A 72,089-nucleotide genomic window follows, 5' to 3' on the forward strand; every position below is an offset into this window, starting at 1 on the left:
AATAAAAGTTAAACTCTAACGTCTTATGGTGACAAGAGTCACCTGAATAGCAGTCTGAGGTGGAGACAGGACCCATGCATTAACACCTTGGTTACACAGCTAATCACCACAGATTATTATTAAGTCCTCCAACAGGTCGGAGGCTTAATCATCACCACCGTGATCACTCATTGATATGAGTCTCTCTAAAAGTCTCTGGATAATAATCACTAGCTACACATGCCCAGGTATCGTCACCAGTGATCAAGAGTTCTTTCTCCTTATACTTTTAGGACATTGTTTCTTTTGCAGGCTAAAGGCAAGGGGCCCTGAAGGCCGAGCTTTTAAGTGGACTTAGAGCCAGTTTAACAGAAGCATGTACAAAAGCTATGAGCCACCACTTATACGTAAGATTATGAAGCCAGTGTCCCAAAAAACAGCAACAAAACTGAGATGGATCTTACCTTCTTCAAGCTACACATCAATTTGTAGACAGGGCAACATGAACAAAGGGAAAAGCTTCCTGTTCAGGGCCATGACAAACTCTTTTGTTGTTTAAAAGGATCAACAAAAGGTCACGTTAAATGTGATCCACAGAGGGAGGGAAGCACCAAAATTTGGCACAGGGAAAGCTCAAAATTCACACCTCAGTCTACTGTCAGTCCACTCTGTGGCTATTAGAGTAAGCACAGGGTTGTCACGATCCCTCTGCGTTTGCTGATCTCACATCAGTTTGGTGAAGTGGAATTGCTGCTGATTAACTTCCATTTCCAACAGTGAAAACAGAACACAGAAGTAGCCTTCCTAATTACCTGCAGGTTATCTATTTTGGCAGACTCCTAGCAGCAGACTATGGGCCAAAGAAGGAGGAAAGGATAAAATACACTTGGATGCTACTCTGTGTATGCATGTGGGTGTGAGTTTGTCTAAAGTGTGTAATATAATTTGACTAAATGTGCATTTATCCAAGTGTGTAAGCACATTTGTTACTACCCTGCAGTCCAATGATGGATGACACTGTTTAGAAGAGAAAATGTTTATTTTTCCATTTCTCTAAATGTAAGCACATACATGCTGCATGAAAGTCAGGGGTGTACTGGTTGGTGCAAAACCTAAAGGTCCATCCAGCAGGCTATGTACAAGTTACCAACACAGAAATATACGAGTTTTCAGCGCAGCTTGGCTTTGCTGTCCTTCCATACAGAAGTGTCGGCCTCCCTGCAGCGATCTTAGGTGTCATAGTACATGGCAACATAAAAGAAAAATGTCTACCGTGACATAAGCTTCGGGTCTTTAGTTTCACTAGCTGTCTGAACCAAGCCTCATTGCCGTCCTGTAATGATGTGTGGATGGTGACGCCTAATGTAAGCAGCCTCCTCCACCTGTAGAGAGGATGGGCTCACCTGGATGTACGTACCGCGCGCGACCCAGTGTTTCAAGGCTCACGTGATAAATGCCACACCGCTTTATGTTTAAAATACACCCACATTTAAATACATTATATAAAGAGCCACAATAATAACTAAAGCACCGACGCTCAAGAACTGATATCAAACGTTAGCTCCAATCGCGTCTTGATACAAGTTATCGCGCTGACAGCCTTCAAACTTCTTAAACTCCACTTATTCTGCAGCTCTGAGAAAAAACGGCCAAGTTCAAACGATGTTTTAAGTTCTTTGTCGAGCTAGAAAGCCGCACGAGCTCAGTTTACACGCACAAACACTCAGTCGCATTCACTTACCGACGCTGTCCCGGGTGAAAGAGCTTGTTTCTAAAGGGCTGTGAGAGCACCACCAAACGCAAACTCTGTTAATATCCCGGAGACACGCACGCGCACAGACTGTCACTCACACGCATAAATCCGCCGCCCTCTGTAAACGCCTTCACTTCAAGCCCACTGCATCTACAAGGAGAGCTGCCGGCAGGAGATTTTCAAAATAAAAGCTTAATTGAAATAGTTGGAACTAGGAAAAGCCAACACTGGCCAACCAAACATACACTTATAACAAAGCGTCTGTTTGCTTTCATATTTCAGTTCTTCTAAAACAGTTCTTCTTCTGAACATTATCGCGATTTGATGAGCGTTTGGGTATTGTACTCAAATATTTTGTTGATAGGAACCATAAAAGGCAGACTGTAGCACCGCTTTTACGCAGCAATTAAAGCAATTATTGCCTGAAATATGTTTTCAAGTAATTTGAAAACGCCTCGGAATGTGAAAAAAAAAGGGGTTTTAGTGGTTTAGTAGTTTTGTTGGCATTCATTTAATTCTGATAAGTGCTTTCTGCTATGCAATAAGCTGAATTTGAATATAATTTTCTATATATAAGATACAAATTTTCATATTTGTATTTTTTCAATTAGTTGTGTCTGTGTACTTGTGTGCACGTGTGTCTCTGTTAATAGATTTAAACCGTATCTCACAGGGGGGTCATATCCAGAGACTACAGGTGGAATTTAGCTTCTAGCTAAATCTGGTACAAAGCATATTTTCCCTTGTGTAGTAAATGTATTTTGTACATGAAATAAATAAGCAACAAACAAAATATATTTATTTCTTGACTTCTATTTTCTTTTGTTATTTGTTTTCACTGTTATACTGTCCCTTATTGTCACTCTTAGCACAACAGTATAAACAATGCATTTTGGACTTTATTCTGAAGGCAACATCCCATTAGCGCTGAACTCAGTATCTTGGTTAAGCTCTACAGTATGACTTGACTCTGAATGTTCTTTTTCAAACAGCACATTTACTTTTCTCTTCAGAATCAATGTGAAAGTGCATGCCATCTGTCGCTGGTGCGCCTGTGTTTAAAAGTGAAGCCGCTACTTCCTCCTCATTCTCCATGAAGCATTGCTTGGCCTGTATGCCAGCAATCTCTCTAATACACACACATGCACGAAACACAAAGCAAAGCACTTAAGAGATCAAAGGACAATCAATTACCATTCTGCTCTAATGGCAGAGTTAACTGTCCACATGTCCCCTCCATTAAAAACAAGGCCAGATCAACATTCAGCGTGACCACAGTTTGAGCCGCTGCTATCTCTGTGACTCCATCCTTTAACAGCCTTGTAAAATGCAAAGTGCTGAAGGTGAATAGGTCTGTGTGGTTTTTTTTTACTTGCTGTCACTGAAAGAGAGGATACATTATTTGGAGGTTTAAAGTGTTCCATCAGATGTGAGTTGCTGAGGTGGAAAGATAACCATGTGACTTTGTTTGACTGACTTGTCACCTCTGCTCTTTGTTCGTGTTGCCTCCTTTGAATGGTCTGCGCAGCAGCAGGTTTTGAGGCACGTTGCTACGGGAAACAGGCCAATGGCAAACAAATGATCCCCAACCGCAGTCAGAATTGCTGATGAGCCTGTAGTAAACATGAAACTCTCCAGCAGCCATATGGAAAACACTGAGCTGCTGGTTGCAGTGTAGGATAATATTCCCAGTTATGCAGAATTGTGGTTGCAGTTCTCTGTCTTATTGTTGCAGTTATGTGCTAACCATGAAAGAGAAAAGATTCTTTGTTTACAAAGGAGGACTCATACATAAAGCTTCTGTTGATGCTGAAACGCTACCAAAGATGTTTCACGCTGCTGAAAAGGACTACAGTTATGATGTTCAATGGAGCATTCCATAAATGCCACCAGCTATATAAAAGCTGTAAATCAGACACACAGAAGACAGACAGAGCAAAGGCTGCCAAGTGACCTTCTGCTGTCACTGCTGATATCAGATGATTTCTTAGTTCTCTCTGATTAGAAACAGGTTGCTTTCAGTAAACACTGGATGGATCTGAACGCAAGGCATCTGATATAGCCTTTTTGTGTTTTGGTTTTTTCAAAAGGCTTCTTATGTTGAAATCTGTTCCAGTGGGTCCCAGCAGGTGGTGAATCAAGATGAATGCCATGATGTGCTCCCATGGCACGTTGCTCAAAGTGCCAGGACCTGCAGCTCTTAAAGCATCCAGTGTGAGGGCAAACGTGGACATTTTTAAAACCGTTTTGGTCTCTGGCTCATTCTTCAGTTCACGAAAGACATCAGCTTGTGTGAATTTTTACATTAACGGCTTTCATGTATGAGGAGAAATGTCATTCTTAGTGAGAGTCCAAGTGGATCCAGTTTTGTCTTCCCTGGAGTTCAGTTGTACTAAAAGACAGTTAAAGAGTTTACTGTTCAGTTTGAAGGGTGACTTTCTGCATTGGCCAGATTATGTAATGGACATTCAAGAAACATGCTCAGGGGCTCACGCATAGTCTGGGACTCATCCAAGAGGCAAAAGGGGAAAAGAAGCAAAGAAAATCTTGGGTATGTTTGTTATTTCACATATTTCACCTGCCCCTTCCTGCCCTGCAATGCTGAGGTTAGTAGTTTTTCCCAATCTCATCTAGCTATCGCTGATTGACTACTTCCAAAAAGAATGAACCAGGTAGAAATGAGGTTAGCCAAGGACGAATGCGAAACCTTTTTGAAAATTGACTTTTTAAAATCCATTCAATTCAGATAGACATGAAGCAGTTAACGTTAAACTTGCTGAGACAAGACAACATGTGAGCTAATCCAGAGGTCAGCTGTAACAACAGCTCACAATCAGCCCAAACTCTGGCCGGACCGAAATGAAGACAGTCATCAGTGCTGCCCCTCGCAAAAAAAAAAGAAAAACAAGTGTAGAGGAAGTTTATTTGCCTTTATTATTATTATTATTATTAATTTTTTCATTTTCCTGACAAAAATACAAACATAAAAGTGTTCATTCCTTTTTGAAGTGGAAAGATAACAAAAGAGTCATTTTTATCATGAGCGTGAGTTACATATGAGTAACAGACAGCGAGAGAGAAACGGTACAAGAGGTGCTTAAAAAAGGAAAAAAGGAAAGGAGGACAACAACAACTGTGTGTGTGTGTGAGAGAGAAAGAAAGAGCGAAAGGACACATTAAACATATTAATATTACAGTATCATCCATATAAAAACTATTAGGAAACAGTTTATTAATATTATATAATTTTAAGCTTTTAGTGAAGCTGTGATATTTATTTATTCAGTAAGGCAAGTCTGTGTACATGCACCTGTTCCAATATGATTTCTCTAATTATTGATGAAAGAATGAGTGGCTCAAGAGTTGGGAATTCGCCTTGTAATCGGAAGGTTGCCGGTTCGAGCCCCGGCTTGGTCTGTCTCGGTCGCTGTGTCCTTGGGCAAGACACTTCACCTACCGCTTACTGGTGTTGGCCAGAAGGGCCGATGGTGCGATATGGCAGCCTCGCTTCTGTCAGTCTGCCCCAGGGCAGCTGTGGCTACAACTGTAGCTGCCTCCACCAGTGTGTGAATGGGTGGATGACTGGGTGTGTAAAGCGCTTTGGGGTCCCTAGGGGGGGACTAGTAAAAGCGCTATACAAATACAGGCCATTTACCATTTACCTGATAATCAAAACAGGTTGACTAGGGTCCATCAAGCAGTTGTGCAAATGGTTACTTAATAAGCTGGACATGCTTCATGCTGACTATGCCTTATTTCTAATATCTTGTTCAGAAGATATAATATATTTTGTCTGGTTAGATGGCTCCTGTGTCAGATTAGGTTAGTAATAAATTTAAATTCTTTGCAAGACTCGGCAAAGACCGAGTATTTATACCCAGTACCTTACCATCTTTCATAAACAGTGTGATATTATCCTGAAGGGGGTGCCAGGGACCCAACACTGTAGAAGAACTACTGTCTTGTATTCAAAATGGCCTAAAAAGGTACAGAAGACACAAGACTTTAGACCAGCAAACAGCTTTCACTCGTACGCACAGCTATTAGCTAAATGCTAACAAGCTTAGAACAATGATAACATGTAAATATCATGTTATGTGCGCTATACTAACATGCTAATTAGCAATAACTTAATGGAAAACAGGTATTTGGATGGCAAAAGGGTTAAAATTTAGACCAAACAATGCTGCTAAATGAAGGGCCTGGGATTTTATTCTCTGAGGTCTCTAAAAAAACATTAGTTCAAACATTTTAAAAGCAGCAAAGCATTTATTGGTGGATATTTTATGTCAGTCCAGCTGGTAGTTATAGCAATACTTAAGCCTGATCTTAGACTAGATGGGACTTTAGAAACATACCAAATTGGTATAAATGGTGCAGCAATCAAAATTCTAAACTAACATTAATTATAAACTTGGATTAAAATCAAATCAAACAATCTGAAGATGATTTATGTACTTTATCGGTTCCACTTGTTGAAAAAATCCTTAAAAAATGTAAGAAAGTAAGAAAGTTTAAGTTAGAAGCTTGTGTTACTACTTCTGAGGGTGGGGAAATAATTAGCCACAGCAAATTAAGTGAAATATTCTCAGTGAAATATTCAGTGTAAACTTCTGCTTTTTAAAATAATGTATTTACTTTTAATTTTAACAAACCAAAGTCGTTCAAATATGAGAATCCTACCTTCTGTCAGTAGAGCTTCAGGGGAAAAACAACCCACCGGGTCCATTTTTGTCTGTAAGAGGACCACCAACCATCACGGGAATTCTTTCTCCCCCTTCCCCAGCTCCCCAGGTTTACACCAGGGTTGAAGCTGTTTTCACAAAACATTATCACAGTACATCTAGGTTACAGTAATGCTTCCCCCCTTTTTCCCTTTTGCCATATTGCATTTCAAGCGAGCACCTTTGTGTGCATGTGTGTGCACTCTACCAGCACTGTTTCTTGGAAAAAGATGAAGGCCAGTAATACTAATTTTACCTTTTTTTAATGGTGGGAAAGCATATCACGAGATCCATATTGTTGTTCTAACTGTAACCCTTTAGTCTGACAGAAATACAGAGTGTTATGGTCTATAAGCAAAACCAGGTTCTCCAGCACTTCAGGACTGGTTTGATGGCAATTCCATTTGGCACTCACTCCACAAGATCCACATGTGGCTCCAGCTGACCTTTGAGGCTGTCATGTTGCACACATGATTCTGACATCTGTTGAACAGCCTGAGTAACCTCGATGTTCTCAGCCTTTACATAAAACAGAGACATGCTGAGTAGAAGCCATCTGAAAAACATCATCATCTTGTACATCTTGTCAAAATCTTGTCAAAGCAAAAGAATTAAGAAACAATTTATGATTTAAAAAAAATTACCTCCAAAGAAGTTTTCTATGATTTTATAAAGATCAGACAAACCAAACGGACATGATGTTAGTTAAGTAAACTTAAGTAAAATTAAAAGTCAAAAGCACCTCTAGTGGTCCCTGCAGGCTGTCATTTCTTTACATCCTGAAATTTGTCATGCGTTGGATGAACGGATGCAGAGAACAATGATCTTTTTCTGTCCATTCTTAGAGTGTTACAAGCAACGGAGTTAAAAATACGTCTTTCCTGAGAGTGTCACTGAAGGAAATACCTTCAGTCGAAAAGATTGATATGCTTAAGAAGTTCACAAATTCACAGGAAACTTTCAGAGCTTTTCAAGTTGGACACAATATGGATTAATCCTGGAAAATGTAATCCTCTGAAAATACAACTGTGACCATTTCCCGGGAAATGCAATGTCAGGAAATGGTACAAAAATTTGCTTAGATGCAATATCTTAAAAAAACGCTGTATAACTGCACTTGTACAGAAACATCTGATCTGTTGCAGGTGGCTTACACTGTCTCAGATGCTGCAGGTACCTCAAGGCTATTCTCGCTAACTCCAAGTTGCTAATGGAGGCTATAACCTATTTCTGTGTTATTACAGTAGGCAAGGCAGGGCCATAATGCTTTTATGGCATATACACTTTGTGCAAAATTATTAAGTGAGTATTTTGACCTCGTCTTTATTTCTATGCATATTTTTTCACTCCAAGCTACATAAACCGCAATACTTGTTGGATTTAAACATTCTCCGGTGATATTTATTTGTGTAATGTGGCCCAGAATGCTGAACATCTTATATCAAAGTGTGCACTGTTATTAGGCAGCTTCTTTACTTCAGGCAAAATGGGTCAAAAAGGGGACATAATGGACACAGATAGCTCAAAAATTGTAACAGTCTTTTGAAGTAGCTAATAGCTTCCAGAAGCAAAGATGCTCAGTACCCAGGGACATGGCCGAAGTAAGGAAGGCTGAAACACAAGCACCACTGAACAAGATGCAACACTTTTATTTTTGGATTTAAGGAAAAAATAGATTTTTTTGAACAACAGGGTATTTTCTTGCTTTTTGGGCAGAGGCAGGGTTCCACTAGCAGGCTTCTGCATCTTCATGGTTCAAAGCAGGCTTGGGTGCATGGTTGAAGCCCTCCAGACCATTGGTTCAAAGAAGTGAAAAAAGCAAAAACACAAAAACAGTTTTGCACCTAATGTAATACCAGAAAGGATATGTCCAATTCAAAAAGGCCCACCATGGGCTACGATGGAAAAAATGATAAGACTGGGCTCTTGGAATGTATGTCAGGACATCCAACCAAACTGGGAAGGCTTCAAAGAGTAGAGTAATGCGAGGTTTTCAAATGTGACTCCAGAGACACAGTTAGGAGATCTCTTTCCCATCATGTTGATGATAACATGTGGTTACAGACTTAATGCACCAACACTGTGCATTTTTCCACCAGTAAAAACTCTGTGATGAGTTAAACAGCCACTTTATAGTTTGAAAGTTTATCTGAACAAGTCACCTGAAATACAAAGACTGTATTTGCTCTTATGTTCATAGCCTTGCATGTTATTCAGTAATGTTTCAGGCCCTTGCTGTATATAGTCATGTTTGGGAGGTTTCAGAGCAATGGTCGAGCTGGGTTTGCGTGGGTCTGTCTCATTGCTGCATTGTAAATGAGTATGCATTCTTGGGCATTTAACTGTGCCGCTTTGCCCCTCATCAACCCCGTGACTAGTAAGCCCCCAGTAATGAGGTCAAAGTAGCAATGTACTCTGGCAGCTTCAGAAACACTAACAAGACCTCTTTTATTCCCTTTTGTTGTATCTTTGGATGGACTAGACTCAGTGTTGTTTACCTTATAGCCATGTTTTTTCAAAGGCCTTTACCCTTTATTGCTTTTAATTTCCACCGAAAATATCGATTGAGAGCAGAAGCTTTTGTGCCTATTGTGGAGAAAAATGCAGCATTTAGGACTCATAATGGTTATCACAGAGAAATTATATAAGGAATAGATTTCAAGAAAACTTTCTTCATCATCAGTATGCCTGATGATGGACCTCCATCGGCATGAGAGCAGGCAATGGCCTAACGAGAGAAAAAACCCCACCATTAGGTACAACATTTTGCCTTTTTCAAGCTAAACAAATTCACCCAGTGCAATCTATATTCTGCATTTAAATTATAGTGGATGCCTAAGTTGGCCTGAATGAGATGTTATTCAAGGCCGATGATGTACTCTAATGAGTGTCATCTTGGACTTTAGTGGAGCTTTGTTTGCACACCACATTGTGTAGCTCAGAACTTTGTCTTCCAGTTGACCTTCTTTATGTTTTAGAAGAAGAACAACACATTTTCACAGTTTAGTTTTGCGCAGCAATAATATATCAAGCTCTCAGCCACAGCCTGTATGCAGTATAGTGTAACTCTGAACAAACACACTGAGCAAGCTGAACTTAGCCTAACTTTGATATGTGCCTAAAAAATCATCAAAAGGTTTGAATCTGCCACAGTTAAGATGTTTATTGTGTTTTAAAACATAAAAATAAGCAAAAGGTTTTGTATGTAACTTGTTTGCCCTGAGCTTGCAAAAGGCACCACATTGCTTTGGAAGCTCTGCAAGTCACAAAATCAGTGGCAAAAGTTCTTATTGAGCTTATTTGGTTCATATACCAAAAAATCATTACATCTATGTGCCTTAAGACTTTAGCAGTACTATAAATCTTCCTATATATGAAATTCCTATGGTGAAAATGGAAGTCTTTTTTTTAATGGATGGACTTTTAGCTCCCAATGGCTAACCCACTAGCAAGTAACCTGGCTCTAACATTATAGCAAGTTTACATTCTAACTGGTTCACACAATTTATTCAAGTGATGTACTTATTTATATATTTATAACATACAGATAAGCTAACACACGGCCATCTAGGTTGCAGCTAGCTTGATAGCTTGGTTGCTAATATGACGATAAGTTCTCACATAAATGATGCGCTTGTTAAATGGACTCCAGCCAAAATGCTGTCAGCAAACCATTTCCATTTTTGGAGTTTAGACCTTCAAATGTACAACAGCAACAAAACTAACAATCTCTGGCCCTGTGATGAAGAGAGATTATTATTATTACTATTATTATTATTATTATTATTATTATTATTATTATTATTATTAATATTAATATTTTGGTCAGCAGTGTAAAGTTGTGTATGGCATAATGTTTAAATTTGTGTGAATTTATAATTTATTCATAAAGATACTTTATATGTTTAGCAATTCCATGAGAACTTGCTTTAAAACTATGACCTTACAATGTCATGACCCTATCATGATGTTGACCCAGATCTTGTAAACAGTGATTATAGTGATTAGAGAACTCACTATGTTCTCTGAACTATGCAGAATAATTGGGACAGAAAGAGAGTTTAACATAAAGCTCTAATCTAATCTCATTAATCAAATCAAAGCCAATAACCTGCATAGCTGACATTATTTAAGCCTGAAAATACTTACAGTTTTGGAATACATGCGGATGTTGTTAGATTCCTTAACTGTTTCCATGAAGGTTCTGAATGTACCCACTTTATATCACTGACTGGAGGATAAAGGCAGGGGGTGGAAGTGACCTATTGTAAGTCACTGGCTGTTAGGATTTAATTCCAGACTGACCCCATAAATTTGTTCCACTTATTAAGCCCTACAAATTACATCTGCATGCTTTCAATGGCCTTTGGTAACAGTACTGGTTCGAGGTGATGGTGCAGGAAAAAAAAATCCAATTCAACTTGTCACTTTCAGAATTGTTTTAATGGAAAATTAGGTAAATAATGTGGTACTGAAACATAAAAGTGCATCAAACTGACCCAATACTATAACATAAATGCTTTATTTCCCAACATGTTTTCATAACTGTTTAACATATATATTGAAAGAGATGGTTCAGTTGATCGGGTATTAATCTGACTGAGAGAGCATTCGTTACTTTGGTGTAAGCAGGAGGCCCTTACACCAAAGTAACTTTTACTAAATATTTTTAACATCTATCATTTTGATTTTCTGGGCCTTTAACTTTTAGTCTTTAAATGACTTTCCTGTAGAGAATTTTAATAGGAGCTCACAAACTTTCTTATATAGTATCTGTGCTTTTAATGTGAAGCTGGAGATATCACAGGGCTATATTAGCATAGCCTTGGGGAAAAAGGAGATAGCAACCAGCCGGCTGAAGAAAGAGTCATGCGTCTTTGACAGATTAAGGCAAAGTGTTTAACTTTGGGCAGCATGGTAGAGTGGTGGTTAGCACTAATGCCTCATATCAAGGTCTTGGGTTTGAATCCAGGTGGCTGTGGTGTTTCTGTGTGATGTTCTTCTTCCTGTGCCTGTGAAGGCTCTCTCAAGGCCTAAATCTGTCTAACTCTAAATCTATGCATGAAAACTTTTCTTTTTCTCAATTAGTCCTGTGATTGACTGGTAAAGATGCAGTGTCCAGGCTGTGCCCTTCATCTCAGCCTATGATATACTGGGTAGGCTCCAGACCATACATGACTCTGACTCGATATGCAGAAAAAGTTGTTGGATAGCTAAACCTGCTTGAGCTTTAGGCTAGGTAGCCTAGTCTTTAATCAATCAGTTTGTCACTGTTACAGGCTGATGGTGAAAAAATAATGTATCAATCCTTGTTAGCTATTCCTGTAGCACATTTCTCCTTATTAAATTAGGCTCAGAAATTATGAAAGCATGTGACGCAATCAAGAGGCCAGTCAGCCAAGAGGATAAAGTACTATAGGCTAACTAGCTGCTAGCTGCATAAGTATGTGCAGTATCTGCTAAAAATGTTTTGTTTTCTCAGAAATACATGAAAAGACCACACTTCCATGCCTGCGCTGTGGAAATCAGTTCACTCACATGACCACACTTTAATGGTTCTGTTTCCCAAACCTCTACAAACCCAACAGTAAAAACTGCTTCCACCTAATTATTACGTCCCCAGAAGGGATTTTGACCCAGTTCTCCAAGGTGTGAGTCGTGCATTTGCATGCTGCACCTCTTACTGACAACTGTTTTTTATTATGTTGCATCACCACCAGGGAATTCATGCATCCACCACAACAATGCTGTGAACTGACTGCCTTTTATTCTGTGGTGTACCAACATAATTATAAAACAATACATGCCACCAGCACATAACGCGTTTGAAAGAGGTTGCGGTCATTTCACGTTAATCTGTGAGATCAAAAGTTTGAGTGGCATTAAAATAGTCCTATTTGAACTAATTGTGTGTGGAATATTTGACTCAAACAGGAAAGAATTTGATACGATAGCATTTGTTGGATTACATTTTGTACGCATTACGTGAAGACCAAGACTTAAACAGAACGGATACATAACTGTGTTTTTTCATGTGTGCATTAATAATAAACTGATTCAGCTTTGAATGCTGCTCTAGTACTGTGATTTTCACAATTATTTAGTTGGCTAATAACAGACCCTGTACTATGTTAAACATGATTGTTAGCCCTTTGATGTATTGCGTCAGAGTTAGCATGACGAATCATAGTGCATATGTCATCCTTTAGTGTGGGTAGAAATGAAAAACAGGTGTAAAAACTGTGAGTCCTACGTGCTAGCGAATTAAGGAAACTGTATGTCATAGGGCTTTTCTTAAGGTTGTGTTTTTCTAAGATTACAACCCTGCGATGAGGCCAGGCCATGAGAATTTCACATCTGCAGCTGATTATTGTGAAGTAACAACAAACTATGTGAGATGGCTGGGATGTGGGCTGGAAGGAGCGGATGATATAATGTGCAGTCACTTTAAGTAAGGTCGTGGTTCACGGATAATCACAGACTTTTGAGAGGTGATTGCGGCAGAAGACCTTGTTTAACCAATACACGGTTAAAACTACTATATTAGGCCTATTCTCAAATAGAGCACAATCGATTTCATAAGCACAGAAGTTATGAGAAAGTGTGTTTGTTTTTACCTTTAAAGTAAATTTTTGGAGACTAACGAGTAGCAGCTGGATACACTCTCAGCCTGATCTATGCAAATGGGTGAATGGCATTAATTAGCTGTCCCGTTGCTACATTGTACACAACCTTTTCAGCCTTTGTAACTCTCCATGACACAGTCAATCAGTATCTGTGTAACCACGCCTGGTATTCTTCTCTTGCCAGAGTCACATGGAAAAATGAACAATATTTGAGAAAAGCGTGTGCCTCTGGGGCTCAAAGGGAGAATAATGACAAACATATAAATAATGCAACAGCTCAGCGGGCTGTGCAGATTAAAGAGGGAACAGAAAACAATTTTCCTGTTGCTTACAAGTGAGACTTGTGTTGATGCAAATCTTTGCACGCAAGAGACAGAGGACAACAGAAAACATGACGGAATGGAGAGGATAACAAGATGAGAACAGGAAAACGGGGAGGAAACACAAGTGATAGACAGCTGCATGAGCTGATTATCAAAACAACGTGTTTGCATGTGTGTAATCCAGTATTTCTATGGTTGTGAAGACCAAGCCTGTGAAATGAGAGGCTTTGTTTTCTCTTTTGCGGGCCTAAAGGTAAGGCAGGTATTAAGTCAGAAAATGACCAGAAATTAAGAAGAAACATCAAATGTTCCTAGTAAATAAACTGTAACATCAGTCTTGCAGAATTCGCAGCAAACTCCAAGACAAGATAACATACAGTATCGCAACATGGAGCTAATAACATGAGTGCAGTTCCTCAAATGACCACTTGAGGCAGGCTTTTTTGTTTGCTTTGTTGAAACCCATTTTATTATACTTCATTTTTTCATTCATGTGGATACTGTACATGTTTAGCATTCATTTCATTGTTTAGCATAATTCATTTAAATGTTTAGTAATAAATAATAAATGAAAAAGGTTTTTGATCACAAGTTTGTTTTTTTTCATAAATAAATATTCAGAAACACATTTTACTGTATGGTTTTGAAGTATCACTGTAACGCACATAAACTCATACAAATGAGAAAAGTATCCAAGGCCAGCATGTTCTTGTCAGTGTGAAAACTTATTGTCATTTTATTATTGTCATAAAGCGCTTTGAGGCGACTGTTGTTGTGATTTGGCGCTATATAAATAAAATTGAATTGAAATAGATTTTTAAATAGCTCTTTCTAGCATTATTAGTACTTTGACCTCCAATCTAGACCCTGAAGGAAAGGTCAGAGGTCAAGTGTGACATGATATTTAAATACTTATAGTATTTTAAATATGTTGACAATACACACCAACACTTTTAGAGTTTCAGAGTTCCCAAGTTATCACGCTTTTCTTTTCAGTTTTTGAGGACCTTGGTGTATATAAGGCAAAATTGTTAATGTGACCCCGACTCTACACCCCCACAAAATTTTATCAGAATTTATTCATAACTTTATTGTGTTTACAGACAGAAAGAATAACACGCCTGCACACAAATGCTAGCAAAAACACAACCTCCTTGGCGGAGGTAATAGACATGTCAGCAGCCTGGCACAAAAATGCTTTTGGTTTCATGACTGATTTCCTTCTTCATGATTACTTCACTGAAAATTCCAAAATGCTTTAAATGTTTCTGTGTAATTTTAAACCCCAGGCAACATATCATCACTTCAATCTACACCTCTCCTCAAGTTAAAATAATTATGAAAAATCCTGAGTTCGTAATGTGTTTATAAAATACTTTTTAGAGCTTGTGATGTCTGAAATAGTCAAATATGGCACAAGTGTAAAGGATTGTACCCAAAATAAACAGTTACAAATCTGGCATAACTGATTAAACTGTACAAGTGCTGCATTATTCCTGAATGAGACAAACTAACAGACCAAATGTTTGGGAACATGCTACTAAAGGTGGAAGGTATGTAGACTGTTTAGCCTGTATCTAACTGAGAATTAAGAAGTACCATGTCTGTACTTGTGACACCTTGTGGAGAAACATAAATCTCAGTTACCTCCTTACAGTGAAATATCATCTGCTGCTTCCCAAGCCCCGATTGGCTCTTGTGTTTTTTCGTATAAATGAAAGAGTCATAGACATAGTGTATAGTTGCACTAATCTATTTGCCTGGAGCTATTTTGTGCCTTTGTTTGTGTCTTATTTTGCCTGTTTGTGTGACCTAGTTTATGTCTCCCCGGCTTCTATGCGCGTGAGTGTTTGTCTCAACAGAAACCCAACCTCTGTGGCACCACAGCTGCTCGGTCACTGTCAGATTCTGTCAGCGACACAGCAGTAGCCCGGCCTCTCGGTCACTGACTCTGTCTGTTGGGTTGCCAGATCCAGGGTGGTCTCTACAACCGCAGTCATCCAACTCATCCGCCCCTGTTGTCAGCGTGATTATGTTGATTTACTAGTACTACCTCACTCCTTCCCACCTCTCAGTACATCCATCCTCTCCTCTTCTCAACCCCACTGCTGCCATACATTTATAACAAAGCTTCTCTGGTCATGACACACAGCAGTGTCCACACTGTAAGAATAATAAGTCTTTAGAAACATTTTCATAGACTTGTAGTAGACTTTGAGTGGTGCAACTGATCACAACCTATTTATAGTCAATGTAAATATACCAGAGTACTTATTTTGCATGTGTATCAAAGCTAACAGACAGCCAAGTGTTCTTTGGAAGTGTTTTTTTTTTCAAACCAAATGTGAATCATGAATTGATGCACACTGGGACATGTAAAAAGAGGCAAATAAACGTCTGCACAAGTGGAAAGGTTTTTAACTTAAGTGTAAAATCTGCCTGATGCTGGAAGCTGCTGAAGCCATAATTCATAGAGTTATTGTCTCCAATTTTTTTTGAAAGGAGACCAGATTGTTGAGTTGTTGGTAGCTTTATGTGTTCTTTTATAGTGCTTTTCTACTCTGAGTAGAAAAGCACTTTACTTAGCTTACCTCATTTTGCAATGCCTTAGTGGTTTCTATCTAACATTTACACACAGGTGGATGCATGCTTCTGATTAGCAGACAACATGCTCTACCCTCTGAGCTACAGCCACTCCCGAACTCTGAAAATCTTATTGTAACTTGATTCCAGGTATTGCTTTTACGCATTGTCCTAGTTCAGTGGTCAGCAACCTGCCATGGGTTAGAACTAGGGTAATACATACTATATGTCCCCTGTCACCTGCGTGTGCTGCTCTTTTTCTCCCGTTGTTTGGTAGGAGGAACTAAAGTGGCTCTTTTGATGTTGAAGGATGCAGACGCCTGTTGTTGCTGGACTGAATATTTATCTCCATCAACTGTAACACAAGGCAGGCTTTGCTTGGCATTTGGTTTTCAAGAAGTTTATCGTTTATCTTCTGTACAATTGGAATTTCTAATGCCGACGTGCTGTCGTGTGTCACAGTTGTCCTTGTTCAACAAATGGAAAATTTTTCCCTGATGTGAAAAAATGATGCGTAAAGCTACCCAGCGCGTTTACACGAGAAGCCAAGTCATTAGATTGGAGTGCGATAATCTGGTGAGTTATGGCACAGATGTCAAAACAGATACATGTAGATACAAATACATGCCTCAGAAACAGCAGAGATACAGCCAGAACAGCAGTATTTGACACCCTGGGAATGTGAGCTGGCTGGAATGGGAACACAAATTATTTTAAGTAAATGAAAGGTTTGGCTTTGGGGGAAAGATTACAAACTTGTGGTTTCTCTGTTCCCTGGGCAAAGAGGATACTGGGGGAGGTCGCAGTTGTCATGGCAACTTAATTAAACTAACTTTGTGGTCAGCACAGACAACATTTCAGTCCTCTGCAGGCCGGCTAGAAAGCTTTCAGATAAATTCTTTGCCTGCTCTGATCTTCATGTCCCCATAAAAGTTCTTTTCTAAAGTCAGCATTTTCAGTTTCATACGCACGACCCTCGTAGATTCAGAGGAACAGGACTTCTGGAGTGCAGCAGGCAGACTCAGGACATGCGATGAACCTGCTGATGACTGTAATCGGCCAGTTATGTGGAAAAGAAGACCAGGTTTAATCACCACATGGCAACAACTTGAAGGATTTGCTTGTGGTCAGTCGAGCTCAGTTTCCAGTGCGTTCAGCCCACACGAACACATGATACACATCAACAGTAGCTTACTGTGCACACTGGACATACTGTACGTGCAAAAATGTGGACACTGTCAAGATGAATTCATTTGAATGAATTCAGTAGCCGCGCAGCAGGCCTGGATGAATTCTTTAACCTTTTACCTCAAAGCTTATTCATTAACAATAACTGAGGAATTGTCATGGTCCTGTGTCTTGGACTCAGGGTTTTGAGTTTTGTATTCTCAGTTTAGTTGTTTGGATTTTTAGCCTTTAGCTTTGGATCCTTTTCTTCTCTTGGTTCTGTTCACATTTGGAGTACTGGTTTGTATTTATTTCTCTTCCCCAGTGGTCTCTAGTATTTGCATCCTGTTTGTTGCTTCCTATTTATTTTTATATTCTGGTAGCAACAAAAGGCCTGGAGCCATAATCAGCCCTGCAAAGACTCCAGTCCAGCCCACTGGATGGCTTTGGAAAATGTAAGGGAGACATAAATTGTGGACTTTTAGCTGTATTTTCACGTTTTCCAGCTTTTCCTATAGATACAGCGCTCCCCTGTGGTCATCCACAACAATCAAAAAGTAATCTAATGATAGATTTCTGTCATTTTGCACATTTACATACAAGTTAAGCCCAGTCAGCTGTGCTGACAGCTTTCTTTCATTTACTACACTACCATTTCTTTATCATGCAGAAAAACTGAGACATACTATTGATGTTGCAATTCTTTGTCTTATATTAAAATTTTGCAGAGATTAAATGTGTATTTAAACTTTACCCTGACAGAAATTGGAGTCTGCCCCACATGTGGCCCACGATGTAAAATTAGTTTTACATCCCTTCTCTATTATTTTTTGTGCAAATTCCACTTTCCTCTTTGTCGCTGTGGCAGTCCAGCACCGAAGCCTCGTCTGAGCAGCAGTAACTCAGTACCAAACCTTGCAGCTGCCTGGCCTGACAGAAATGATGCTGCCTGGAAACAGGGCCAGCCCCAGAGGTCTTTGCCCTCCAGAGAGGTCTGTTTGCTATGCTCAGCCTGTGGGTTGCTGCCTGAAGGGTTTTTCAACCTAGCTCATCCTCTGGGTCAAACTTCTGAACTGGTCTTCAGTGCTCCCTGGCTCAGGCTGACCCACAGAAATGCTCCTGTGCATTGCCCCATGACCAGATCGACTCACTGAACACTCATCAGCTTTGTCTGGACTTGTTTGCTTTATACACCTGTGGCCACAGAAGTGACTGGAACACCTGAATTCAAAGATTCGGATGGATGAGTCAATACTTTTGGCAATATATTGTATGTGCCACTGTGGATTTTGCAACTTTTATTCATTCATTTTCAACCCTAATTACATGTTAGTTTTCATTTACTTTGTTTTTGTCTGTGAGTCCTGTGTTTGGGTCCTTTTTGCCACCTCTGTCACAGGAATAGACAAATCTTCCTCACTTCAAAGGTTACACTGAGTCGCTGCACCATCATGGTATATATCTGTATAACGACAAAAGTAAAACTCAGCCCAGTTAAACTTAGGCTGATATCTTTTCAACATAATACATGGGCCTTTACATGTATATATATATAACAGGTTTATCTGTTGTTTTGACAGGATAAACCTTCAGCACTCCGTCTCCTCAAAGCAGCTCTGGTGCCACTCAGGTCTCTAACCTTCATCCATAATTGATGGTTAGGCCTTGTAATGTTTATGGCCAACTGTTATCCAGGCTGAATAATTAAAAGCAGTTTTCCTTTCCACTGCCATACAGTATATACTTTGGTAATTTACATAATTGGTCAGATGCAAAAGGAGGCTTCCTACTAAATAATGGCCTGTTATGCAGGACTTATGAATGCAGCAGCTGGTGATGGTACAAAGCACAAAGTCTCTCAGCTGGCCAAGCATTCATGATGCTCATCTGGGCGTACCTTCCCCAAAGTGAAGTCATGTTTTTCACTGTGTGCTCCCAAAACTCTCAAATAATTTTGCAATGTCATTTCAAGTGAGGCTGTTCTGGAAATTTTCATTCCAGAAAATCCACACAGAGCCTTTCTTCAGTTTCTTCGCTTGATCTGTGCCAGATGTTCCTCTCACTCTTGATTTTCTACTCTTTCAGTCCGGCAAATAAAAAAATACTGCTTGCCACAGCGACAGTCTTAGCGTTGCAATGCTTACTTTTTTTCTCTGATTTTTGGTCACAATGGAGAGACAGAGGGTGTAGAGGAGGAGGAGGATGTTAGTTAGAGCAGTGGATCTTTGAGCTTTCTTACTGAGACGCTGGAAACATTCAGTAAAATTCCTCTGTGGATAGACCGCAGCGGTTTAACAACAGCTGGATCTTTTTGGTCAAGTGACGCACACTGGAGCTGAAACGCTGTGCAGACAGACACATATTGTGTAAAAACCAAAGAGACACTTAGCTCATTAAAGCTGGATAAAAACTATCATCCTTTTGTCAACAGGAATACAGATTTCCTGTGGTAGCCTCCACATCACCGCTCCCCCCGGTAAAAACAGAGCTTGCAGCCAGCTGTTTGCTGTCCACGTGGTTTGGAGGAAAATGGTGTATCCTCACATCTCGCCATGGCTAATTTTCACAACCCTCCCAGGCGCTGTATTTACATCTGGAATAACATCCCCACAAATGTCAGTGTAGTTAGAAGGGTGGAGGCTATCATTCTACACCTATTGGAGACTGAATGAAGCTTGATTGCACTATTAGAGGGTAAGATCATTTCCACCTCAGTGTTTCGAGTTCTTAAAAGTGGATCATAAATTAAAATTATTGGGAAGAATTCTTGCTAAATTGTGGTAATTACTGAACCATGTGAAACAGCAATCCGAGCTCAGCTTTACCTGCAGGCTCACACATCTCTGTTCTGAAACCTTTTACTGAGGTTTAAGTTGGGGATACATTTTTGCAATCTATCCCCAACTGAAACAGCCCACATATGCCCTCTCATCTCGTAATCCTATGACATTTACTCAACACCGATATCCAGGACTAGGACTCAAATCTGACACTGCCAATCTCAGCTCTGAGCAGCCAGCCAGCATTATTATTAATCACTTTACCATCTACTCTACATATCTCAAGGTCTTACTCTTATCTAATGTGGAATTCAGTTGCGAGTGAGGGCACGAGGACAGAACAAACGACACCCTGTGGAAGACAGCCAGAAATGAATAAAAAGTAATGATTAAATGCAGAGTGTTGTATAAACACATAAGAACCGAATGAAAACCAGAATCCTGTCTGTGTACACATGCAAGGAACTGGGATTGTTCTCAGTGTACTTATTAAAACAGGCAACATAGACAAAAGCAACACGTAAGAAGAAGCGCAACTTGTGTAAAATAATCAGCATTATATAATGACGGTTTAGATACCAAAATCAAGGTTGTGAAGCCTTTGAACTTCTATATGTGACACTGGACTATACAAATTCTGCAAGTTCTTCCTGGAGAACTTGAAACATCCGTTTAAAGAACTAACAGGTAAGTGATCTCAGAGTTAACTGACACACTTTTGGACAGTGACTGTAGACTTGATGTGTAGTATTTATGAGAGAGATGTTCACACTGTAAAGCTCTCCGGTTTACATTTCTGGAAGACTTGTAAATACTTGATCTGACGTTCTGTGTGTACTTCAAAGGAACCTTTTAAGAAATGTGAATTACTGCCATCTTGTGGTATTGGAAGTCAAAGGAATCTGCGCTTTCTTTATTTCGTATTTATCTACATACATAGTCGACAATGTTGTCAAATAAATCGAAATATCGGCATTAAAAATACTTTTAACAAAATGTTAAAACCCCGCATCCATCAGGTTTTACCTTTGGAGCAAAAAGAAAACAAATATAGACTTTTGTTAGTAACTCTGGAGTTAATCTTCCATTATCATTTCATTATATGTTTGTTTATGATGTTCATCTAAAAAAGTATTAGACGTTCAATAAATATACAGAGGATATACGGATGCTTAGCCACTAATACTCGGCTGAGCGAAGAAGCGATGCACGACGGTGACGTAGTATAAGTTGTCGTGGCCGAGTGGTTAAGGCGATGGACTAGAAATCCATTGGGGTCTCCCCGCGCAGGTTCGAATCCTGCCGACAACGTGACTCTGTTTTTGTCCGATCTTTATCGAGACTGAATCTACATAAACTACGTTATGGTGGCGGCCATGTCTGTTGCAAAAAGCTACATTCAGAACTTTCCCTGTGCTACTGTGCTAAATATCTTGAATGTTGCTGCACAGTATTATGCTTACATCAGGTATGTTCCTGAATGGCAGCCACAAGATTAGGTAGAGCTGCAAATCATTCCAGCTGGATTCATTTAGTGTAGATTCCCACATATCTAAAAACATTTATTGTCCACAGCCCTGAGGAGAAGGAGTCTTTTAGTGAAATTATTTTTCTTTGAAGGAGAACATTAGAAAACAGCAAGGGCATTAGGGCAGCACTGCTGAAACATTAAATGAACACTCATTCGTAAATTTGGGCTACATGGTGGCATGTGTCATCTGTTTAGAAGGTCTAGGCTAGCTTTCTTCTTAATGGCACACCCTGTTCTTTAAATCATATTTCAGGTTGTTGTGTCAGTACATAGTAGGTGTAAAGTATTTATTTACTATTTGAAATCATGACACTAAAATTCCTATTTACAAAGGAGCAGAATTCTGAAATGTTAAATTATTTAGCAGATCTCAGGGACACATGGGTCATCCATGTGTCCCTGAGATCTGCTGAATACAGTCGAGGCTATCCTTTCTCAGAGGGATCTGCTGATAAAGTGCTCAAGTTTTCTCATGACAGCAGTGTGCTGGATTCAGAGTTTCTTCCTGTTATGAGAGCTAACACAATGCATTTCTTATGCCTCAAATGAGAAATGTAATCATGTCACTTGCTGTTTTCCTCTCATCTTTTATTGTATTGCACTAGATACTCTCCTTATGTTCATGGGTCAAAGGAACCCAACATATAAGCTGCCACATCATTTCTGCAGTTTAAGATGCACAACAAATAAGAGAGATGGGATCACTGACCTATGTGGATCCGACTTGTTTGTCCAGCACATCCCACAGATGCTCAATTGGATTTCAACTGTGGAGAATTTGGAGGCTAAGTCAACACCTCAAACTCATTGTGGTGCTCCTCAAACCACAGCCATCAGGGAATACTGTGTCCATGGCAAGGTGCTCTGCAACAATGGTTTGGTAGGTGTCAAAGTAAAATCCATATGGTTGACAGGACCCAAGGCTGGCCTCCTGATGGCTGGCCTCCTTTAGTGCATCTTGGTGCCAGGGGTTCCCCAGGTAAGCAATGCAACCATCCAGGTTGATGTAAAAAAGAAAGTGATTCTTTAGACCAGGCCACCTGGTCCATCATTTCTCTGTGGTCCAGTTCTCATATTCACGTGCCCATTTTTGGCGCTACTGTTGGTGGACATGAGTCACCATGGGAACCCTGACTGCTGTGCAGCTATGCAGCCCCATACTAACAAACTGTGATGCACTGTGTATTCTGACTCTTTTCTATCAGAATTACCATGACACTTTTCTGCAATTTGACCTTTAGCAGCTTGTTTGTTGGATCACAGCACAGAGGCCAGCCTTGGGTCCCCATGAGCATCAGTAAGCTTTGTCCACCCATGACCCTGTTGCTGGTTCACCACTGTTTCTTCCTTGGACCACTTTTCGTAGATTGTGACCACTGCAGACTGACATGTGACTTAATGTTTTGCATAAGAGTAACTGTTCTGCTCTCTCTGGCATTATATATATGCAGCTCTAAAGCTTCATACAGGTGAGTTACATTCAGACTGCCATAGCTTTAACTTGTTTGAGGGGCTGGGACATATAAGCATGCTTGAGTGATCAGAATAAAAGCATTTCTGAAGTAATAAAGGTCTGTAATGACGCACTGTAGTAATGATGGGAGAAGATTATGAAATTAGATCTAAGGAATATCCCCTTATTACACATATTGTCTTATCTTTGATATAAAATGACTTTCTTCCATTATTGTTCTGTGACAAAAAGAGAGCTGCGATGGCCGGGAATCGAACCCGGGTCAACTGCTTGGAAGGCAGCTATGCTTACCACTATACCACCATCGCCTGATACACATCTGGAATCAGGCTTCTGTTCAGGCAGCATTTCAGCTGGAGGAACAAAGCAAGAGAAGAGAAGTGAAGTGTTGAGTGATGCTTGCTTCAGTTAGAAACCAAAATCTTCTCTCACATCCTACTAATCCTGAAGTGCTCACTCACCAAAGTAGCTGCCTAGGTGGAAAAAGTAGTCTTTCTTTACTTAGGAGAAGTAAAGTAACCTGTATTAAAACACTCTGCTAAAAGTTGAAGTATCTATTGAACTTCTTTACTCAAGTAAAAGTGAAAATGTACCACCTCTGAAATGTACTCAAAGTAAAAAGTAAAAATATGTCTTGAGTTGTTACATGAGCCAAGGTGTGAAAAAGATAGCTGCGATGGCCGGGAATCGAACCCCGGTCAACTGCTTGGAAGGAAGCTATGCTTACCACTATACCACCATCGCCTGATGCGCATCTGGAATCAGGCTTCTCTTCAGCCAGCGTTTCAGCCAGGTCTTTAGACAGCTGAGACAGGAGGAGACTGGAAAATAGGAGGAGCAAAGTAGCCAACGAGGCAAGAGAAGAGAAGTGTTGAGTGATGTTTACATCATGGAAAAGAAAAGATGAAAACTAGTTGTATTAAAATCCACTAGATTGTGCATCTTACCACACACCCCCTTAATGATTTTGGTGTGCTCTCTCCAAAGCTCTCTCCTTGGCTGGGAAACAAACCCACATCACACACTGGGAAGGCAGCTATGCTCGCCACTATACAGGCACCGCTTTGAATACATCTAAAACTTGCCTGCTGACTCAGCAGTGTGGCCTCCATGTGTGACTACATCTGGGCAGAGAGGAGAGTTTAAAAGAAGGTAGGAGAAGGAGAAGAGTGCATCAGTTAATACGTGTTTCTTTCTCTCCGTTGTGATGACAACTGAGCCCCCTTTTCCAAACATTTAATCCACTATTAATATTATTATAATCTGAAAATACCTGCTTCCAAAGCTGTAGTCCACTCTTTCAACAGTCAATTTGCAGCGTGTTTAGTTTTGCCTACAGAAAGGGAGTTGTTTGTAAAGGGTAACTTTGAGTGCACATGTAAGCAAAAGAAACATAACATGAGAACTTTAGTAAGAGATCTAAGTAACAGCCACTTACTCCACACTATATATTGTCTTATCTCTGATATAAATTGCTTTCCTCCATTATTGTTCTTTGGAAAAAGGAAACTGCGATGGCCGGGAATCGAACCCGGGTCAACTGCTTGGAAGGCAGCTATGCTTACCACTATACCACCATCGCTTGATGCACATCTGGAATCACATGATCCATGACCATGAACACCACAGCTGCTGTGCACCAGTTCAACACAGTGCTTTACTTTAAATCCATCACAGTACAGTAAGCTAACCTGTTTATCCTGCACTAACCCTCAGAGGATCTTCAGGCAACATTTCAACAACAAAGCATACCCCACTTTCCTTTGATCAAATCCCACTGAACATCCTTACCTTAAATCTAACCTCTCTTCTTCCTCTCCTGTCTTTCTTATCTTTCTCCATGCAGCACATTCATGGACAGAGCCTGGTCAGTCCTCTGTGTACGGCTTGTTTAGTGACTCCCAAATACACAACAGTGGCAGTATAGGTTAAAATTTTACAGTTTTATTGTTGTTTACTATTGCTGGGGGTTGCTGACAGCTTTCTGAGTGGGAAATCTGAGTTGAAGGGACATTCCAGAATCAAATTCTGACTGGGAACTCCTGACTTATTCAGGAACGCATCATAAAAGCCATTTAGAGCCACTAGAGGCTAAATGTTGTCAGCATTAACTGAAACAAGTAACATTACTGCTTAAGTTAAAAACAAAACAAACAAAACATGGACATGTTATCAAAAATATATGTGGACACTTTTGACAAATACAAAAAAATGAAATGTCATTTTAAATGATATATATACTTTGATTGGGAATGGAGGCCGTACTGCTTTTTAAATCGTTTAAATGTCTTAGCCAATTACGGTAGAGCATGACAAACCTAAAGTGTTCTGACTGCCGTGGAGCCCCGTAACACTCACACTCGTTGCACTGCCTCATCTTACTAACAGATGTCACCGTCGAGTCATTTCAAGCAGTTATTCGATAATTTATTCTTAAAACTATTTTTTCTTTATAAATATATTTTCATATTTAAGTGCCCGTTACTGTGCTTATATTATTACGACCCCTCGTTGTCACTGGTAAAACTGACAAGGCAGCAGCCACTGATTGAGAGTGATTCACGTTCTGTGACTAAAATATGTAAAATATGTTTATGTTACTATTCAAAAGAGCAAGGCACAAAACAGGACGTTGAAAAGAAGAGCGCTGTGGCAGATTACAGTCGGTTACAGCATATTACATGAAGTTAAATATCTGCTGGTGTAAAACACACTTTAAGTATACTTTAATGATTATTTCTTTAATACACAGGATGCGTTCAACAGCTGGCCTCACGGTCATTTTGCAATAAGGGGATGTAGCTCAGTGGTAGAGCGCATGCTTTGCATGTATGAGGCCCCGGGTTCAATCCCCGGCATCTCCAGGCTTTTGAAGTGCTGAATCAGCCTGGTGCCGCTTTGCAGCATGTCGGATTCTCAGTAAGGTAGTACACGTAGACGTGAAACGTGTGGTGTGTGGAGGTAAAAACAACGTATCCACAGTCAGTCGTGCTGCCGTCTTTGTACGCTGGTAGGTAAAATATTTGAAGACAAACATTAGATCTAATCACAGTCTTAACTACTTTTTAAAGTATTTTTGTTTTCATTTTCTCTAAAAACTTTGAAGAAGCCATAAAAGCTTCCATGCTTATGTGCAGATCAATAATATTTTTTGCCACTTCATGTCCTGACTAGTTTTCCTCCCTCGCTGAACTCTAATAAGTCTGCAAGCTTTGCAGTGTATATGAGGAACAGACGTGGAGAGGGCAGCAAATCAAGTCTATTCTTCTTTCTTGCAGCATTACACGTTCTCGAGACCAGGAGGCACACGAGGGCACCAGAGAGAAAGAAATCCTCAGTTTTTTAAGTGTTCAGTGAGCCTACAGCAGCACATGTCGAGATCTCGTTCTAGTACTTATGAAGGCTGCCGGCAGGTGGCAGTATCTGTCTGCAACGCTCAGTGGAAACCGTGACCGTGACAGTAAATACTGCAACTTTCATTTCGGCTTGACAGGCACGTCTCTGGGCTGAGTTCACCGCCCACTCACATGTGACGCTTATAGAAAGAGGAAGAGTGGGCCCGGGCTGCAGATAGGACACAACACTTCACACCACACGGGTTTCCCTGATGCAAATTCAGTAGCAGATACTGCCCATGACTAAATATGAACAAATAAAAGTTGTCTAGTGGCGAACTTTGCTACAGCTTGATTCACGTTTGATCTCTGTGATCTAGCTGCTAGATTGGGGAATTCAGGAAAACCCACATGAAGAGGCTTCCAATGAAAAAGCTAGTTTGGGTTTTTTTAAACTTTTTTTTTTATCGCTGTTTACTGCTGAAATATTGTAGAAAATGCGGCATGAGCATTTCTAGTCATGCAGTTGTGATTCATGTAGAGTGATTAGTGCTGGGTAAATCTGATCAGATTTGCTGAAATGTGGGAAAACTGAGAGTTAGAAAGTCAACTGGGAATTCAAAAGAGTTGTTTCAGTGAGAGAAAGCTGATGTTTCATACTCTGTAATCACCTTTTAATTTTGGTCCAGACTGAAAGGTTTCGACAAGTTTTGCATGTTAGTGCTGTGGGATAGTGCAAATGTTGGTATCAAGCCGATAACCAGTAAATACTAGGTCAGTATTGCTGATACCAACACTGATACCCATACTGATGATCTACAGAGGTAGTGTTTATAAGGGAGAGCGTTGTGTCATGATTTATGGGATCACCAATTTGCTAATTCTGAACACATTTTAAAGAGCACTAAATCACTTTGGTTTTTATTTTCCACAATAATAAGGTAATAGAACAAAACACACCTTCCAGCTGAGTTTTGTTGTTCATGTATTTCAAACATGGGACTTCATAAAGACCTTCGGCTTCACTTCTGTTGTTTAAATGAGTCATGAGGGATAAATAAAATAGATATGACAGTCAACCAAAAAAGGTTCAGACATTTTTCATATTGCGTATTACATATTTCGTTTTTTCTTTTTATAAAAGGATAATTTAGTGAACACACTTCAGAGGGCTACATACTGAACTTAGAGTACAGAAACGTTAGAAGTGTTGATATTTGGATTGATCCAGCCACCTCTATTGCATGGATTGTTGTGCATTTGGACATTCATAAAGTCCAGCAAGTTCATATTTGCACTCATGTCTGTAATTGCAGGTGGATTTTCTCTCTCCTCCTGGTTTGCAGTCCCCATCAATCACTACCCTTCTAATGTGTAAAAGCCATAATAATGATAATGATAGTGCAGAGTTGTAGTTAGAAACAAGGTGATTAAGGACCATCAAAGTAATTTTAAAAGATCTTAAAATCTGGTCTAAAACTTGCTGGAAGTTGGTACAAAATGCTGAAACAGGAATTGTTCTAGTTAAAGGCCTGGTCAGCCCAGCACCAGGAGCTCCTGCAGACGTGGGAGTGGTGACGGTTAACGGTTGTAAGAAAAAGAAAGTAGAGGCAGTCAGCTGACTGAATGTGAAACATACTGACATACTCAAGTTTTGAATTTCATTCACCTTTCCAGGAATCTCCCTTAGTGAGTTCAAAAATGAATAGCAGCTAACGAGTTATGGCTGCAGTGACATATACACAGACAATTTGGGATTTTTGAGTTCATTGCATTTATTGCAGAATGACATTTTGAAAACTCTTGGTAATTTCTACACTTAATACTAAAGAAAACAGAAGTAAATTATTGTTGCTTTCAGCAGAAACACACACTCGCAAAGTGCCCAAAATGCTGAGTTTATCTTATTTAATTACATGTAAATTTTGTTTCATAATTACAATGTAAAATATTAAATTCAGTGGAATCTGGTCTGGTTTACTTGATATAAATTTGATTTGTACTGATCACATTTTCCTTTATGATGAATTATTAAATTAAATAAATCTTTGATTTGACAAATTTCAGTTGCTGCTTCATGTTCATTGAGGGTGCATAATGTTTTTGTTTTAGCGAGGCATGAAATATGGGCTTTCTCTGAGAGTTGGGAACTCAAAAGAGAAGTGAAGCTGCATCCAAGCCTTATATCACCAAGCAATGCAAAGCAATACATTGGTGTAAAGCACGCTGCCACTCGAACAGCGGAGATGTGTTCTCTGGAGTGATGAATCGTACTTCTTCATACTTCATCGTACTTCTTCATCTGGCAATCCAACCTGGGTTTGGCCTGGATTTGGCAATTGCCAGGAGAACACCAAGTGTAGAGTTTGGTGGAGGGGAATAATGGTGTTGGGTTGTTTTTAAGGAGTTGGGCTCAGTCCCTTCAGCATACTGAGACATTTTGGAGAATTTCCCAACTTTGTGGGAACAGTTTGGGGATGGCTGCTTCCTGTTCCAACATGCTCCATAAAGACATGTATGAGAAGGGTTGGTGTGGAAGAACTTGGCTGGCCTGCACAGAGTCCTGACCTCAATTTTGGTCCAGACTGAAAAGGCTGGACTAGTATTGCACATATTGTTGAATGTTTAACTGTATAATTTATTGCATGTTTTTGAAACATAGTGATATACTCAAGTTTTCAGTTTCCTTTCCAGGAATCTCCCCAAGCAATTTCAAAAACGAATAGCTGCTAAAGCTAAGGCTGCAGTGACATACACACAGACCATAGGATTTTTGAGTTTATTGCATTTATTGCAGAATGACACTTTAAAAACTCTGGGTAACTTTTACACTTATTACAAAAGAAAACAGAAATAAATCACTTGCTTTTTTTCCCTTTCAGTATAAAGCAGCGCATGCTTCATCTCAGTGGATGTACAGAACATAAAACAAAATCACTCATCGCATTCATTCCACAGAAGCTTCATTTTGCAAAGCACAGTGTTGCCAAGAATATTCCACGGGAATTAACAGGAGGACGTTCGAAAAGAACTACACATCATACATGTTTACACACATACTTTAAGACACAGCTTACACTTTAAGTAACTCAAATGATACAATAACTTTTTTCAGAAGGTTTTAGGAGAAAAGAAAACAGCGTGCATTTATCACCATGAACCCAAACTGAAATAAAGTACAAACATCCCACAAAAGAAGTGTGGGAAATTATATGTAGAGTATAATGCTTATTTATTCACAATGCATCCAAACACTGTCCTGCAGCGTTTTCTATTTCAGGCCGAACTGGACCCATTCATTCCAAGTCACACTTGCTGTTTTACATCATTACGAGTCATGTTGGCTATAGCTGTCCACGAGTCTCAGCCATTTATGTGGCTTTAAGAACAGTTCAGTCTTATAAATGGTGTTGTCTGGTCATTTGTTAGCCATACTCTGAGGAAGGCGGTCCCGTCACCAGTTTAGAGTAACCCGACAAGGCCCCTAGGTCAATGTACAGCGAGCCCTTCCTCCTGATGTGTCCAGAACCTTCAGAGTACAGAGAGGATTCTGCAGAGAAGACGAGGTAAATGTTAACGTTAAGTAGCCAGCTTATTATTAATAACAGAGAACAAACTGAGCTCGGCACTAAAGGCTTTACCCTGCGTGGTGTCGTGGTGCTGACTCTGCTGCCGTAGCAAGGTGTGGGTGGCCTCTTCCAGGGCCGAGTCAAGACTCCAGCAACGCGGCTGATCCTCTCTAGGAGGGTTGATGGCGTCATCCTTTAGTAGCTCAGATGCCGAGCTCCGCAGCGCAGGGTTCCTCTCTAGGGCTCGCTCCAGGAAGGACCGCATAACTGGGCTGCAGTCCTCCGCAATGTCCTCCAAAGGAGGGGCCTGCTTGTGGATCTGTTTGGAGACAGATAGACTGTCATTAAAGAAGAGAAAAACAAAGCTAGCACTTCCAAATAACTCAAGAAAAAAACAGCTATGCAGAACCGAAGCTGCCCTTTTTTTTCAGTGGCCATGTGAGCAGTGGTTTGTAAAAGCAGTATGGTTACAATAAACAGGAACAAGGAGCAGCTGCAAAGCTCAGCCCGTACAAGTGACTTGGCCCTGTAATGCCACTTCTCCATGACGGCAGTTTCAAGTGGAAGTGAGTAAACGGCCAGAGCAAAGAAGCTGATAATCATTTTAAAAACAGAAATGGGACTAGCTAAAATGGAAAGAGCCCATGTAATGGAACGCTTTTAGAGTGGTGAATGACTAAATAAGCCACAGGTCACCCACTGCAAACATCCTCTTTATCGCCTGGCAATCTTGACTGCGAAGGGCGTGAGCATGTTGTGTGCGGTAAGTGTGTCACTATTTGACTCGCAGGATACTAACAACACAGGACTGTCTCTGCTGAGGCATGTAACAGAGGCATATGTCTCCAATGGTAATTGGTAACCAAGGAGGATTTATACCTGCAGCTAGGAAAGAGCAACATTAACACTAAAGGACTTGTTTTTCCTAATTGTCTCTTTCCTTTTAGGTCTGTGTTGGCCCAACATACTCAGTGCTATTCAGTGTGCACCAGCCACTGAGGTGCAGGTAGCATACAGTGGGGTTGTTGTTGTTTTTTTAAGAGCAATTTTAGGAAAAAAGAAAAATCAAGAAATGAAAACAAACAAAAACAAAATTAAGTGATGTACTAATTTGCTGTGTAATAACTATTTCATGGGAAACCTTTCACAGTTTATCTACAAACTGATTTACTATCATGCAATCTAGCATTAAGCATAAAGGTCAGCTCATGCTGATGGGAAAGTACTTGGTCATAAATCAGAGCACTGAAACTTAAGAGATACCGACGTTTCCAAATAAGGCAAACATCAGCATCCAACTTTAGGGTCATCAGACGTCTCTGGTGCGCAAATTCAAACATGCCCTTTTCCTCCCAATATCACAAATTCATCCTGTGAGGACCACAAATATCTGCACCAACCATTCTGGTTGCGTTCATTTCCCTATGATGTGATTTTCATGTGCAGTACTTACAATGTACAGGTAGGATGGATATGCAGTGCGTGGGTATCTCCTGACCCAGGGAGGACTACCGGTCTGCATGTGAATGATGGTGGTGCCCAGGCTGTAGATGTCTGTCTTGGTGCTGTGTCCTCGACACAGAACCAACTCTGGACTCATATACATCTGAAAGAAAGACAGGGGATGTTTAGTGGGTGACTTTTAACATGGCTGCAGATCAGAATGGCAGAGAGAGAGCGAGAGAAACAAGTTCCCTTTTTATTCAGTGCGACAGTCAAATTCTCCGTGTCAGCGAGACACAACAAACAGGAAGTGACCTGTTGTTAGTGTAAAAGGGGTTTTCTGCCTGCAACCAAACAAGCAACCTGCAGACCCACGCTGCGCATGAAAAAAGGTAAGGGAAGTGCAGAAGTGTGTTGGCCTTTGGAGGGTGAAAGGTAAACACACCAGAGTTCATCTCTTTGTGTCTTTCTGCTGGAAATTCCAGCTTGCACTCCCATGTTCATGTAACCCTGAGCAGCCCAGCATATTTACAGGCTGTGCCTGTAAATACGCACAGGCTGTGCCTCTCTTATTATTACTCCTGGGTGTCTGCCCTGGGACTTTCCACAAGCACTTGAGAGGCCCGGGGGTGCATGTACACAGAACTATATAGACTGTCACACAAGCATGGGAAAGCAAGGACCAGTGGGTGAGAAGGTGTGTGCAAAATCTTCATCCTAAAAAAAAAAACAACTTAAAGAGCTGAAAGCCCTGAGCATCAGCAAGCTATTAATAGTGGCTGTGAGGCCAATGAGTGCACTGACTGCTCTAAATTAATGCTTGCCAGTCATTGACTCTGTAATCATTTTGGAAAAGCACACAAGTGCTGACAAGTCGTGGGACTAATTTGCTAAAATCCCTAGGGAAGTCTAGTGTGAGTCACGTGTCAACACACGCTCCAGATCAGCAAAAGAAAAGCAAGCATTGATCGGAGAGCAATTACTCAAAACAGAAGGCCCGCATTCATTACAGGGCTACACTTACATCTTTTAAGGAGGAGCGGCTTATTTCCTTACCTCTGTTCCTCTCAGATCTCTGGGAATGTATACATCATCTGTCATCTGCACTGTCAGCCCAAAGTCCACTAGGACTGCTTTGTCTGACATCAGGACAATGTTGCTGGCTGTGGAGAGATGAAAAGGAAGGAGGTGTGATTCAAGTTGGTGCTTGAACTGATAAGATTTCAGTTTCAGGTCCACTGAGTCTGTATTGATCTTAAGCATGAAAACGATAAGTAGGTCACAGGCTTTGACGAAGGAAATTGCCACGAAGAGACTCATCCTTGTCCCTAAAATGTCACCAAGGTTTAATTACATATTTTGACTGCAGGCAGGAAATGCTAAGAACCGCAGCTTGTCAGAGGGCCAGAATGGTCATTTTAATAAGTCACTTGCCTCTCTGGACCATAATTGTAACCCTGACTGAGCATGAGAAGCAGGCTGGAATTTCCAGACAGCCAGCGAGCCTTTAAGCAGTGAGGCTGACAGACAGCTCTGCAGAATGCTTTGATCCCAGCAGCACTGCTGTGGTTCCTCAGCTGAGCTCCACCTGCAGTAACTAGGGTGTATTTGTGTGATCTGTCATGATAGCTACCAGTCACTGTGACCAGGCTACCTTTGAAGAATTACTGAAAAAGCATTAGTCAATCTATCAGATTCCTATGATCTGCTTGGTTTGTGGCTGTTCACTGATTCATTCTTTTCAGCGAATTGAGTTATTTACAAGAGCAATATCCGTCTGTGGCTTGAATTTGACGCATAGAAGATACAAACTGTAATTGCATAATTTCCTGTAACCTATGTACTTGTTCAATACCATGGAGCACATCCATCAAGAGTAAGTGACACACATCTTTTATGCTTACGTTTGATGTCATGGTGAATGACGTTGTGTGAGTGCAGGTACTCCAAGCCCCGCAGGACTTGCTTGGTCACCCAGATGATTTCGAACTCTCTCATCGGTCCGCAGCTGTCCAGTTTCTCCAGCACAGAGCCGCCTTCGCCGGCCTCCATGAACAGGTGGATGCTCTGGTTCCAGAGCAGAACGCCGTACAGCTCGGCGATGTTCTCATGGTGAAAGCGGGCCTGAAACTCTACATCAGCGGCTTTGAAGTTCTCCATGGGGATCTAGCGAGGGAGATAAGACACATGATCACAAATAGCCCACCGTTTTGGGAAACATGTTCATCTTATTTCTTGGAGTGAGTTAAAAGGCTTGGTGACACCATTGCATTTGACTGTTAAATATGAAGCCAATGAGCTAAATGAGACATCCTGGGGACTGCTGGCCAAATGGATCCGTGTTTGCTTACAGTGACAACAAACTGACTTTTCACATTTTGCATTTTTATTGGCAAGGGTGGCTTTATTTGACAGTGCACAGAGGATTTATCAGTTATTGGTAGAGCTAGCTAGCTCGGTAAAATGCATACTTAGATCTGTCCATATATTTTCTTCCACTTCTGTATTGTGGTTTATCTGGAGCCCATCCCAACTCCACACAGAAAGGCCCCAGCCGGCCGGTGGATTTGAACCCAGGAATCCACAGTGCTAACCACCACACAGTGTGAGAGCAAAATGTGCTACTTACATATAAAATGCTGAAGTTTTGGACCCTGCCTCAAGTGGCGATTTAAGGAACTACAATTAATGGTTCATTTTTATTATAATTATTGTTTTTTTACCCTGACAGCCTAATCGGGTAGTTCAGCTCAGTTAGTTCTGCAAATAAAATATACATTTAATACATACTTCACAAGGACACTGACTCTTTCCGTATTTAACAGATTAGCTGACATAGTAACATACTGTTATCCTGTTTTTTGTGCTTTAAGAAATCTATTGTTATTAGTTTGTCAGTGATAATTTTAAAGTTGTTTCTTTAAAGGAATAATTTCTCAGTAATTATTATCTGATTATGGCATTGTTTTAAGCAGATAAGGACATCCTAACTCCAAGCCCTTATTGCAAACTATTTCCAGTAAATCCTTCACAGCAGCGTGAAAAAAACAACACTGTGTCAACATAGTATTCTGACGATAACACCTGACTAGAGAGGAAAGTACTCCTTCCTCATTTGTCAATATTTTCCATACAACAGCGTAAGCACGCTGCCTCCCTCCCTCCTCTTTCTCAAGCATAGGTCTGCCCAGATAGAAGCAGCATGTGTGGTTTTTACATGTGTCTTTAATGAATCTGACCCTGTCACAAACATCCAGAGGAGCTGTGGGAAGTTATTGTTGAAATTCCAGTCTTACATTAATCCCAGCCCATGTTGTAAGTTTGTTACAAGAACAAATAGTTCTTCATTCAGCAACCCTGTTCCTCTTTCACCCAGTAAACATAGCAAATGTCACGCTGGCACCAACAATCTTTGTACAAACAGAGGAGTAATTGGACTGTGAACAAGCAGTATTTGGCAGGTTAAATATTTGGCACGCAGGTCAAGAGCTGTCGAGAAGTCAAGCACAGGCGGGATTTCTAGTCACCGATCAGGAAGACTCACCAGTTTGCAGGCCATTCTCTTCCTGGTGGTGGTGTCCTGAGCCAAGTGGACTTTCCCAAATGAGCCCTTAGGCACGAGGCCAGACCCATGATTCTTGTAGGTCAATTTCCATGGAAACAGGAGAACGTCCATGTTAATCTGGTAGCGGCCTTTTTTCACAGCCATGTCCTTCTATTTGTTTTTAGGAAGGAAAAAAAAAGAAAATTATGCAAGTTTTTCTAGGCTGACCACATCAACTAAACATTCAGGTTATGTTGAAGATTAAAAAAAGAAAAAACAACAAGATTCTCACCTTATTTAGGAGGACTCCCATTTCCTCTGGCAGGTTTGGCAAGGCTGCCGTCTGCATGCTGGACAGGAGGTTGACAAAGGACAGGACCTCTGTCACAGTCCCATATCGAACTCCATTAGCGTAGTCCTTCTGCTCACTCCCCAAAACCACCACCTCCCCTGCCTCCTCATTCTCATCCATCTCCTCCTGGGAAAGTCCTTCTTCGTCTTCTAACGACAAGATTTCGTCTTCCTCCTCTTCCTCGAGCCGATATAGAGTCTCTGCAGCGTTAATAATGTCCTCTAAATTCATGTGAGTCAAGAGCAGTTCTATTCCCGAATCATATTTGTAATCCATGTTAATGCTCCGTTTGTCCAGCTCCATCTAAAATCAAACATCAGGAGGTCAGTGTGGGGACTGTTTCCGTGCTGACTTGAATTGTATAAGCAAGCGGATCGTTCATGACAGGGAAGGTTCACGTGGGGAGCAGGACGTGCAGTGAAACTACACTTAAGAAGTGAAGCTTTGATACAGCTGGCTGAACACACAACTGGGAGGGGCTTCACAGGGCTGTTTTCCAAGCAAAAGAAGGGAGTTTCGCAGTAAAGCTGGGAAGCCCCCCCAGGAAAGCTTGAACCTTATTATACATTTATAAAACAACAACTGCCCATTATTATAACTATTATTAGCATTATGATGCTGCGATAAAGAGTTCAGCTCACATTATTCGATGAAAATCATACACATGTGCATTAATGCAAACCCCATGCAACATTTGAAATAAATACATAAAAAATAAACCGTATTACGATCCAAACATGCAAATTTAGAATAGGTGCCTAGAAAAATAAAACAAACAAACAAACAAACAAAAAACAGTAGCTGTAGAGCTATAACTAGCTATCTGCCAAATATTCAGCTGCTAAAGAAAAGAAAAATAGAGTTTCGCTGAATAACAGGAGTTACTTCTTTGAGTGACAGAAACCACGCGTTACCTGCCTTATGAAATTGAGTCGGAAGCTTAAGCGCACCGTCGTGTCTTCATTGTGGCGCCCCGCAGACTGTCTGATGTATGAAGCTTCGTGGATTGTGTTTAGAACGAAGTAAACACAGGAAGTGTGGCGTGTCTGTGGAGGTGGAGTACCTCTTTAGTGTCAGCTGCCAGCAGCTCTCTCTCGCTGTCTTTGTAGGTTTCGTTTTCCCTTTTCTTGTTTCCTCAAATGAAAAAACACAACAAAAAAATAAAAAATAAAAAAAAACGAAAAGCTTTCAGGACTGTTGGGTGCTTTCCTATCGGGAGACGTGTCTCGTTTAATGTAGGATGCATAATATATCACCAACACTGAAGCTCATTCGTAGTAAATAAAATAAAAACAAATTTCAATTCAATTTCAAATTTGATACCTTTAAAAGACGTTACAGAGTCAGCCCAAAGAAATCGGATGATAGTTTTTTAAACACTAGAAAGTGTCTTTTCTGGTATCTCTAGGTTGCCGTAGACAGGACCAGCCGCATGCGCATTTACGCTTCATTCCGAAAAACAATGGCGTCCTCCTTTGCTGTGTGCAGGTTACATATGAGAGGAAGGGCCAGCCTCGCGAAGTGCCTACAGAAAACCGACGCGTTTCTTCACAGAAGTATAGGAACAGACGTCGTTATTGCCCGAGCTGAGGCCACTCGAAGTGACGAAAGTGGTTAGTAATTAAGCCTAGAAGAGAAGCTGGCCTTTAGGCTAGCCCCAATACACCGCCGTGTGATGTCGAGTGAGCACCATTCCAAACTCCCCTGAGAAACGTTATATTTTTGTTGGTGAAGGCCGTAACTCTGAGTGCGTTGTGCGTTTTACACAATGTGTGACCTGTAAGAAATCACTGGGTCATACGTAAAATTCGGCAGTGTGACTGTTAACGATAACAACGCGATAACTCTTTTTGGGCTAAAATGTTATTATATAGAACGTTTTGAGCTTGTACCTGTCATTTGCGGGACGTGTATATTTACATAGAAAGCCCCACTGTAAAACTGACAGTTTTTTAAATGAGGTTTGTTGACATGTTCTGGGACAATTGAACAATGAAAACTAGAACTTAACCGACGATACATCACACTTTTTGCATTTTATTATCAATTTGGTGCATCCCAGTCTTTGAACGTTTATCAGTGCAAAACTGACGTGACACACCACAGAATTATTGCCTGCTGTCACCGGTAAATGTCATATTATTTCCCAGTAAGCTGATATCAGTCACCCAAGTTGAAACTAATGTTAGGCCTGTCTGTCTGTTAACAACGGTGTGCTTATTACACAGTTTTAAATGTCTTACTCTCAGAGAAAAAAACTTGACTTGTTGGATGGCTTCTTCTCTGTTGTCAGATGAAAAGAATGGAAGGAAGTCTCTGCACACTCTCCACATGGAGAGACAAGAACAAGCAGAGAGGTCCGTTCTCATCAGCTGTCAGTCCAGTACCAATGAGAAAAAGTTCCTCAAGTATTTATCAAAACATGGAGAAATCAATAAATACTTCTTTTATGAAAGCTATGTGAGTAAAAGACCAACCTCTTCTGATAAGCAAGTACTGCTACCTCACCACCCTGTTGGAATTATGTTACAATTATGATATTGTGTAATTCTCCAGGGAGTGTATGCTGTAGTGGAGTTTGCCAACCAGGAAAGTGTTACGTCTTTACTTGAAGGGGTGGCAATTCCTGGTGGCAGCCACGAATCCGCAGTGCCTTTCAAATCCAGACTGTTGTCACTCAGAAACCTCGGCTCAGTGGACTCATCAAACCAACTGTCAGGCCGGCAGTGCCAACCTCAGACCACTATTCCCATCAATGAGCTAATAAAGAGACTTTCCAGAGAAGAGAGTGTATGTTGACTTATCACATCAAAAGTTATACTTACATTTTAAGTCTTGTTTGAAGTTGATTGATTTGGATGTTTCCCATTTCCTGGTTTCCCTCAGATAGACAAGCAGATAAGCTCCTTGACTGAAGCCTATCAACTCACAGAGGAGAACAGCAGGCTGCGTTTCCTCGTCTGTTCCCTGCTCAAGGATATTGCTACCGCTTATTTTCCAGAATGCACCATCAAACCCTTTGGCTCATCAGTGAATGGCTTTGGAAAGCTTGGCTGTGACCTGGATATGTTGCTGGATCTGGACAGCATCACTGGAGGCAATGTGAAACTGGTAATGAGGCTTTCTAGGTTTCTTTAGAAAATATTAGATTTATTGGCAAACAGTTTGCAGTGATTTCCTTGTGAGTTGTGAGGTAGCTTTCCTTTTAAGCATTTTATCTGCATCTAAACTAACTACTCCTTTGGTTTGTTTTGTTGTCTCTGACACCAAAAAAAGGCATATGAAAGAACCACGTTCTTCTTTTGCTTCTTTCGGCTCCCTTTGGGGGTCGACACAGCAGATCATCCGCTTCTATGTGACCTTAACGTCCTCCTCTGTCATCCATGAATCCTGTCTGTGGTCTTTCTCTTTTTCTGTTGACTTTGTCTCTAAAATGCTTAATCATAGCTGTCTCTCTGATGTACTCATTTCTAATATATTGAAAATCTTAGCATCACCATCTCCACCACCTGTAAGCTCTGCCTTCTGTGTTTATTGTCAGTGCTACTGTCTTCAAGCCACACATCATAGATGGTTTCACGACCCGCTCATAAACCTTCCCTTTCAGTCTTGCTTTCTTACTGTCATAAGTCGCCCCTGACACTCATTTCCACCCACTCACCCTGCCTGTACTCTGCTCTTCACCTCTCTTGTTCACTTTCCATTGCTTTGAATGCTTGGCTGCAGGCATTTGCACTTGTCTACCTTCACCGTTATAGGAAATTAGGTTAGTATTTTTAGACTTTTTTTAAGTACCTCTGCCAGCAATTGCGGATTTGCCACCACAATCACACATGAACCAATTTCATTTTATTATCCAGTGGCACTGAGGGAGCAATAAAACATGTGACAGAGTTATCAAACTTATTTAAGTTAATGGGCAACATGCTGTCCAAGTTGATCTCAAATGAGCTAGACCAGTAAACCCATTAAATAGCGGCATATAAAAAAATTCCCATGAAGCACTTTTTGAAGTATATTCATATAATGAAACATCACAGATGGCTCATAAAAAGTAGGAGGAATTTGAAAAATATGCCGCAGGTTGTTTCTGGTTGTTTTTATTCCAAAAGAATGCTTCTGTGCAGCAGGGGTTCTTGTTGTGTAGGTCTTACTTAAAAATGCATCCAGTGGCCTGCATTGAACCCTTTTGCAGGGTATGTTTGGCTCATGGCACATATGTTTGAAACCACCTATACATGTATATAAAAATTGCCCTCACATATTGATTTATCTCCTGATATCACCCCACAGCGACGCACTACCCAGAAATCCTTTGCATAAAACCAAACAAAGTGGTGCAAAAGTGGTTGCTTCTTTCTTTTTGCCATCTGCTAGATCCCCACTATCGCCAAACTAAAAATGCTGATGTGTTGGTCTGACTTTCAGACAGCTGATGTGCATGTGTCTGTCTTTAGTTTGTTTGAAAGCTATGAATGCACTTGCAGTAATGTAACGGTTAACTGGCAGCTCAACTAGAATGACCACAGACATCAACTTGACATAGAAGAGAGTCACCCTGAAACATGTATTAGGTGAATACTTTATTTACATGTCATAAGACAGAAAGGTGTGGAGATACTATAGGATCAAATGAAAATAACCACTGTATGCCTCATGGTTTCTTAGGACAAAACAATTGAAAAATTAAAGTGTAAACATATCTGTTATTCTGTATATTCCTCCCTGTGTGTGCAGCCTAAGTCAGGCCTCTCCCTGGAGTACCAGATGAAGCGGGCCAATTCAGAGCGAGCCGTTACTCAGAGCATCCTGTCTGTGATCGGGGAGTGCGTCGACCAGTTTGGGCCCGGCTGCGTGGGGGTACAGAAAATTCTCAACGCACGGTGCCCTCTGGTCCGTTTCGCCCACCAGCCGTCTGGCTTTCAGTGTGACCTCACAGCCAACAACAGGTACTCAGTCAGCGCAGATGTTATGACGTCAGTGGAATGAGTAAAATGTCAGATTTGACTTGGTCACAGTTCTCTTGCTTCACAGTAAATGCTCTTTTTACGTTACCCATAATACCATTTTTGACCACGCTTGCGTTATAAAAGCTCCCAGACAGAAACCAGACTCTGGCAGGAAGTGCTACGATGGGTCAGTCTTGCATTTTTCCGCTGTGAAACTGAACACGAAGTGTGGGCTTGTTTGTGTTTCACTTCTTTTCCTGCCAACGTTATTGACTTGTGGTCTCTGCTGGTGTGTGACACAAGTACGCGCGCGCGCACACACACACACACACACACACACACACACACACACACACACACACACACACACACACACACACACACACACACCTGCTAACGTACAGAAAACCACTCTGCAGTTTCTAAGGAAATGGAGTTGAACCAGCATCTGTGGGTGGCTGTGAGAGGGGGGACTTTTCTTAAATCGTGCTCACACATCATTGAAGCATAGCACCTTCCTGCCTGAGGTGTGAATGCGTGCATTCAAGAAAAACAGACGAACAGCAGCCGAGTCAGCTGAATGCTGCTCTCCAGCGGTACATTTAGTTTCTCTGACCTGTAATGGTCGGCCCTTGCACCATTTCTCTGAACTGTTAATGCTGTTAACACATCTCCAAGTTCTATATTTAAGGCAAAATGCAGGCATTTTATAATTGAACATAGTGTCATTTATTTTCAAAAGCCATTCCATATTACTAAATTTCCATTTGAAATCTCTAAAATCAGACAGTGAGAAGTACATAACAGCCCGCCTGGAGTTTGCCAGAAATCAGCTAAAGGACTCTCAGATCTCTGACTCTCTGGCCTGAATACCGAGCGTCATGTCTGGAGTAAACAAAAGTAGTCAAAATCACCCCTACAGTGAAGCACGATGGTGGCTGCATCATTGTGGGGATGTTTCCCAGCATCAGGAACTGGGATACTCATCTGGGTCAAAGGAGGGATGAATGCAGAAATACACAGACACATCCTTGATGATAACCTACTCTAGCGCTCCGAACCTCAGATTGTGAAAACTGCATCTATCTGGATGCACCGTATGCTCAGATGTCACTCTTTGTGTTCTCCACAGGGTGGCGATGAAGAGCACAGAGTTGCTCTACCTGTATGGAGAGCTGGACCCTCGGGTGCGCAGCCTGGTGTTCACTGTACGCTGCTGGGCCCGAGCTCACGGAGTCACCAGTAGCATCCCCGGGGCCTGGATCACCAACTTCTCCCTCACTGTCATGGTGCTGTTCTTCCTGCAGAAGAGGACTCCTCCCATCATCCCCACACTGGACCACCTGCGGGACCTCGCAGGTACCATCCAGCACTCACACAGCGGACCTCTGAGAATTTGTTAATAAGGTTCAAAGTTTCAGTAGTGTTTTAGTTAATAACATTAAGAGTTTTGCTTTTTTCTATTCTTAACAATCACTCTAAGCGTAGCATTTCACAGCCCAACACAACAGTCTCGTTCTTCATGCTTCAAAAACAGTGTACTTTCCAATCTTAAGCAAACACGCGTTCACTAGAAAACATCTTTCTTATTTAAGTGTCAGGCAAAAAACAAGAAGTTCATAAATTAATAATGCCTTTTTTTTTCTTCACACGTTGCTTACTAACTGTTCCCCAAAATATAAATGCAACCACCGAGTACACTAGCGGCAGTGTGGGGTGGGGGTTTTCTCTGTACAGCTGTAGTCACACTCACAAATATACCTTGGTCAATTAGTTACTTAGAAATGAAAAATGTCATAAATGATTCAACAAAAACTTTTGGTGTTAAGGAAGTTAGATTTTCAGTGTAAGATACCTGCTTTGAGGACAGTCCCAGTGCACGTGTGAAAAGGTTCCAATTAACTGAGTCAGAGTAAAATTCACGCAGCAGGGAGGAGGTGAACAAAGTAAGAGCAGCAGTCCCCACTCCATGAATATTGTGTTTCCTGGCAAATAAAGGCAAGAAAAGCACCAAATTGTAAAATTTTGCTGAATTCAGGAAGAAAATAACACATTTTGGAAGTAACAAGAATTCTCATTTACAGCTGGTTGGGGTGATTTTCTCTGGGAAAGCAAGGGGAAAGTCTTTTCTGTCTGTAACCATGTTTAAGCACCTCTGGACACTTTGAGCTTTATTTGTTTATAGAAATACATACATGGAATCTCCAGTTAAATTGGATTAAAACAGCTTGAAAAATTCACTGACTTCATTCACGGACGTTGCACTTCTAGCACCATTTTTGCTGTCATGGAATTCCGGATCCTTCTCTCATAACATCTCCAGTGACTATTTGTTCACCTCTAATGAACCATCTATTTACAAAAGAAGTGATGAACAACACGAGATGTTGTTGAAACAACTGCAGTTTAAACAGTGTCTTTTAAATGACATCAAACAATTCAAACGATTTTTTCTTTCCACACGTTTTTATGCCTTTGTAGTAATCCGGGCATCCACTCACCACTGAGGGTCCTAATATCTTTATTGCAGCTTTCACACTCGTGAAGCCACCCGGTGGTCTAGATTGGACCTTTTGAACTTGTGGAGGGATAATTAATGGTGTCCTGTTACTGCTGCTTTCAGTGACTGAGGTGTGTGTTGGATTCTGCAGCATGCAGACCCATTGCTTTCCGGGCCTCTTCTCCCATGGCAGAGGCCCCCTCGGCCTGGCAGGGACCAGCAGCTGCCTTTGCAAGACGTGCTAAAACACTTGCGTTTTCCAGGTCATAGACAAAGCCCAGTTATCTGCTAATGTATGTATTCTTTAGCAGACAGGGCACAACCATATCACAATCAAGTTGATCTGGTAAACCAAACTTGATGACTTGTTAAGTGTTGGTCCACCTGCTGTGCCCACTTCAGATAAAGAGAGGCGTTGTCCTTGTGGGGTCCTCAGCCTGAGCATAGGTGCCATTGCCATGCAGCATAATTGTGTTCAATGCACCTTTGCTGTGTCCATGACTTTCAAATTTAACTGTAGCCAAGAGCAGCATTTCAATGTCAGGTGTGACCCTGCAACACTGAGTACAACACACATCCTTCATCTACAGCCCTGGAGACTGTTCACTTGTTTTATTTAATACTCAGCATCCTGGGAAAGCCTTCCAGCCATCCATCTTATTACCATGTATATATGTGTTAGGAATGTTTAACCCAGTGTCCTTTTCTAATAGAACTGCCGTCACACCAATCTGCCCGCAAGTCCACTCGCCTCCCTCTGCCCCTCTTTCTGTCACCTTGGCTGCCTGATAATTGCCTTCCAAAAGCAATCTAACCTCACCTCCTCCCCTCCTCTCCTTCCTCTTCCTCCTCGGCACACCATTTAGCGCAGACTCTATCACACAGAGTGCTTACAGGACAATAAAAGGCCCATCACTCTGGGAAGGTCAATGACCCACCTCCTCTAGACACACACACACATGTGCGCTTCCAGGCAGTTATTTAAACAGCAGTATAACACACACACACACACACACACACACACACACACACACACACACACACACACACACACACACACACACACACCAGCCTCATGGTGGTGAAGGAGACTCGACAAGGGCACGGTTAAAGATGTAAACCAGCCAAGGAAGGACATGATACATGCTGTCTTTGTTCTTTTTTTGTTTATCACGTGTGCCTGCTCTCCCCTTGCTTTCTTGTTTTCTGGCCACGAGCGCGTGACTCCATCCATCTGTGTGTTGTTTATGGCCGTCGCAGGCGTGTAAAGGCAGACGTTTTACCTTGTATCCCTGCTCTCGTCTCCACAAGGCCCCGGGGACAAGACCGTGATCGAGGGGAACGACTGCACATTTGTCAGCGACTTCAACAAGATCCAGCTTCAGAGCAACACAGAGACGCTAGGTGAGCACAAGAGACCGCCCCCCCACAGTTTGATATGTCGGTGACATTTGTGTTAGCGGGCTTTTATGCTAATTCCAGTTTTCTATCTTTGGTTTAGAGCAACTGCTGGGTGAGTTCTTCGAGTTCTACGCCACCTTCCCATTCAGCCGGATGTCCATAAATATCAGAAAGGTGAGCATGATTATCCAGAACTGCCTCAGGTCATAGTTTGGTGCCAGTTGAAGGGAGATTCAACTGGCACCACAGATTTTCTGCTGTGTGATCTGTGTGGTCTTATAGAGAGTGGATATGACATGGTCATCTGGGAGAACAAGCCCCGCCTCCTGATGTTTAAACCTCTTGTCTGGGAGGGGCAGACAAAGATCCATCTTTGTCTGCCCCAATGGCCAGTGATTAGCAGGCATAACAGATCCATGTATATGTCCACTTCTGAGAGCTGGAAAAAAAACCCCCCCATATTCTACAAAGAGAAAAGTATCATAAGCATCATTTTGGAAATGCTGCAAACAAGCTGATTTTTGAGTTGCTTAGGAAGTTCTACTCATGTTGTATCAGTCAGTACAAAGGATTTCTCCCTCTGCTAATGAAATAATAATGAGACCAACAATCGCTTCCTGTGCTTTTTTTTCTCTCCATGCCAACTGCATGCATAAATAAATAGATATCCCAAAAATTCCTCACATTCAAAAGGGAGCAAATGTGAATTAAGTGGGAGCTCCAGTTTAAAATCTAAAATCGGCAAAGAGCGGTCAAAGCTACAGCAAAACTTTTAGACTGACAAATGCTTGTAAAACATTTCGGACAAGGCAAATAGCCCTCTACTTCAAAGCTGCCATTTAGACTTCAAATCAAGTTTTCTAAACACACTGAGGCTCCTGTCTAAAGGAACGTTTGAACGGAGCTGGACTGTTAAGCTGAAAAACAGCCGCGATGGCTCCGAGTGTTCTGATATACTGTCAGCATTGCTGCATATGTCGTAAAAAGGCTCAACTGGGGTCCTTCAGTGTGGGCTTGGATTTATTAGTGGATCTGACCTCTGCAGTACTGCACAGTCGTTGCAGAGTTATGGTGGGGCACACACATACATACACATTTGGCATAACTGTATGCAGGTAGTTTTAACATCGTTTAATTGAGCTGTGCATCCTCGCAGTCATTTATTCCAGTGTTACAGTTTCCGTGATTATCTCAGTTTCTGATTGTGATGTAAATTCTGTAGCATCTGCCGTTTTTTGTTTTTTTTGTTTTGTTTTAGCAACTGATGCACTACGCATGCATCCATCAGACAGACGGCTATGCTTCTTCAGCAGTCCTCATCTCTACTACTATGCTACAGAGTCCTTCTTTATCTTCTTTCTCAACACAAAAGCATAAAAACCATGTCAGTAGGTAGTTATTACCACAGTAGGAGTGCATTCTCCAAGCAGAGTATCTTAGTGGATAAAATAGATAGTGACAAAGTTTAGCTTTAAGGGCATTGCACAATCTGATATCGTCTTGTTGGTGTTGTTCCCAGATCATCATACTAAATGTTGTTCCAGGATCAACATTGCAAGTGACCAATCAGAATGTTGTGACGTCATACTTTTGCGACTTCGGGAGAAACCGCCGTAAAACAAAAAACTGTACTTAAGCTGCGAGAAACCGACTCTGTCCGCCGATCAGCGGACCCTGACCCTAACCCTTTGATAAACGGTAAGCAGAATTGATATTGTCCTTGCAATATTGGAATTTCATAAATGGACGAATGGCTTGGCGCGCAAAAGACTGACGTCAGAACAATGTGATTGGTCACTTGCAATGTTGAACCTGGAACAACATTTTCATGATATCTGGGAACAACACCAACACGAGGATATCAGAACACCCTAAGGGCATCATTTGTAGTTATTGCAATACAATAATATTGTATTGTGTGTGAAGTATTTTGACAATATCATATCATATGATGTCGGGGGATTCCCACATCTACATGCTAATGTGACAAAAAATTAATATGGTTTTAAAGTCAGTCCAGTGTCTGTGTTAGTCCAAATCCTCACACCTAAGGAACTGGAATAAAACTTAAAACGCACACAGAGAGAAGTTCAGTCTTCTTTCAACTCTTGCACCCAGCTGAGCTCCGGCAGGGAAATCTGTTGGTAATAAAGACCGTGTTTGCTGGATGGCGTCTTCCCACACACACAGATGACAGCTGTCCTCGTCTCATGTGATTGATGCCGGCCCCACAGGAGCCTGGCGCCCTTGAGCTTTAGATCCCAATTAGGAGGTCTGTCACATTAACTGCAAACAAATGCATATTTGTTCTTTTTATACCCACATTTATCCTGATGTGGCTGTTTATGCCTGCGTAATACTTTCTACTGGCAACCAGGGAACATCCTCGATGGAAGTCACAGTGTTTCATCGTTGGGAGTTTTTGGGGCTAATTTTTCCTCTCTGTCTATACGCGATAGTTAATTAACCTACTGCTTAAAATGTTCAGTGCTGAATAATATGCCTCTTACTCCCTATTACTCTTCCCAGTAGAAATTTTGTTGATAAAGTAGCTCTTCATGCTTTGATGGCACAGTATATGAGATGCAGGGATTTTGCTAGAGCTTAGAGTTTAATGAATCGATACCCGTGGGAAAGAGAGACCCCAGCTTAATAAATGAGACTAATGTGAAGTTTGACATAGCCTCCCTACAGCACAGGAAGCTTTCAGGTAGACTGTGGTTGTGACCCTTGCCTATCGGCTTTCAACAGTGGAGCAACCACCATAAATCTGCTTTACTGTGCTACAATTCACCGCTTCACTCCCCTTTTCTGACTGATGGCTTTATGTTGCCATCTTTAATCCTTCCTGCCCGTCCTTTATCCCCCTGTGCCTTTACTGTCAGGCATTATGCAGGATACAGCATGCAAAGTACCACGGAAGCTTCTTGACTTCCCTCTGACCCACATTTTGATACTTTATTTGATGGCCACGGCATTTGGACAGATACAGACCATGTATGTTTTTTTTTTATTTCAGGCTAAGCTAATTTTTTTCCTTCTTTTTTTGGGTAAATTCAAAAAACTCTGCTCATTTCCCCAAGTCAAAAAAGACATGTCCATTTCCCTTCTTCATCTGCTACCCTGCAGAGAGGTGTTCTACTCAGCTATGTGTGCCCCAGATAAAGCAGCAAAAGGCTGAGTCCATGACCAACGAAATTGATGGACCATGACGCACAGGACACGAAGGTCTACACTTACAGCTGCTGCTGCTCACGAATGTGTTTTCAACCTGCCTTGTCCCCTTCCCTCTCCCTCCAGGGCAAGGAGCAGAACAAACCAGAGGTGGCCCCGCTGCACATCCAGAACCCGTTTGAAACCTCTTTAAACGTCAGCAAGAACGTCAACGCCAGCCAACTCGACCGATTCGTGGCTTTGTGTCAGGAGAGCGCCTGGCTGCTCCAGCAGAGTGAAACCAGCACACCAAGAGGTGGTGGTGCGGGAGGCGAAGGTGCACCCACACCTTGGGGACTCGCTACCCTCCTTCTGCCTTCGCAGGTCGCAGGGATCAAAAGTCGCAAGAAAAGGAGGAGGGAGCCGGCCAGTGAAAGGATCAAGGGCTTGCTAGAATCATTAAAAAATAAAAATCAACTAAAGAAGAGCTAGAAGGACTCTTCCATGTCTCCACTCTCTTGTCAGGACTTCAACCTCCTCAGTGTTGCTGTGTGATGCTTCACTGTGAAGGTGAGAGAAGAGGCTCCAGGAACTGGACTGTAGTTCCAAACATGGACACTGGAGGGTGTTAGTGAGACCTATAAGTGCATATGTTTTGGGACCTGAAATAAGGGAGTCTTGGCCATGTAGGCTGTAGACTTTCCCACTCTGTTGTGATTAAAGACAATACTGTGTAATTCAGTCTGGCCTGGTGCTCGTTTCGTAGCTCAGTGTTTAACAGGTTAATTTGATTCATTATCATGTGCATCACTGTTAACAGCATCAGCACAGACACCATCTGTTTACACTTCAGGCTAAATCATTATGCATACAGTTACAATATGGATGGAATAGTTAAGGTTTTACTGAAAACTGTATACACTTGTTACACTTATGGAGCCCCAACACGAGTAAAGGCAGCAGAAGTGTAGCAAAATACATCAGAATCATAAATACTAAATAACCATGGAAAGACATTTCATACTTTTTAAAATTATCCTTGTCTGATAAAATAAATTATAAAATTTCAGTTTTTCCAGGCAGTATGATCTTTTTTTTCTTTTTTTTTTTGAGACATGAGAAGAGGTGTGTGTTTGTGTGTGTGTGTGTGTGTGTGTGTGTGTGTGTGTGTGTTTTTATCTGAAAATATATAATTTCAAGTGTAATTAAAGCAGCAAAGTGGGACAAACACTTGACTGTTAGAACTGTTACAGAAGTAGTACCATTGGTAGTTGGAGAAAGAATAAACTTTATATAAACAGCTTTTATATCTGATTTTTACAGGTTTAGTGGTAAAAACTATCCGATTTATCTGATACAGATTTATAACAGTAAAATTTGATCTACTTTGTGTGCTTTTACTGCAAATATTGTATTACAGCTAATAACCCTTGAGTAATAATAGCTCTTCTTCCTATTTACTTTGTAACTGCAGGTAATGCTAAAAAAAAGTTCATGCTATTCTTTCTCTAACACTACATAACCAGTAAACACAATTTTGGAACACTTCAACTTTGAGTTGTTACTGAAGTGTACTTTATGTCATTCTGACAGCAACATAAAGCACAACTTTTCGGACAGTATTGTCGTAAGACACCCAGCTTAAATATAAAGGAACCCTTAATTATCACAGTATAACACAAAATCACTTAAACTTAAGGGATATCAATCTGTTCTGTTAGGAAGCATAACCCACTGTGAATCAGTTTCATCTGCTTTGGTGCAAGTGAAAGTGACAACAGGTGCACTCGAGAGGCAACAACAAGGCAATCCCCCAAAAGGGAATGGTTCTGCAAGTGGTGACTACAGACCATTGCTGTCTTCTTATCCCTCCTGACTAATTTTTCTGTTTCTGTTTGGTAATAAGGGCCGTGTTTGCCGGATGGCATCTTCCCACACACACAGATGACAGCTGTCCTTGTCTCATGTGATTGATGAAGTTCTATTAGCAAGACCCGATACCTGTAGTCCATTCAGGTGGAACAGGTATTTTAGTGTGTGAGTGTGAAGAACATACCAAGAGATGGACTGTTGCATAAGGCAAGATGGATTCAAGGTCAACTTGGCAGAACCAGTATCTTCTGCTTTTTGTGAGAAAGAACAGGAAGAGCATCGCCAGATAACTTTGGCCTTTGTTCAATACTGTGATTATCTACGGTTCCCTTCATCTTTTGGAGTGGTTTATACAAGAAGTTCAGGGACAGTTTGATCTCACTTTCATACAGAGAATTTCATAATCAGCAAAAGTTGGGGAACCTGAATCTACTTCCACTTCAGGAAAGCTGTAAGTTAACCAGTTCTTAACCTATAAAAACATAATCCTCTATAAAACTTTTATGTCTTTCTTTCACTTATTTTTTGATTTTACACAACTTGATTTGAAGTGCTAAAAACTGAATTGTAAAACAACTACAAAAATGGGATGCATTTTCCATATGTATAACAGACTACGATGGAACTCTAATATGATATCTTTGCAATTTTGTAGTGATGTGCATTTAGTTGAGTTTTTTCTTGACTTGGGCATTTTCTCAATAGCTATCTACAGTTTTGTGGAAGCTAGCTGGATAAAACATAGTATCTACTGCTGTGAGAGATCACACAGGGAAGCTAAGTAGTATAGTTTATGTATTGATTACCTGCATTATTTAATGGCTTTAATCAATGACTGTACAGTGATTGCCTTTATTGCTGGTTAGCTTGAATGCTATCAATGGCTGCCATTGATAGCATCAAGCTAGTCAGCTGCAGTAAGCTAAAGTTATGCTAATACCAAAACATCTGGGAAGTAAAATAATTTGGAGAACATTGAGTGGTTGATCTTTTTTTTTATCCATCTTGCTAGCAGTTAATGTAATAGATATTTTTAACCAACTAAACAGAGATTGAAGGATAATAGGTGGCTATATATATTTATTTTTACACTTCGTTTTATCCCACAGAGATCTGATTAAATTGAACAAGTTGTACTTTTTTGTGTTTGGGATGAAATATATAGAGACATGTAATAAAATTTTCAGTTCCTGTGTTTCACATGTTGAATTTTTTTTATTTTGCTATCTTAAGGCAATGAACCTACACAGCTTTTTATGATTTGGTCATCTGTGTTAAGAAGATTGAGTTTATATATAACAAAGTGTGCTATATAAATAAAATCACCATTGTCATTACCACTGGCTTGATTTGGTCAGAGTAATTTCTTTTATTCTATCTGTATCTTCTTCTGTGTGGGAAGAAATTAGCCTTGTTCTTGGGGGTTAGGCTAAAATCCCATCACCCAATGATTAGTGAGGTCCCAGTTTCAAAGTCTGCGGTTGGCTTTGACTGATACCATAGGCTCATATTGTGACTTATTAATGACAAGTTTGGCCCACCCTGAAACATCCCCTGCTTTCTTGTGCATTTTAACTCGAATAGGGGCTATACTTTATTTAAAAAAACATGGAAGTGACACTGAGTGTTCACTCAGGTCATAGATCACAGGAACTGAATGGTTGTTTTTCCCATGGGCATCTATATAATCAGACTTTTCTGCACACAATGAAGCTGGCCCTTGCTGGTCATTGGAAAGAAGTAGCTTTGAGCCACTTTAACATTGTCTTCACTTTTGAGATGTGGAATCAGCATTCATACATAGTTAATGGGAAGCACAAAGGTAATAAATTAATGCTAGAAACTAATTTTCTAAAATGAAAAACTATTGGAAAATGTATTTAGAATCTAAATAAATGTAAAGATAAACTGAAAGACAATACATACCGCTGAAGAATTGCATACATACTTTTAGGCTTTGATTTTAGTTAAGACAGCCAGTGGCAATTTGGGAGTATTTTTTTTTTCATACTCGCAGAAAATTCCAAGTTTCACTTTAGTTCTCTCTATATAGCTGTTTATTTAGATAGAAATTATGGTTGCGATTGAACAAAGAATACCACATTTTTCTTAAAACGTTTGTCAAAATTAAAGATTTTAGATGAAAACGGTGGCATAGTGGTGCTAGCGTGGGATGTCCAAGACAGCCCACCAGCTTGGTTCCCCAGTTTACTGGAGCTAAACTCAGCCAGCTCTGTGGTGAGGTCTGCTGAATAGATTGACCTTGATTAAAACCCCACTGACTGATTTGTCATACTAAATATCCAAAAAGAGACATAAAACTTAAACATTTCCTTTGGTTTTCCATTTACAGTGCCACGTCTGCCAATCACATCCCTTGAAATGTTTTCTAAGCTTGAATTGGTAAATGTTATTCACAATTTATATATTTCTTTCTTATTATATAACCTGAGTGTGTGTAAGTGAGTTTGAGGAAAGAGAAAACGCTGTAGGGTGCATGTGTTAGGAGTGCATCTACAGGTTCACATCCTATGAGAGTGCCTGACTGTGTTTGTATATGTGTGTCTCGGGCCCATGGGACAAGGTTGGAGGAGTGGGGAGTGAGTGGCCCACAGCTGTTTTTCTGCTCATTGCCGTCTGAGGTCGGAGGGGTGAGCGGATGGACTTTTAACTACCTCCCCCTCCCCTTCTGCCACCAGTCCACACTTTTACCATTGGGGGGCACGGGATGGACAGGAGGAAAGGAGCAAAGCTGCTTTGAACTCCACTCATTGTCCCTGCCTCCTCTTTCAAATTCAGCACGCCTCCCTCTCTCTATCTCGGTCATCTGTTTTCCTCTCCTCACAGACTAGCAGAGTTCTTTGAGGTTTGAGGAGTTTGTTTATTTCCATGAGTGAGTTTCTGACTGATGGATGTGCTCTAGTGGAGCAACAGAGTGGTTATGAAATGTGGTAGTCAGAAAAGCATGGGGTGGGGAAATCAACAGCTTGGGGGAATCTGATGAAATGTGACTGCTGGGTGTTGTGGGGTTCATTTTAAAGGAGTGTGATGTCAGTGCCATGGATATTCTGATTTGCAGATGGTGGTATAAAACCCACAGTACTGTTTTTTCAAATTTATAGATCTCTCTTTGATGGCACTCCCTCCATTTATTGAACACTTTATGAGGTAATTACACGGATAGATAGAAGGTGTGGGTACTAGCCAAAAGGTTGTAATGGGCCATTGTCAAGGTTAATCATATTTTTTTCTCATCCCAACCAGCAAAAAAATACAGGTTTTATGTGACCATCTCCCTGTAATAGACTGCTTTGGCTTGTAAAGGACTGAGACTGTGTTTGGGTAACCTGCCCAGCAGTGACCTTCCTCTGAGGCTTTTGCAAGTGGCACATGGTGGGCTTTGCTTTAATAGGATAACTTGTGAAAAATCAAAGATGGATTGGCCCCGTCACAAGAAGTCCTGAGGTACTCGGGGCGCTGGCCAGGGTTTATGTTGCTGCCTTTTTCTTGGCTCCTAATGCACCTTCAGGGCCTGAAAGAATGTAAAACAGTGTCTTGAGGGTTTAAAAAATACAAGTGTAAGTAAGTATGTTGTGTACATGCTTGTGTGAGGAGGAGGGTTAATATATACCCCTCAAACATCTCGAGCAGCCCCTTCCAGTGAGTTCTGGAAGAGGAAAAGGCCCAAAACACACAGTGCTACTGCAAGCTGTTTGATGTGGAAGTCTTATCGCTCGGAGCACTTTCAGAAGTTATTTTATCAAGCCATCAGAGTCACTGCACCACTCCTTCCCCTTACCTCCACGGTCTGCACAAAGGGCCTTTGGAGACTCGTGGAGAAAGTACTCTCCAGACCACTTCCCCTCGCAGTTCCATGAATTGTCCCTGCAACATTGTGAGAAGCCATTACACCCGTTTCCGTGTTCGAGGAACGAGTGTTCTAGCAGCCCCCTTTTACTCCCAGCTTTTGCACTCAGCACCCCTACGAATGGCTTTGCATATGGGACACGGTGAGAGCGAGCAAGGAGCGCTGGAATGCACTTTGCTACTTTGTCTGTACACTCTAGCTATCACCCACACTGATAATATGAGTTAAAATACTGGCCACCAACTGAGTAACGTACGTTTGGTCTTTACGGTGTATGGGAATGGCTGGGACTTACTGTACCCACCAACACAACCATTGTTTGAGTGCAGGACACAGGGCTGCCTAATTGGAGCCTGGCACAGAGTTTCTGGCAGCCGAAGCCTCTGAGTGTCAGAGACCGTGGTTGTTTGCACATTCTTTCTCTCACTGGACAGTAGAGTGGCTACATCCATTCAGCAGTGGTCGGATCAGTGGCTGCATGCTATGACCAAAAATGAATTGTTGCGCGGGTACACAAAACACACAATGCACGCATGGCAACAGGACATAGGCGGGCATCCATGGAAACACAACCCACTAGGCTCTCCTGGGTGCCTTTGCCCCATGACTGGAGAATGCGTGTGAGATGCCACATAAAATACATGTGATCAGTGAAGTTCCCAGAGCTTATCACATGATGTTTGCTGTTGTGTCAGGAAAAAGCTCGAGCAGAAGTTACTAAATGCAGAATTGTATTTAGAGGTATATACTTTAGTTATTCCTGCAGCATTCATAATACTGAGCTGCAGTATTTTATACTCAGAAGCATGGAGGTGGGTTGCAAAGTGGCTTGCAGATATGCCTCAACTGTAGACGAGCACATGAGGTCAGTGACTTGGATGTGATGGGAATACTTGGCTGTCATATTTCCTTAGGTTTTTCATCTTCAGTTGAGCTGCTGCATACAGAATAAAACACCTGGGTGGTGTTGCTCTGGCGTGTAGCTCTTAGATTTACCAAGAGTGGCAACAATGTGTAATAGCTGTTTCTGTCCCCTATATTATTGTAGTTATAAAGAAAACAGGGAATTCCAAATGCTAGTTTAACAATTTAAATATTTTTTTGTGATTATGTCTTAATTATCAACATCATCAGTCTAGCTTTAACATCCTTTACACCCATATTGAAGTCTCTTCAATCACTAGCCTACAGCTTGTAAGAAATAATTATTAGTGGTTTGAATAAAAACAAACAAATTCAAAGTGAAATAAATTGTCAGTTTAATTTAAATATATTAATATGCTGGATCTTCACATCAGCAGGGCCTGGTGTGGGATATTTCCTCTGAACTGAACATTGGGACTCTGTCCAGATAGTTTGGCCAGCTATGGGTGGCCCCCAGAGGAGGGTATAGACACAGCTATTCCAAAGATAGTGGGTGTGGAGATGGGACTGAGAGTACAGTGGTGGGGTTGTGGAGATAATAATGTTGGACCGCTGCTGTGATCACAGAGCCCCCCCCCCCCCCCCCCCCCCGTTTTGTCCTCATGAGCCACATTTCTCCTCCTTTCCTATAAGAGCTTAATCTACAGTCTGTACCACAGCCAGCGAGGGCCTTATCAGAGGGCCGGCATGTTCGCTTCGGCCTTGGCTCAGTTTCACTGGTCAAACCTGGCTGAATAGATACACACTCCATACAGATACAGTCACAAGTTCAAGCTCATGGTTTACTCTGAGAGCAATAGCAGTATCTAAATAGCAGTCTATAAAGCTTACGAGTATGAGGCTGTAGAACAAAACTATATCAGTTTCACTTTAACGATTTGCAGCATCAGTTCAAGAAACATGATCAGTTTAAGGCTTGTGATTCTTTATAGCCTAATAATCACACGTCTTTTTAATAGCTTTGTTTTTGGGCATTTAAAAAATATGGAAGCAGCTTAGCTATGCTCAGCATCAACAATAAAGGGAAATGCAATGTATTTTACACATCAAAGTCTGTTTACAGGTGCTGGGAGGACTGTTGCATATGTGTGAACAAAGTTATATAAAGACTCGTGGCTCCAAAGGGAGCTGCACAAAATCATATAAAAGCACAAGATTGATACTGCTTATTACTTGAGGCTAACTGTTTGGTGCAACATTAGATGTAAGTAACAGATTGTGTGACAGATTTGGAGACAAATTGGTTGGGCTTAACTTCCGGGCAGCAGTATTGTTCTTGGAATATTTCCTTTCAGCTTTGGAACAAAGCTGCTGCTACCTTTTAGGGAGGTGAGGGGAAAAAAATCTGGAAGCAAATGGGTGTATTCACAAAAGTACAATTTAATAATCTGAACACAAAGAAATCTGTATGTACAATCCTAAATAGACAGTATATTATAACCCTTAAAAAAGCTTTTCATGTCAAACTCTCAACCTTTTTTGGTTCCTCTGGATTCTAGACCTTCAGACATAATGGCATTCATTCCAGGAAATCATAAAGATACAATTCAGCAGCTCTGTTTTTATAATCTCAAACTGGGGGCTCCTCTTTCTTCGATTGTTTTTCCAATCAAAGGCTCTGTATTTCATTCATTCTTACTGTAAAAAGATTGTTTTCCTTAAGCGGTATTACTCTGGCAGTGCAGACCACGAGGCTTCTGCGTGTCTCACTTCTATGGAAAACATTTTAAAATTCTACTCCTTCATGCACAATTAACTTCAGATGTCCCTGGTAGGTGGCTAGTAAATTCTTGAAATACTGGAGTGGTTTTTTTTTTCTTTCTGCCTCACTGTATTTCAGTAAGAACAAATTGGAGATCTGTGCTTAAGAAAAAGCAACGGAAATGAAATGAGACAGACTAAAAACAAGGCTTGTCCCAGCACCCCACAGAGAAAGGCTTGTTCAAACTCACCATCAGGCTGCTGGTAGGAGCTGTGAGTAGGGAAGGGCCCCGGTATTAGAGGAAGGATAACCATGCGGATGCCACACGGAACCTAATGACTATTTAAGGCTACATTTGACGTTTTAAGGTTGCTTTCCCATTCATGATTGGAGGTCCATGCAATCTTATCTTCAGAAAGCTTGAAAACTTACATTTAACTTGGCACATATTTTTATTTATGCTAAGAAAAATCCCCGTTTGTGGTTTATAAAGCTACAAAATGTACTGAAAAATTTGGATTTTGTGGTCTCTTTGAAAAACACTTAAAGATTTCAAGTACAGAAAATAGGGGATTAAACAGGAAAGCAAGCGCACTGTTTTTTAACTTAAAACCTGAGCAAAAACAAAATTCCAACTCTAACCTTTCACCTTGCTTTTTGGATTCTGAATCTTTACGCTTCAATGTTATTGTTCTGGCCATCAATTTGGGATGTTGGCAGAAGATACCATATTTGGACAAGCGGGTGGAGTGTTATGTTAAGTTGGAGTATCAGCTAATACTAGGAAGCAATAGTTGGACAAACTGAAACAGATATCTGCTAATTTTTGCAAACTAGCAGTAGTAGTTATGAATAGTTATTATTTATTTATATAGCGCCAAATCACAACAACAGTCACCTCAAAGGTGTCAGTATTGTAAGGTAAAGACCCTACAATAATACAGAGAAACCCCAACAATCAGACGACCCCCTATGAGCAAGCACTTTGGTGACAGTGGGTGACAGTGGGAAGGAAAAACTCCCTTTTCACAGGAAGAAACCTCTGGCAGAACTTGCTTTGGGGAGAGGCATCCATGTGCCGTGACCAGTGGGAGGAGAGGGGAGAGAGACAGAACAAAAGCCACACTGTGGAAGAGCCAGAGATTTGTACTCACCAAAACTGAAGCACAAACTTGTTGAACACACAACAAGTCTTAATATTTGTCAGATAATTCCATCCAAAATGCTCTCTTACGTTAGCTTCACTGTATTTTGCTGATTTGTAATTTCATTGAAATTGTATATTTAGACAGCATGCCAAATCAGTTTCTGTTCTTAATCACATTTTGACTAATTGCTACATTGTGACTTTGTAAATCAGAGTATTTTCCCTGGAAGGTGGAGAAGCTCCGAGAAAAAGACGGAAACAAGCACTTAACTCGGTGGGCTCAGTTCAGGACAATATGTGAGGGCGAAAGCCACAAAGACAGCTTTGTATTTCAGCTTTAGCTCCGAGTGGCTCTGCTGGCAGCTACACATAGACCAGTATTGTGTCTATGGATTGTCCATGGGACCCAGAATTAAGTCACACCCCCACAGTGTCACATGAACCTATCCAGATGTGTTGAGTGTGCATCAAGAGACAGAAATCAATCTTTTATTCTGAGAGAGTACAAAACTAGGACAGTAATACTGTATCTTTGTCATCGCAGCATCAATGCTACCATCTGGATACAGAGCCGTCACCTCACATTTATCTCTGCTGCTAAAATTAGAACTGCAGATCTTGTATCACCTCTTGCACTCTGAGGTGATGAAAAGTCTACTCCAAGAGGTTGGATAAATATAGGCCCTGACTAACTTTGGAGGTATCCATACTTAGAATCAACCCAAATTCCTAAAACATCTGAAAAGTATCACAGGAGCCCGCTTGTGTCACACATCAAGTCTTTTTGCCTGAAACAGCTCGTGATGTCTGCCATCGGCACAGCAAGATTGAGGTTTGCTGTGCAGGAATGAGAGAAACGGAACAAACAGAAAGTCATCCTCGGGAGTATTATCCTATTTTTGAGGCATATTTTTATTCATCTCTCCATTCGCCTCCACCTCTGATTTCCTCAAAATCAGGAGCAACAGCGGAAAAAGACAGAGATGAAACACGGACTGCTGCCTCTCCTCTCCCCCTCCTCCCACTTTCCTCGCTGGCCCTAGTTCCTATTGCGTAATAAAATCCAAATAAAACCCCCCATCGGCTTCCTGTGCAGGTTCATGGTGTGGTTAATAAAGCCGCTATCAGCTCTCAAAGCAGGACGAGGTCTTATTAGAGCTAGTGGAATGCAGTAAGGCCCACTGGATCACAGACTCCCAGCTCATTAGTGAGCATCTGTAACAGCCCACTGACATGGGAGACTGGCTGGCTGATTGGGTGATAGTCTGGCTGGCTGACCAGAATGATTGACCTATGCTTTGTTTAATCCGTCCACTTTGTTTTGACGTATTTTGTTTAATTTTGATTCCTTTAGTGGACTGTGACCAGGGATGGATGGAGGGATGGATCCTAATAATAGTTTTGTCAGGCAGAAGGTCAACAACCAGATAACGCTGATGTTAATGCATTAAAGAACCATTACGATAAACATTTTGCAGACCACACAATCTTTATAATCAGTTAATAATCAGAAATGTAATTTCCTAATGTCCCTGTTTGGATCAGTGGACTGATCTAGAGGTGTTGATCCTACTGCTATTTAGCAAAATTAGACTCAAATCCTACACAAAGTATCTCATGTATTATAGTTTTGAACAAGCTGGAAGGAGATGTCCTTTTGGCTAAGCCAAGTTCTTCAGAGGCCTTTTACAGGCACACTTTAATTTTTTGACACATTTTAAGGTTTTTTGATTTCCTGAGCTGGACAAAGCATCATGTACCACGCTGGTGATTTGTATGCCAACATAAAGCTGACACTGTAGCACAGGTTATTAAGACTTTTGTCCAAGCGTTGACTCATGTTTGGGTATCTGAATAAAAAGATCTAAAATTTGGACTCAATAAGCCAAAACTGTACAATACACAGCATTTAATATGAGAAAGATAAGCCAGATAAATGGAGGAAATATGTATTTTACCCACTGGTCATCTGACCAACAGGGAGTATGAATAAAGAATAAAATAGTACCAAGAAGTGAATCCTGGAGAACGCCACATGGAGGGAATTTGAGGATGAGATGAAGTCTTGTTTTTTTTTTGTTAAAAACAAAACAAAAAAAGCAAACAGTTCTCATTTTTCTAATTTGTTTTCGCAGAACGGTGTGAAGTTATTAAGCTCTCTGTTATTCAGCAAGTTTAGAGAAGTACAATAAGATGATCCGGCCTATCATGTTTGATTAGAATTATCCTATTTGATCAACGGTATTTTGGTAGCTAAGAACTTCCTCTGTGACATGAAATTAAGGGCCTGATATGGAAAATCAAAGGTTCTTGATCCGAGACAATAAATTAAAACATTTAAACATTAGTAAGAATCCAGAGGACAGGACCAGATAAGAACTCACACTTAGTTGGAAATAAATTAAAGAAGACTCTGAGGGGAAAAAAGTGTCGGTGTGATGGCCAAACCCGTGGCCACACTCTAAAGTCGGTAACTTTTGTATTTTCATTCTTCATTTGAACATAGTAATACATTTTAGTTGCCAATAACTTCATTGATTGGTTTGGATACATTTGTTCTATTTGTAAGCGCGCACATTTAGTTTACTTATGTATTCATACTACTTCATTTCTTTGCTTTCTGACTAACCTTTGTCTTTTTATTTCTTACCTGCCATCATCACTGGGAGTTGCTGGACAAAAGATGGTAGCCAGGGTTTGAAACCATTAAATACAAAGGAAGATAATTGGACCACACCACCACTTCCTGCTGAAGGGGGAATGTGTGTTTTCTTTACTTTAAAAACAAAGTATTTGTATTTAATTAAATATTTGAGTTTAGGGTTTAATGGGGTTTTTGATTTTCTTCTTTAGTGTTTAGTTTATTAACAAACTAGATTGTACTGCATCGTTTGTGGTTTATGATTGTGTTTTGTTTGTTACCCCTCATGTGTCACAATGGTCTGATCAGCCATTATATATACCCTTGTATGTCATTTCATGTTTAGGTCAATTATGTACGTTTGGGCAGTCATTTGGTTTGTTAAGGTTGCAGTCTTTGCCTGAGTTCAGTTTTGTTTCTTTGACCTCTTTTATGAGCTCAACATTTATTAGTCTTGTAAATATAATTTTTGGGGGTTAAATAAATGGAAACTATATTTTCTAATAATTCCTGGGACTCCTCCTGTTTTTCAACTCGGTCCATCACATGTGGTGTCAGGAGTGGGATCCTTCAGTTGAGGAGACAGGATTTTTTTTTTTTTTGCATTTTTCTGCCCTTTTTCCTCCCCTGACAAACTTTTTGAGCCATGCAGAATGCTGTGCGCCCAAAGAGAGGAAATAAAATGGAGGCCAGAGAGGCCTTGCAGCAGCCAGAGAGGGAGAAGGAGATGGAAGAAGGAATTTCAGTTGTGGCTGGAGACACTGAAGGAGAGGATACCAGGGAGCCAACTCTCCTTGATATTGCTGGGATTCTTCAGGCTTTCATGGGACAACAGGAAGTTCGAGATAAAAAGCAGAGAGAGGATGCTATACTGCAAGAACAGCGTTTTAAGAGTTTGCAACACCAGTTTCGGCTTTTGCAAATGGAAGTGCAGGCCAGAACCACCCCACTTCCAGAGCCCACATCAACTGATCCAGAGTCTGTTGAAACTCCAGCTGATTATCAGACACAAGCAACATCTCAGCATGAGGGTTCTGGCTCAGCCTCCATATTAACAGGTCAGTCTGTGCATATTCATCATCCTAAACTGGAGAAACTAGCTGTTGAAGATGATGTTGAACATTTTCTGACCACTTTTGAGAGAATTGCAGCTGCTTGTCGTTGGCCAGAGTCAGACTGGATTTTTCACCTCATTCCTCTTCTCACTGGTAAGGCTCGAAGTGCCTATGTTAATATGGATGTGGACGATTCACTGCAATATGAGAAGGTAAAAGCTGCCATTTTGCAAAAATACGATATAAACCCAGAAACATACAGGCAAAGATTTCGCTGTCTTGAAGTTTTTGATGAGAGTCCCAAGGAACTGTATGCGAGACTGAAAGAACTTTATGAAAAATGGATTCAGCCGAAAAACAGAACTGTAAAAGAAGTTGGTGAAATTATTATCTTGGAGCAGTTTTTAAGAATGCTGTGTCCTGAGCTTCAGGTGTGGATTAAGGAGCATAATCCAAAATCTGCTGTAGAGGCCGCCATCCTGGCTGATGTGTTTCTAGCTGCCCGAAGTAAGAGTCAGCCATGGAGCAACAGTGCATGGAAGGCTGCCAGAGATTCACGTCGGTCGCAACCCCCTCAGCATCCTCAGAGGTCAGCGACGGGTGTGGGTAAGCCCTTTACAAGGGAAACGCAGCCTCTGAATACCTCAAAGCCAGGTAAAAGGCCACCAGTGTGCTACCTTTGTGGACAGGAAGGTCACACTAAGCCCATGTGTCCTAATAATCAAAGAAAATTATCTCAGATGTGTTTTGTGCCTCACCAGAATGTGGATATTAAATCTGAGAGAAAGCAGTCAAATAAAATCACCACAGTTAAGATTAATGGACAAGAAATTAATGCTTTAATAGACACTGGCAGCACACAGACTCTGGTACACAGGAAATATGTGTCAAAAGACTACACATGCCCCTCTGAAACCATATCAGTTTGCTGTATACATGGTGATGAAAGACCATACCCTACTGCTGATCTGTTTATTGAAGTGCAGGGGACAACCTATCTGTTAAAGGTTGGTGTAGCTGATAATCTGCCCTATCCTGTAGTTCTTGGGGAGGATCTGCCAGTCATCTATGATTTGTTGAGAGAAGTGCAAGAGTGCAATGTTGCTATAACAAGGGCTCAAACTAAAAATCAGGATGAGCATTATGCAACCCTCAGTGCTTTACCCTTCTTTGAGGCTGAACTAGAGACAGATCCCGGGAAGTCTCGGAAGCCACGCAGTCAAAGAAGACGTGAAAAAATTCAACACACTGTTGGAAAGACATCAGTTCAGGCTGCTCCAGATATGCCTTTAGGTTTTTCAGTACCTACGAACATCAGACAAATGCAGCAGGCTGATCCAACTTTGTCTGCCATGTTGCTGAGGGCTAAGGAAAAGGACTCTGTTGAATCTGACACAAATAAAGAGCTGTACATTCTGCAAGATGGCATTTTATACCACCAGCACGGCCAGGTTAAACAGTTAGTGGTCCCTAAAGTAGCCCGTGAAACAGTGCTTACTTTGGGGCACTCCATTCCCTGGGCTGGCCACCTGGGGAAGCATAAGACCACCGCTCGCATCAAGCGATACTTTTTCTGGCCTGGTTTACGCTCAGATGTTGCTATGTTTTGCAGGAGTTGTCCTCAATGTCAGAAGACTTCAATTAGAGTCCCCACCAAAGCACCACTCCAACCTCTCCCAATCATTGGTATACCATTTCAGCGTCTTGGCATGGACGTAGTTGGTCCTGTAGAAAAAAGTAAATCTGGAAATCGCTTTATGCTAGTCATTACAGACTATGCTACGAGGTATCCTGAAGTCTTTCCATTAAAAACTGTTAAAGCAAAAACTGTAGCTTCCTCATTGATTCAACTGTTCTCAAGGGTTGGATTCCCACAGGAGATTTTAACTGACCAGGGCACTAATTTTATGTCCACACTGTTGAAAGAGGTCTATAAGCTGTTAGGCATCAGGAGTATGCGGACAACCCCTTATCACCCACAGACAGATGGACTGACGGAGCGCTTCAACCAAACTCTCAAACAAATGCTCCGAAAGTTTGTCAATGATACAGGGTCTGATTGGGACCAGTGGCTGCCATACCTCCTTTTTGCCTACAGGGAAGTTCCTCAAGCCTCCACTGGCTTCTCCCCGTTTGAGCTTCTTTATGGCCATGAGGTGAGAGGCCCATTGACCCTGCTAAAGGACTCATGGGAGGGAGAGCAAGGTAAAGAGGAATCGGTCAATGTTATTTCATATGTCATTCATATGAGAGAAAAGCTTCAGCAGATGAGTGAACTGGCTCAGAGTCATATGGAAGCTGCTCAGAGGCAACAAAAGACTTTGTTTGATAAAAAAGCTCGCCACAGGAGTTTTGTCCCTGGCCAGAAGGTTTTGGTAATGTTGCCAACTTCTGACAGCAAGTTGCTGGCAAAGTGGCAGGGACCCTTTGAAGTACAGAAGAAACTTGGACCTACTACCTACAAAGTTTCTACACCAGGTCTCCAGCGAGGGAGTAGAGTGCTCCATGTTAACCTTCTTAAGGAATGGATTCCACGCACTGAGAATAAAACAGAGGGTTTGCTTATTCACAGCGTGGATGAGGAGGAAGAAGTTAATGACTACTTTCCTTCAGTAACAGTCTGTCCTGGACCTGAGCCATCTCACCAGTGAGCAACAGTCTCAGGTAACACCTCTGATTAATTCAGACATATTTCAAAAGTACCCAGGTCGCATGAGTCTGGTGGAGCATGACATTGTTTTAAAACCTGATGCAGCTGTGAAGCGTATGAGTTACAGGATACCGGAACGCTTCCTGGTGGAGTTAAAGGAGGAGGTGGACCTCATGCTGTCTCTTGGAATCATCCAACCTTCAACAAGTGAGTGGTGCAACCCTGTTGTGTTGGCTCCGAAAAAGGATAGCTCGATACGTTTTTGCATCGACTTCAGGTATCTCAATTCCATATCAAAATTTGACTCTTACCCGATGCCACGCATTGACGATCTCATTGAGCGTTTGGGGAAGGCAAAATATCTAACGACCATTGATCTCTCCAAGGGATACTGGCAAGTACCTCTCACTAAACGGTCTCAAGAGTTGACAGCATTCCGTACTCCGTGGGGATTGTTCGAGTTCAGTCTTACCATTTGGTCTGCATGGGGCCCCAGCAACATTTCAAAGGCTAATGGATAAGGTACTCTGTGGGCTCTCAGCATTCACCTGTGCGTACCTTGATGATGTTGTTGTTTTCAGTGGAACTTGGGAAGAGCATGTGGATCACCTAAGGATCGTGCTGGATCGGCTGTGTTCCGCAGGCCTTACCATCAATCCAGCAAAGTGTGCTCTTGCTAGGACTGAAGTCCAGTACCTCGGGTTTACTGTTGGAGGTGGGACAATTAAACCACAGGTTGACAAAATTAATGCAATTGCATCATGTCCTCTTCCACAAACCAGGAAACAGCTGCGATCCTTCCTCGGCATGGCTGCGTTCTACAACAGATTCATTCCCAACTTCTCAGCTAGAGCAGCCCCACTGACGGACAGGATTGGCTCAAGATGTCCCAATAAGATTCGGTGGACAGTTGAAGCTGTTGCAGCTTTCAAAGACCTTCGCCAGTCCCTGAGTAAGGACCCCGTTCTGCACTCACCAGATTTCACAAAAGACTTTACATTGCAGACTGATGCTTCTGAAAGGGGTTTGGGAGCAGTGCTTCTGCAGGGACCACCAGAGGATCGACATCCTGTCGCCTACATCATCCGTAAGCTGCTACCAAGGGAGAGCCGCTACGCAACGGTTGAGAAGGAAACCTTGGCCATTAAATGGGCACTTGACTCTTTCAAGTATTATTTGCTGGGAAGAGAATTCATCCTTCAAACTGACCACAAAGCCCTGCAGTGGCTGGAGAGAATGAAAGACACTAATGGGAGAATCACCAGGTGGTATCTGGCTATGCAGCCATACCGGTTTAAGGTTCACTATATCCCTGGTAAAGACAACACCATTGCTGATTACCTCTCCCGCTGCCTGATGGAAGATCCAGAAGTGGGGGGGTGTGTGATGGCCAAACCCGTGGCCACACTCTAAAGTCGGTAACTTTTGTATTTTCATTCTTCATTTGAACATAGTAATACATTTTAGTTGCCAATAACTTCATTGATTGGTTTGGATACATTTGTTCTATTTGTAAGCGCGCACATTTAGTTTACTTATGTATTCATACTACTTCATTTCTTTGCTTTCTGACTAACCTTTGTCTTTTTATTTCTTACCTGCCATCATCACTGGGAGTTGCTGGACAAAAGATGGTAGCCAGGGTTTGAAACCATTAAATACAAAGGAAGATAATTGGACCACACCACCACTTCCTGCTGAAGGGGGAATGTGTGTTTTCTTTACTTTAAAAACAAAGTATTTGTATTTAATTAAATATTTGAGTTTAGGGTTTAATGGGGTTTTTGATTTTCTTCTTTAGTGTTTAGTTTATTAACAAACTAGATTGTACTGCATCGTTTGTGGTTTATGATTGTGTTTTGTTTGTTACCCCTCATGTGTCACAATGGTCTGATCAGCCATTATATATACCCTTGTATGTCATTTCATGTTTAGGTCAATTATGTACGTTTGGGCAGTCATTTGGTTTGTTAAGGTTGCAGTCTTTGCCTGAGTTCAGTTTTGTTTCTTTGACCTCTTTTATGAGCTCAACATTTATTAGTCTTGTAAATATAATTTTTGGGGGTTAAATAAATGGAAACTATATTTTCTAATAATTCCTGGGACTCCTCCTGTTTTTCAACTCGGTCCGTCACAGTCGGCCTTAGGCAGCTTATGAACTTGTATCTTGAATTATTTTTTGGACAGAATGAAAAGCCTTGATAGCAGGGTTAAACAGGGTCTTTCTTGAAATATGTTACATATTAAAACTTAGTCAACACTTATTTCCAGATATCTCAAGCCTTCTCTGCCATCTGGATAATAAAATAGTCTGCAGGCTTTGTGATGAAAAGGATTTTTAACCCATTTCTCAAAGCCGTATCTGTTCCTAATCTAAAGTTCTGCTTAATTTCGCCTACAATCGATTGCTTTGCAATATATTCAAAAGTACAGAAATGGGCTGAAAATCCTTTATATCACAGAGCAGATGGAATATTGTTTTTTTCCACAGGGTCAAACTTCTTAAAGTCTTAAAGTATTCTAGGAAACAGACTGAGAACAGAGCTAAATGTTGAACACTGCTCAAAATCACATTTAGGAGTGCCTACCCATCACAAGCCTACGTATGAGGTAGAGAAAACTTTACAAATAACAGAAAAAATATTTTGAACAGTTAACAGTATATATCAACGATGATATTAACTCATGCAGGATGGGCCTTTGGCATTCTATCTTTCTTTTTTTAAGTTATACATTCCTGTTGCATTTCTAATGGTTCCAAATATTTGGTAAATAAATCTTTACTAAATTCTCAGCTGCAAATGTTCCAAGTTTGATGACGGCCTGGCTTTCTGAGGTTTTATTTTACATTTCAATTCAATTCAGTTTTATTTATACAGTGCCAAATCACAACGGTCACCTTGAGGCAGACCCTACAATAATGCAGACATACATTTGACATGTTAATTCGCAGTCTACCTTTCTAATTTTATTGGTATTTCATGTTTTTAAAAATGACAGTAAATTCTGTCAAATTTGATAGAAAAAAAAGTTCAGTTACAGATATTTTGTGTGCAGGAGGAGGGGCGCACATTAACACACAGATTTGGTGATATTTCTGTGCACATTTATTGATATCCATTCCAATCAGAACTAAGTATCAGAAACTACCTATAAGCTACACTTTAAACAGTCCCATGCAGAAGCGTGAACGCAAACTTTCATCAGTCTTGTCATTATTGTCAGAGGGCCTGGTGGCGCCAGTGTCCGGCAGCCTCGCCTCTGTCAGTGCGCCCCAGGGTGGCTGTGGCTACAATGTAGCTTACCATCACCAGTGTGTGAATGTGTGCGTGAATGGGTGGATGACTGGATATGTAAAGCGCTTTGGGGTCCTTAGGGACTAGAAAAGCGCTATATAAATACAGGCCATTTACCATTTATATTGTCTTTGGCTTTCTGTGACAAAATACTGATGAGCATCCCTTGAGAAACTACAACCTACAGTGCGGCCCTGCAGTGTAACACTCTGCAGCCTAACTGCATTTCTTTTCTTTCTTTCTATTTCTTTTTTTTTTTTTTTTTTTTTTTTACAATTTTGAACATTTTAAGTGTCTTTAGGGAAAGATGCCACGCAATAATGAGCAGTTTTAAAATGTGTTGCGTAGGCTCATTGCTGTTTAATGATTATGTCGTAGTAATGAATCACTCCATGTTTTAGGTGCCTCAGTGCAATAACACTGAGGCACCTAAAACATGGAGTGATTCATTACTACGACATAGTCATTGACTTTATTGCAATAAGAGTAATAACTCTAAACGCTTAAAAATTGCAATAAAGTCAATATACTTTCATGTCTCGGTTTATTAGCAGTGATCAAGCTTATGCATGATTTGCTCTTGTATCCTGCCCTATAGCAATGTCAATAGGCTGCAACAAAGGGTCAAGCTCCTATAATTTGTCATTTCAGTCTTAAGCGTAATGATGTTTACGCTTTGCATATCTAATATTATACTTTCTGACCCAGGAGTCTTTTAAATGAAGACACATCTTCCCATTTGTATGAAGAAGGTTAATTATGAGTTTACTGTGGCTGGAAAAAAAAAAAAGGAGAGACAGGCTTGGAAAAGAAGTAAGAGGAGGGACTTGAGCTTGACTAGGGGCCCGCAAGAGACAGACCCTTCCTCTAAGGGGATTCATTTGGTAAAATGATAGCCCTGTCTGGGATAATGCAAAGTAGAAGAAGAAGCCATATGGGCAGAGAGCAGCACGATGTTAATGCTTTTTTCCTCGATGGAGGCTGTTCTCCACAAAAATTTAGCCCCAAAAACTCTGGATCAAGAGGCACACTGTGGTTCAAAGAATGCCCCAGAAGTCATTGTTGCCAGAGATGGAGGGTTTGTACAAATGTAGCAGTCAGGAATCTTTGGAAAATCAGTTTGTGCTGGGAAGCTGAAGTGTGCTGAGAAACATTTAGCATATTTTAGGCAGCCAAAACAGATGATTTTTTAAAATCACATTTCAATATCTAATGCATAAATGCGAAACAAACATTATGTAACACAATCGAAATTTTAAATGATAAAAATTCGATTCGAGGGAGATATTTACTTTTGGTTCCATTTTTCTCAAAGTTGAAGTCGGAGCAGGGCGTGCCTTCCTCTGCTGTGTTTAGGTAGCAGACGTAAGGGTAAAGAGACACGAGCCAGAAACCTCCACACGCCAACAGCAGGTTTTAATTTTTCGACCGGCGAGGCAGGTTAACTTATGCAGACACCAGTGTGTGCGTTTGGCCGCGTTTATTTTCTTTTGATTAAATAGGCATTTGGGGCATGTGCAGTTGGGTTTGAGACTCTATAATGCCTTTATTCTCCAGGAACTTGCCGGGGGATTGAAAGCAGTGGAAGGCGAGGTGAGAGAGGAGTCAGGGAGGGAAAGCAGGAGCGCAGGGACAAGTGGCGGTGAACTGCTTCTTTTTGTCACTCCTTCTCCTTTATTCGCTGTGACATCTTCACCCTCTGCTTCCATCATCTACTTCTTTCCCAGGGCTCTTGCACGAAATTCCACACATGCCTTTAATTTGGAATGACGCAGCTCAGGAGTGAAGTTATCTTACCGCTGTGGAATTTTCCACTCTTGCCTCTGACATGAGCCCAGAAGCAATTAAGCAAAAGGAGGAGTAGGGTTTATTATCGGATTGGAGAAGGGGGCGATGGCTGTCCGTGAGAGAAATCGAAGGTAACACTTGCTTCTGTTTGCTCGGGCCTGTGTTTACCGGGCAGTGCCAGCGAGAGAGGCAGGATGGAGAGATAACGATTAGGGGGTGGGAGGTGACAGGGGGATAAACGCTGCTGTCCTTGGCACTAAAAGTCCACGTGCTCTGAGAATGAATTGGGAGAAGATGGGAGGAAGAACATTTATCTTGGCCCCGTTGACCCCAGCTCGCTATCTCACTTTCTCAACTCACTCGTTCAGAAAATGTTACCCTTCACATGATGGACTGAATCTGAACTGAGTCATGGCTTTCAATACGCTTCCCAACCCTCCCCGACAGAGTAGTGACCGCCGTTACATAAAAGACGGAAAAGACAACATTTTTAAATCGTCTCCTCTTCCGTCTCACATGGCCTCCTCGGGGGGAATTTGTGGGGTCTGAGTAACCCAATCAGGGCCCGTGTGATGGATCTTACAGATATGTTAGATCCGTGGCTCGGCAATTGACCGCCTGGCCTGTTTTTGTACTCACATCCTCGGTTTGGTGTCTGCTCCTTTTGTCTAACTGGCAAAGGAAAAACTGGGTTATAAAAAGAATACTGACGAAAGGCCTTTGAAGTTTTCCACGAGAAATTGTGGAGAGGAGTGGGGGAAACAGTTGGGTCTCTTCTACTTGAAATAGTAATTATGCTAACGCTTTGATACTTTGAAAACTGGGAGCACACATTCAAGTCTCCTATTCTCAGTGCTGCAATAGGGAGGAGAGGAAGAAAAATCCCCATTCTCCTGAATAATAACCACACTGATGTTCAGAAAAGGCTTTATTCCAAAGTGACTTCAGAGCTTCTTTTTCTCTCGCACACAAAATCTGAAAACCTCCTTTTCAAACACTAATTGATATTGAATGTAATGACCAGCTTCTTCTTCTTCTTCTTGTCTCTCTCAGTTAATGGCACAAAGCCAGCTGCACCGCTAAAAAGAGCATTCACTCTGTGCAAATCAGTATCATATGAAGTAGAGGCTATGCTGAGGCCTTGGTCTAGTTTCCATTTGTCCAGGTTATAATCTTGGAAAAGCTCTAAAATATTTCAGATCTATAAAAAACACTTTTATGGCTTTTATATATATATATTACAAACAGGAATGGGATCCTCAGGGTCCAGCAAAACTTTGGAAGTCAGTCATATTTTTCTGTCATCTGTATCAGGGAAAATGCATGACTACGCTGCAATGAGCTATTAGCAGAACTGAAACGAGTGCAACTCTGAGCCCTTTGCACCAGTTTCAGTTACATGAAACCCACCCATAAAGTCTAGCCAACTCCTGCTCTCCACCCTGTGCTTCAAATGAAAGCAAAGGGTGTGCGCTGGAGTAGGAGGAAAACAGAGGAAGAACTGGCCATCTCTTTTCTGTCAATTGAGGATATCTACAAAAAGAAAAGAAAAAACTGTGAAAGAGTTAGTGAGAAAGGAAGGGAAATGGGAAAATAGTTACAAACTCGATGAGTCAAGAAATAGACTTCTGATATACTGTTTGCAGGAAGAAGAGGTGAGCAGCGGTACAGCGGGTTGTCTGGGTCAGCTAGCAGCTCATTGAGAGTCTGTGTCCTCTCCCTGAACTCAGAAACATGGAGGTGACACTGCCATCTCCCTCTTCAACAGTCAATATCAATAACCGCTTTAGACGTCACTGGAGGAGAAGTGGATGGGGGATGTTTGTGTGATGGTAGTGGGTGTGAAACCTGCTCTTTTTCTGTTCTTGATGAGGAGAAAGTTTAATTGTGTACTTAAATTTTATAGGTAGAACAAGAACATCCAAACAATGCTAATAGCTCATTTGCACTGAACTGCACCCGTTCGGTATATTATCCCTGTCAGTTTCAGTCAGTTTAATTTAGTGCCAAATCGAAACAACTTTCAGTTCAAGGCACCTGAGGCAACAGTTATAGTAGGGTTTTCAAACTACGGTAAATTGCAGTTGGAAGACCTTACAACATTACAGAGAAAACCCCCAACAATCAGGAGCAACCATTTGGTGACAGTAGGAAGGAAAAAAAAATCCCTTTTAACAGGAAGAAACCTCCTATTGAACCAGGCTCAGGGAAGGGACAGTCATTTACCACAACCAGTTGGTGGTAAAGGGACAAAGACAGGATAAAAGACACACTGTGGAAAAGAAGAAACCCTCATTGCACCTTTGGAAGCCCCCAGGAGGCCTATTGGAGCATAACTAAGGGATGGTTCTAACTATAAGTTTTATCAAACAGAAAAGTTTTAAACCTAGTCTTAAAAGTAGAGACTGTGTCTTCTCTCTCAAAACCAAACTGTGTGAGCTGGTTCCACGTAAGGGGGCCTAAAAGCTGAAGGTTCTGTCTCCCATTCTAGCAAAGCTAATGTGGGAGAAATCTGCTCTCTCATTCTAGTCCCTAACAGTACTCTCACTGTGGCATTTTGGACTAATTGAAGTCTTTTAAAGGAACTTTTGGAACAACTTGGGAATAATGAATTATAATAATTCAAAAGAGCCACAGTGATTTAAGCAGTGGATGGCCCAATTTACATTTTAAGAGAACTCAATTGAGTTTACTCACATACTATAATGATCATGGCATATGTAAGTATATTTCTGTGTTTCCTATCACTCATGCTATGGGCAGGGGTTTGCTAGTAAATAAAATGCAATGTCAGTGGTGTTGGTTTCAACATCTACATGCATACATACAAAATGCAGTACTGCTGTAAGAGTCAATTCCAATTGATTACAGGGTTGAGCTGGTTTCAAAGTGGGACCATCAGTTAATACAGATGCCTGAAAACTATGTAGGTATACATTAGTGTAAGATTAGTTTAACATTAGTTTAAGACTGCATTAAAAGCAAGTCAAGCAAGTCAAGCTATATCAATTATGGCCTACTTTTAGACTGAAATAGCTTTATTGGATGGGAAGGGGGCGGAGTGGGGCACCTTGCTGATGTACATTTTTTATGACTTTATAAAGCTTCATCTTGAGCATAAGTTTTTAATGTGATCTGCTCCTAGCATTAAAAATGCATGTTATGTAGGATTGTCATTTAGTGGCTGCAGTGTGCGTACTTTCGACTTCCCTCCACTCCTCATCTTATTCTAGTTGTAGGACCCTGTGTCTACTCCTGAATGCCTAATGTTCTGTCACACACATCTTATGCAATAGTATTGCGTTATATTTTCTGATAAATTCAGTGCTCATTCTTTATTTTTCATAATCTATTGAATCTGTCTTGATTGTGACCAACTCTTGAGGGAAACATCTGGATTTTAAGATGCTGAATGTTTCACTAAGTTGATGTGCTAGTTTTTAATTAATTAATTTTTTTTTACTATTGTTTGGTCTTTGGCAGGTTGTGACACTTTTAGAACATGCTGCAGCTGGAAATTGAATTGATGCCATTAATTGTACTGAGAGGAACTAGGAAACAAGGTCATATTTACCTTACATTGGGCCTCCTCTTAAATGAAGAATTAAATTTAAAATCCTTCTTCTCACATACAAATTCCTAAATAATCATCCTCATCATACAGTATTTTAAATATCTTGCAGCATATTACTCTAATAGAGCACTTTGCTTTCAGGCTGTGGGTTTTTTGTGGTCCTTAGAGTTCCTTTAGAATTTCCCAGAGGAACCCACCCGAGGGATTAATAAAGTTTTATCTTATTTTATCTTATCTTATCTAAAAGTAGAATGGGAGGCAGAGGCCTCTGCTGTGGAACCAGCTCCCAGTTTGGATTTGGGACTGATACCCTGTCTACTTTTAAGATTAGGCTCCTAAAAGCAGAGAGAGACGATTAGGCTCGGGCTTTTCTTTTTGCTTTTTTT

At 41.1% G+C, this 72,089-nt stretch overlaps 2 protein-coding genes and 4 non-coding genes across 7 annotated transcripts; 3 read left to right on the forward strand and 3 right to left on the reverse strand.

Moving 5' to 3' along the window:
• The first annotated feature begins 21,164 nt into the window (after positions 1-21,164).
• On the forward strand, positions 21,165-21,246 carry trnas-aga (transfer RNA serine (anticodon AGA)). The gene has a single exon. It is a non-coding gene; the product is annotated as a tRNA-Ser (tRNA).
• A 1,930-nt stretch (positions 21,247-23,176) lies between these two features.
• Positions 23,177-23,248, reverse strand: trnag-ucc (transfer RNA glycine (anticodon UCC)). Its single transcript has one exon. It is a non-coding gene; the product is annotated as a tRNA-Gly (tRNA).
• Positions 23,249-24,450: 1,202 nt separating this feature from the next.
• On the reverse strand, positions 24,451-24,522 carry trnag-ucc (transfer RNA glycine (anticodon UCC)). The gene has a single exon. It is a non-coding gene; the product is annotated as a tRNA-Gly (tRNA).
• A 1,210-nt stretch (positions 24,523-25,732) lies between these two features.
• On the forward strand, positions 25,733-25,804 carry trnaa-ugc (transfer RNA alanine (anticodon UGC)). The gene has a single exon. It is a non-coding gene; the product is annotated as a tRNA-Ala (tRNA).
• Positions 25,805-29,416: 3,612 nt separating this feature from the next.
• On the reverse strand, positions 29,417-36,183 carry map3k8 (mitogen-activated protein kinase kinase kinase 8). Of its 2 annotated transcripts, none has more exons than XM_085361919.1 (8): positions 36,102-36,183; positions 35,124-35,486; positions 34,832-35,002; positions 33,192-33,453; positions 32,344-32,450; positions 31,298-31,450; positions 29,917-30,163; positions 29,417-29,825 (listed from the first exon to the last, which is right to left on the reverse strand). In XM_085361919.1, the coding sequence occupies exons 2-8, from the start codon at positions 35,484-35,486 to the stop codon at positions 29,701-29,703; spliced, it is 1,428 nt and encodes a 475-aa protein (XP_085218045.1). In that variant the 5' UTR covers positions 36,102-36,183; the 3' UTR covers positions 29,417-29,700. The 2 variants fall into 2 exon arrangements, with proteins under 2 accessions (XP_085218045.1, XP_085218046.1); XM_085361920.1 differs by having other exon boundaries at positions 36,098-36,183.
• Positions 36,184-36,615: 432 nt separating this feature from the next.
• mtpap (mitochondrial poly(A) polymerase) lies at positions 36,616-47,731 on the forward strand. The gene is made up of 9 exons (XM_085361921.1): positions 36,616-36,796; positions 37,477-37,643; positions 37,740-37,973; positions 38,070-38,294; positions 39,921-40,132; positions 41,265-41,491; positions 43,944-44,036; positions 44,134-44,207; positions 47,334-47,731. Exons 1-9 carry the CDS (start codon positions 36,616-36,618, stop codon positions 47,676-47,678), a joined length of 1,758 nt encoding a protein of 585 aa, XP_085218047.1. The 3' UTR covers positions 47,679-47,731.
• Positions 47,732-72,089: the final 24,358 nt, after the last annotated feature.

Source organism: Diplotaxodon limnothrissa, linkage group LG9 (assembly GCF_057381915.1).
Source record: "Diplotaxodon limnothrissa isolate DT_005_m linkage group LG9, D_limnothrissa_male_GT1.1, whole genome shotgun sequence".
Classification (NCBI taxonomy): Eukaryota; Metazoa; Chordata; class Actinopteri; order Cichliformes; family Cichlidae; genus Diplotaxodon; species Diplotaxodon limnothrissa.

Coding starts and splice junctions, on each gene's coding strand:
- map3k8 (XM_085361919.1), bottom strand. CDS start 35,486: ATGGAGCTGGACAAACGGAGCATTAACATGGATTACAAATATGATTCG. Junction 35,003..35,123: donor TGGGAGTCCTCCTAAATAAG/GTGAGAATCTTG, acceptor AAAAACAAATAG/AAGGACATGGCTGTGAAAAA. Junction 32,451..33,191: donor CATTCACCATGACATCAAAC/GTAAGCATAAAA, acceptor ATCTCTCCACAG/CCAGCAACATTGTCCTGATG.
- mtpap (XM_085361921.1), top strand. CDS start 36,616: ATGCGCATTTACGCTTCATTCCGAAAAACAATGGCGTCCTCCTTTGCT. Junction 37,974..38,069: donor GACTTTCCAGAGAAGAGAGT/GTATGTTGACTT, acceptor GGTTTCCCTCAG/ATAGACAAGCAGATAAGCTC. Junction 38,295..39,920: donor CTGGAGGCAATGTGAAACTG/GTAATGAGGCTT, acceptor CTGTGTGTGCAG/CCTAAGTCAGGCCTCTCCCT.